At 41.9% G+C, this 71,600-nt stretch overlaps 4 protein-coding genes across 10 annotated transcripts in view; 3 read left to right on the top strand and 1 right to left on the bottom strand.

Annotated features, from left to right (window-relative positions):
* The window catches only part of LOC115174999 (NACHT, LRR and PYD domains-containing protein 12), a 13,782-nt gene extending 7,266 nt beyond the window's left edge, over positions 1–6,516 (top strand). For all 3 annotated transcript variants that reach the window (XM_029734103.1, XM_029734104.1, XM_029734101.1), the window contains exons 12-15: positions 4,097–4,270; positions 4,363–4,536; positions 5,308–5,481; positions 6,082–6,516. In XM_029734103.1, the coding sequence (XP_029589963.1) occupies positions 4,097–4,270; positions 4,363–4,536; positions 5,308–5,481; positions 6,082–6,115 (556 nt within the window). In that variant the 3' untranslated portion in view covers positions 6,116–6,516. The remainder of the gene's footprint in view (positions 1–4,096; positions 4,271–4,362; positions 4,537–5,307; positions 5,482–6,081) is intronic.
* Positions 6,517–16,053: 9,537 nt separating this feature from the next.
* rnf8 (ring finger protein 8, E3 ubiquitin protein ligase) lies at positions 16,054–36,742 on the top strand. Of its 4 annotated transcripts, none has more exons than XM_029734099.1 (9): positions 16,054–16,286; positions 25,875–26,003; positions 26,092–26,540; positions 27,008–27,221; positions 33,341–33,430; positions 33,525–33,614; positions 33,745–33,852; positions 35,878–36,082; positions 36,295–36,471. In XM_029734099.1, the coding sequence occupies exons 1-9, from the start codon at positions 16,161–16,163 to the stop codon at positions 36,330–36,332; spliced, it is 1,449 nt and encodes a 482-aa protein (XP_029589959.1). In that variant the 5' UTR covers positions 16,054–16,160; the 3' UTR covers positions 36,333–36,471. The 4 variants fall into 4 exon arrangements, with proteins under 4 accessions (XP_029589959.1, XP_029589958.1, XP_029589960.1 ...); XM_029734098.1 differs by having other exon boundaries at positions 35,878–36,089; positions 36,290–36,471; XM_029734100.1 differs by having other exon boundaries at positions 35,878–36,089; positions 36,295–36,451.
* Positions 36,743–45,161: 8,419 nt separating this feature from the next.
* drc5 (dynein regulatory complex subunit 5) lies at positions 45,162–50,896 on the top strand. 2 transcript variants are annotated; one of them, XM_029734095.1, is made up of 6 exons: positions 45,162–45,247; positions 45,641–45,846; positions 45,947–46,515; positions 48,891–49,042; positions 49,370–49,667; positions 50,707–50,896. In XM_029734095.1, exons 2-6 carry the CDS (start codon positions 45,666–45,668, stop codon positions 50,869–50,871), a joined length of 1,365 nt encoding a protein of 454 aa, XP_029589955.1. In that variant the 5' UTR covers positions 45,162–45,247; positions 45,641–45,665; the 3' UTR covers positions 50,872–50,896. The 2 variants fall into 2 exon arrangements, with proteins under 2 accessions (XP_029589955.1, XP_029589956.1); XM_029734096.1 differs by lacking the exon at positions 45,162–45,247 and adding an exon at positions 45,283–45,469.
* Positions 50,897–57,877: 6,981 nt separating this feature from the next.
* On the bottom strand, positions 57,878–67,703 carry LOC115174996 (transmembrane protein 151B). Its single transcript, XM_029734094.1, has 2 exons — positions 67,041–67,703; positions 57,878–60,941 (listed from the first exon to the last, which is right to left on the bottom strand). Exons 1-2 carry the CDS (start codon positions 67,125–67,127, stop codon positions 59,490–59,492), a joined length of 1,539 nt encoding a protein of 512 aa, XP_029589954.1. The 5' UTR covers positions 67,128–67,703; the 3' UTR covers positions 57,878–59,489.
* Positions 67,704–71,600: the final 3,897 nt, after the last annotated feature.

The following is a 71,600-nucleotide window of genomic DNA, read 5'->3' as shown; positions in this document are numbered from 1 at the left end:
CAGCTTGGTGAGAAGGTGACAACAGTTGGTGCGATTATTCGCAAATGGAAGAAACACAAAAGAACTGTCAATCTCCCTCGGCCTCGGTCTCCATGCAAGATCACACCTCGTGGAGTTGCAATGATCATGAGAACGGTGAGGAATCAGCCCAGAACTACACAGGAGGATCTTGTCAATGATCTCAAGGCAGCTGAGACCATAGTCACCAAGAAAACAATTGGTAACACACTACGCCGTGAAGGACTGAAATCCTGCAGCGCCCGCAAGGTCCCCCTGCTCAAGAAAGCACATATACATGCCTGTCTGAAGTTTGCCAATGAACATCTCAATGATTCAGAGGACAACTGGGTGAAAGTGTTGTGGTCAGATGAGACCAAAATGGAGCTCTTTGGCATCAACTCAACTCGCCGTGTTTGGAGGAGGAGGAATGCTGCCTATGACCCCAAGAACACCATCCCCACCGTCAAACATGGAGGTGGAAACATTATGCTTTGGGGGTGTTTTTCTGCTAAGGGGACAGGACAACTTCACCACATCAAAAGGACGATGGACAGCGCCATGTACCGTCAAATCTTCGGTGAGAACCTCCTTCCCTCAGCCAGGGCATTGAAAATGGGTCGTGGATGGGTATTCCAACATGACAATGACCCAAAACACACAGTCAAGGCAACAAAGGAGTGGCTCAAGAAGAATCACATTAAGGTCCTGGAGTGGCCTAGGCAGTCTCCAGACCTTAATCCCATAGAAAATCTGTGGAGGGAGCTGAAGGTTCGAGTTGCCAAACGTCAGCCTCGAAACCTTAATGACTTGGAGAAGATCTGCAAAGAGGAGTGGGACAAAATCCCTCCTGAGATGTGTGCAAACCTGGTGGTCAACTACAAGAAACGTCTGACCTCTGTGATTGCCAACAAGGGTTTTGCCACCAAGTACTAAGTCATGTTTTGCAGAGGGGTCAAATACTTATTTCCCTCATTAAAATGCAAATCATTTTATAACATTTTTGACATGTGTTTTTCTGGATTTTTTTGTTGTTATTCTGTCTCTCACTGTTCAAATAAACCTACCATTAAAATTATAGACTGATCATTTCTTTGTCAGTGGGCAAACGTACAAAATCAGCAGGGGATCAAATACACTATACAGTGAGGGAAAAAAAGTATGTGGACACCCATTTAAATAAGTGGATTTGGCTATTTCAGCCACACCTCGAGCATACAGCCATGCAATCTCCGTAGACAAACATTGGCAATAGAATGGCCTTACTGAAGCTCTCAATGACTTTCAACGTGGCACCGTCATAGGATGCCATCTTTCCGACAAGTCAATTTGTCAAATTTCTGCCCTGCTAAAGCTGCCCCAGTCAACTGTAAGTGCTGTTATTGTGAAGTGGAAATGTCTAGGAGCAACAACGGATCAGCCACGAAGTGGTAGGCCACACAAGCTCACAGAACAAGTCCGCTGAAGTACTTAGCATGTAAAAATAGTTTGTCCTCAGTTGCAACACTCACTACCAAGTCCCAAACGGCGTCTGGAAGCAACTGCAGCACAATAACTTTTAGTCGGGAGCATCATGAAATGTGTTTCCATGGCCAAGAAGCCGCACACAAGCGTAAGATCAACATGCGCAATGCCAAGCCTCTGCTGGAGTGGTGTAAAGCTCACCGCCATTGGACTCTGGACTAATGGAAATGTGTTCTCTGGAATGATGAATCACGCTCACCATCTGAAAGTCCGATGGACAAATCTGGGTTTGGCAGATGCCAGGAGAACGCTACCTGACCCAAAGCATAGTGTCAACTGTAAAGTTTGGTGGAGGAGGAATAATGGTCTGGGGCTGTTTTTCATGGTTGGGCTAGGGCCCTCATAATGCTACAGCTTACAATGACATTCTAGATGATTCTGTGCTTCCAGCTTTGTGGCAACAGTTTGGGGAAGGCCCTTTCCTGTTTCAGCATGCCAGTACCCCCGTGCACAAAGCGAGGTCCATACAGAAATGGTTTGTCGAGGTCGGTGTGAAAGTACTTGACTGGCTTGAACAGAGCCTTGACCTCAACCGTATCGAACACCTGTGAGATGAATTGGAACGCTGAATGCAAGCCAGGCCTAATCGAGCAACATCAATGCCCGACCTCACTAATGCTCTTGTGGCTGAATGGAAGCAAGTCCCTGCAGCAATGTTCCAACATCTAGTGGAAAGCCTTCCCAGACGAGTGGAGGCTGTTATAGCAGGAAATGACGGACCAACTCCATATTAAAACCTGTTGAGGATCTTATCCCGATCTTATCCCGGTATTGGGATTCATTGTCATGTGACCATGGCGGGGAATTCAAAACTGCAAGAGTAATCATTTCAAAAAATCAAATAATCAACTATTTTCCTCCATTTGAAAGATATATCTCCTAAATCTAACCACGCTGTCCGATTTTCAGAGGCATTACGGAGAATGCATAAAGTTAGGTTATGTGAGGAGAGTACATTGACAATAGCTGCGTGTAATGTTTAGCCAATTCAAAGAAGGGCATCAACAGACAGAAAACTAGCTAGAATTATGCACTTACCTTTGACAATCTGCATCAGATGACAATCATAGGACATTATGTTATACAATACATGCATTTTTAGTTCCATCAAGTTCATATTTATATCCAAAAACAGCATTTACAGTCGCGGTGAAATTCAGAATTTTTTTCGGCTCGAATGCACCCAGTGAATCCAGCATTACAAATCACGGAATTACTATTCGAAAACATTGGTAAATTATAATATTGTCATTCAAAGAATAATATATTATCATCTCGTAATTGCTACCGAAGGGCCAGATCTCAAAATAACTTTACTGGGAAATCACATTTTGTATAAACTGGGTACTATGCTAACAACAATAAGCTATATGCTAAGCTAAGCTATACCGTTAGCATTAGCATCATCTAATATCGATAATAACATTCTAAATATCCCCTTACCTTTGATTATCTCCATCAGAAGGCGCTGCCAGAGATCCCAGGTCCAGAACAAATGTGGTTTCTTTTGACAAAGTTCATAATTTATGTCCAAATAGTTAGCGTTCAGTAGGCTCCCACAAAATGAGGTGGGCAGTGTAAAGTCACGTCGAAAAACTAAAGAAAACCTAGTAAATAATCTATTTACGTTTGTTTAAACATGTCAAACGTTGTTTAGCACTAATCTTTTGTTCCATTTTTAACGTGAAACATCAGTAAACATCAGTAATATTTTCACACAACCTATCAAGTGTCTAGAATAAACGATAATGACAAAGGCACTCTTCTCAGATTCATGCGCAGGCGCAAAAAATGAAGTGATGACGTGTCAACTTGTAAGCTTTCTAATTCGGTGTGTATTTATCACAGATGCTTCAAACAACTTTCTAAAGATCGTTGACATCTAGTGGAAGCAGTAGGAGTTGCGAACTGAATCCTTTCTCACTGTGGTATCTTTAAAACAATGACACTAAATAGTACAGTCACAAAATTCTCTTTTTTTTTAATCTATTTTTCACAGGTTTTTGCCTGCAATATGAGTTTTGTTATACTTACAGACACCATTCAAACTGTTTTAGAAAATTCAGAGTGTTTTCTATCCGAATGTGTTAATAATATGCATATCCTAGCTTCTGAGTTGGTGTAGGAGGCAGTTAAAAATGGGCACATATTTCTTTCAAAATTCTCAATACTGCCCCCGTGGCCCGTAGAGGTTGCCCATGAATTTGAAATGAGATGTTCGACGAGCAGGTTTCCACATACTTTTGTTCGTGTAGTGTACGTGTCCTAAAATGAAGTATCACAAAGTTAATCACTTTGATTGATTAAACTTGAGTTAGATAATGGAGAAGTTACACAATCCATGAAGGTGACACATGATTCATATTATTTAACAATGTATATGAATCAACAAATTATATATTGCAATGTACAGTATATTGGATGATCGTATTGAATCTACAAATGATACACTACTACACTACTACTTATTGGATGATTATGATACATTGATAAATATGTCTTATCCCAATTTAACAAAGATAAGTTGTGTGAAGTACAAGACTGTCTGTGTGAATTTTTATCCTTCTCTCTGTAGGCTGTCAGATTGTGGCGTCACAGCGAACGGGATTTCCTTCTTGTCTACAGCACTCAAGACAAATCCCTCATTCCTGAGAGAGCTGGACATGAGTGGGAATAGTCTAGGAGATTTAGGAGTAAACCTGCTCTCTGCTGTACTGGAGAATCTACATTGTAATCTGGAGACATTGCAGTACGTATTGTGACCATCATATTACAAGGTATATGTTATTTTAACTAAAGAGATTTTAACACATTCCAATCAAAAAATTTTATTTCCTTCAGCTTGAAGGACTGCAATCTCACTGAGATATGTTGTGGTGGCCTGGCCTCAGCTCTCAGCTCAAAGTGCTGTAGTCTGAGAGAGCTGGACCTGAGTGGCAACGAGCTGAAGAATTCAGGGATGGAACTGCTCTGTGTTGGATTGGGGAGTCCTCACTGTAAAGTGAAGACACTCAGGTAAACTCCATAGAAATATAATTAACATATACCCTCAGACTATGGCTAATTGGCTAATTCCAATTCTATGGTATCATCCACTTGAATCACATAAATTAGCACCACAACAAAAACAGTACATCAGAATGACTACACTTTGGAAGGTAATGTTATGCTGATACATTCAATCAGGTTATTCAGTCACATTCAATCACACTGATTTCTGAGCTGGGTTCGGTGTAGGCCAGGGTTGGGGTCAATTCCAGTCAATTCGGGAAGTACACTGACATTCCTATCATTTTCTCGCAATGTTTTTCAATTAGGAAAATTTGGGATTTGGTTTACTTTCTGAGTTGCCTGGAATTTAACCCAACCCTGGTGAAGGCAGCAGGTGGATATCTGTAAGATACACAAGTGTATACACATAACACTAACACACTGTGTGTGTGTGTGTGTGTGTGTGTGTGTGTGTGTGTGTGTGTGTGTGTGTGTGTGTGTGTGTGTGTGTGTGTGTGTGTGTGTGTGTGTGAGGAAACCTGGGTGTTTTATCTAAGACTTTTCTCCCTCTGGTGGCGAGAACACACATACATTCTATTCTATTGCACATGTAATATTCATCTCTTTGCTGGCAAGTCAATTACCATGCCTTTAGGTAATAATACTTGATTACAGAATTGCTGTTTTGAGTCTGCTTATCTGAGCAATGGACCTAGGGCTTACAGACAGTGTTTTCATGTTTTCTCCCTCCTTGCTCTCTTGGTCTTTCTCCTCCCTCACTCACTTTCTCTGCAGACTGTCACGCTGTAGAGTCACAGATGGGGGATGTTCTTCTCTGGCTTCAGCTCTGTTGTCCAACCCGTCACACCTGAGAGAAATTAATCTAGACAACAATAACCCTGGGTACTCTGGATTGAGACTGCTCTCTGCCGTAATGGAGGACCCGAACTTTAAGCTGGAGACACTGAGGTTAGGGCTTCTGAATTGTTCAGGGCCCAGTTTTCAAAAACATTTAATCCAGATCAAAGTTATCCTGTGCTGTCTCAATCCTGGTTTCCCCATTCGATTTTGGAAACACACAGGAAGACAATATTTAGACTTAATGTCATATAACATATTTTTTGTAGCATATAATGGGATTTTTCATTTTGTCTTAATACGACATCGCAAAATTAAAAAAGGACCACATCTGGAGGGGGATCAGAATTTAATACAACACAGGATTATTTTGATCTGGATTAAATATTTTTGGTAAAACTGGGTCCAAAAAATCTATATCAGATCTGAGTTCAAATACTATTTTGAAGTCATTTTAAATACATTAGCTGGGCTTGATTTGTACTTTCATTTATCAATGGAACCAGTAGAATAGTAGAGCGCAAACCCTTCCCACCTGGCACTATTGGCAGGCAACATCAAACACTAAAAGTATTTGAAAGATTTCAAGTAGTTATTTTAACCCAGGTATTTTGATATTAATGTTGATCAATAGTTGCATCGTTTTGGGACATTAATCAAATATGGGTATCTGTGTCTTTGACCTGAATGATTGTTTATGTTTATCAACAGTGCATGGCCTTATCCTGTGGGGAGAGAGAAATGATCGAAGGACATAATGAATGAATTCTGCATCCAAAAACACAATGTACAGAGCAGATATATGTTTGTACATATCTGTAGATGTTTTATGACATAATGAATGACTGCCTGTATCCAAAGACACAGTGTACTGAGCGGCTGCATATTTACATGTCTGTAGATATTTTATTATGAGGGTGATTTTTCTACAGCTGTTAATTTTTCAATGTATGCTATGAGTCTAGAGGCTGGGACGGGGATTCAGGCACACCACTATGGTACGTTGTTATTATTTGTTTTCCAGTTATGCATGTTCAATCAATATTTCAATGAAGAAGCATTAACAGATTATAATTTGCCTTTGTCACTTGTGGAATCATTATTTTACATCTGTCATCAAACACAGGATATAAAATGTTTTACCCTATTAGCTGGTCATTTTTGGTGCTATAACAGGACAGACCCATAATATTTGAACCAGCCACCTTTCGTTTACTGGCCCAATGCTCTAGCTGCTAGGCTACCTGTCGCAAACCGGGATGCATCCCAAATCTCCTTTCTCCTGAAGTGTGGACTTGTTCACTACATCCCACAAATCTAATAGCATTGAATTGGTGGAGGTATGGGCTAGTTTATACCGGCCATTCCAGTAAAGGGAAGTGATCAAGTGGAAAATTTACAGATTTCAAAGCATATTTCCTTCATACTTTAATTTGCCAGTACCTCCTTTGACATATGTGGACACCTGCTCGTCGAACATCTCATTCCAAAATCATGAGCATTAATATGGACTTGGTCCCCCATTTGCTGCTATTACAGCCTCCTGGGAAGGCTTTCCACTTGATGTTGGAACATTGCTGCGGGGACTTGCTTCCATTCAGACACAAGCATTAGTGAGGTTGGGCGCTGATGTTGGGTGATTAGGCCTCGCTCTCAGTCGGCGTTCCAATTCATCCCAAAGGTGTTCGATGGGGTTGAGTTCAGGGCCCTGTGCAAGCCAGTCAAGTTCTTCCACACCGTTCTCAAAAAAACATTTCTGTACAGACCTCGCTTTGTTCACGGGGGCATTGTCATGCTGAAACAGGAAAGGGCCTTCCCCAAACTGTTGCCACAAAGTTGGAAGCACAGTATCGTCTAGAATGTCATCGTATGCTGTAGCGTTAAGATTTCCCTTTTACTGGAGATAAGGGGCCTAGCCTGAACCATGAAAAACAGCCCCAGACATTGTTCCTCCTCCACCAGTTGGCACCATGCGTTGTAGGCAACATATGTAAATGTCTATGTCTTGGGCCTTTTAATATGTTGTGGTGATGACCCTTCGACCTTGTGTGTGTCTTTCTGGACGTCAGTAAGAGTGAGGACTACAGGCAAAAGACTATGGATGAGGCTCTGCAGAATTTCAAGAGAAGGAGGGCTGACCTAGGGGGTACAAAAATCGTTCAGCCTTTAAAACATATCTACAGTTATTCCTGCCTTCCCTACCAGCCTATACAGGTAGCTAACACTGCTTACTCATACGACTTATACAAAAACAAACACACACACATACACACTGTAATTCACACAAGTTCCACCTGAAACACCTCAAACTCCCCAAACCATTCCATGACTTCAATCACATGTACTGCATGTTCACTGCAATGGCATGTTAAGTTACAGTTACACCCAACCAATGGCATGTTTAGTTACAGAGTTACACCCATCTAATGGCATGTTTAGTTACAGAGTTACACCCAACTAATGGCATGTTTAGTTACAGAGTTACGCCCAACTAATGGCATGTTTAGTTACAGAGTTACACCCAACTAATGGCATGTTTATTTTTTTGTAATCACTTTGGTACAATTTTCACAAGTATGTGGTGCATTTTCACATCTCTAAGTATAAAACTCCAAACTGGCCAGTTTTTAATTTAAAACCTGTCATTTTGTCTTCATTTGGATTGTAAACATCTCTCACCACACAACCATTGATTCAACATATACATTTATTGTGAGATGTAATGAGAACTTTGGTTTAATCACCAAAACACAACATAATCAGATCATTTCAATTTAGTCGTATTAACTACCAGATAATCCAATAGCAAACAAGGCAAGAAACTAGTTTCAAATCTCCCTTAGAAGTGCTCAAAGTAATATGCTACAGTACTGTAACTTACAGTAGATTACACAGTTTTCACATTAGGCAATAGACATACATTACCCCAAAAAATTGACAGGAAATTGATAATTTCCATAATATCTATCCAATGTGTAATCAAAGGTGTGATCAATGAAGATCCTTTACAATCATTCATGCAAAAAAAGTATTCATATTTTTCAGATATAATTGCAACATAGGTGTACTGTCAGTAATCAAATGTAAGAAATTAAATTAAACAAATTAAATTCATGAAAATAAAACATAACATTTAGCACGCATTCATTTGCAGCAAGTCTGTCTTGAGCATTTGGCCCTAAATTCTCCTCCACATCACAATGAATGTCCTCATGCTAAAACCCTTTTGGCATGGCAAATCCAAGCTTGACATTGGTCTGCATTGATGTCGTCGCATGCCTCATTCATGGCCAGAAAGAGGGTGGCACGCTCATGGGGATGGCGATCGTACACCTACCTCCATTCTGAAAATAATTTCTCATAGGGTTGAGGAAGGGAGAGTATGGGGGCAGGAATAGGATCCAAGTGATGGCTTCGCTCTACCACACCATCTTCAGAGTTAGCTGCGCACGTGGAGTTGTTGTATTCCAGATGTTTTGTCTTTTATGCTACTTTGTCTTTTATGCTACTTATGTTGAACACTATTTTGATTTGGATTGGGATATTGTAAATTCCTATGATTTTTGGGGGGTTTTGTGAATGATGTATGCAAGGTGGCTGACTGTATTAAAAAAGCTATTTCATGTCAGTTGTTCTTAATTAAATTACACTTGAATTGCTGTGGCAATGGTGGCTTCAAATATTGATTAAATAAAATAAAAGTGTATTGGTCACGTACACAGTTTAGCACATCAAAGTGCATTTGGAATGTTACACCAGTGACAAAGTGTGCACACTACTTACTTTCCCCAATGTGGTGAATTTTGGGGGGGATTGTCAGGTGTGTGCGTACTGGTATTGAAGTCAGGTGCAGGAGAGCAGAGAGTTGTGAACAGGCGCACACTTTATTGAGGCAGGAGGAACCAACAGACGGACGCAACTGCGCCAAAACCTCCAGCCCATAGGCAAAAGTGCAAAACGTGCAAAACAGTCACAATAATTTGTTTAACAATAAACATCTTCGTGAACAACACAGTATAAGCAAACCAGTCTGGCGCGTCAACAATTAACACGTAACACAATCAATTTCACACAAAGACATGAGGGGGAACAGAGGAATAAATACATGCAGTGTGATTGGGGAATGAAAACCAGGTGTGCAGGAAACAAGACAAAACAAATGGATCAATGAAAAATGGAGCGGCGATGGCTAGAAAGCCGGTGACATCGACCGTTGAACGCTGCCCGAACAAGGAGAGGAGCCGACTTCGGCGGAAGTCGTGACAGTACCCCCCCTTGATGCACGCTCCAGCGGCGCGCCGACACCGGCCTCGGGGACGACCCGGAGGGCGAGGCGCAGGGCGAGCCGGCCGGCGACGGTGGAACTCCCGCAGCCGTTCAGGGTCCAACACATCCGCCACCGGAACCCAGCACATCTCCTCCGGACCGTACCCCTCCCACTCCACGAGGTACTGAAGGCCCCTCCCCCGACGCCTCGAATCCAGAATGGAACGGACGGAGTATGCCGGGGCCCCCTCGATGTCCAGAGGGGGCGGAGGAACCTCCCGCACCTCAGACTCCTGGAGCGGACCAACCACCACCGGCCTGGGGAGAGACACATGGAACGAGGGGATAATATGGTGTTGAAGTGAGGCCCCGGTGCGAACAGCTGCTCTGACAGCTGATGCTTAAAGTTAGAGAGGTAGAAATTCGTTCCAGTCATTGGCAGCAGAAAACTGGAAGGAAAGACGGCCAAAAGAGGTGTTGGTTTTGGGGATGACCAGTGAAATATACCTGCTGGAGCGTGTGCGATGGATAGGTGTTGCTATGGTGACCAGTGAGCTGAGATAATTGGCTGACTGTACAAATCCTCACTATCAGTAGCTGCAATTTGGCAGTACGCCCAGACCGTGTTTTGAGAACGAATGACGTTGTTTTGAGAACAAAAGAAAGATATCTCAGTTTCAAGGTCTCAGCTTACAGAGGTGAAGCCTCGTGAGATGTTGGTCTGTCACATGTTATGAAACAGTATTGGTCGGTCACATGAATGAATAAAAATGGTAATGATTAATTAATTACGCTAAATCATGCAAATATAACTTGTCTGTGTATAGCCGTATATAAGACAACTGCTCGGTCTGCCCAGGGAGAGCTCCTGATTGACATGTGTACTATGGTGCATTGAGTTGGTTGGAACCTCTCCAACACGCTGACAATAAACAATGATTCATTTAAGATTGACTTCGAATGTCCCTGTGTAAGAATTTCCATACCACCATTTCCACAAAATGTCTTCATAATGAGTGCACCAAATATTACATAAAGCTGGGGGAAGTCTAAACAATGATGCCTAGCTATTACTGATTTAATCATAGGGTACACATTTTCTAATATGGCCGCCAAACAGCTCCAGCCCACTGAGCACACACCGGTTTAATCAATGTTGTTTCAATGTTATTGTCAGCCTAATGTGTGGAATCTACGTTGAAAACACATTTGGATGTGCAAAAGTCATCAACCAGTATGGTTTTCATCTAATTTCAACCAGCGTTGTGAACATTGAAATTATGGTAAAAGTAAAATTCAAATACAATGACTTAACCTGACTAACAGGTTATTACATCAATCTAATGTCAACATTATCATACGTTGAAATTGCAGTGAAAATAGGGTTATGGTTAAGGACTCTACACACTCTATGCAAAAGGAGCAACGGAGCGTTCTATATGTTCCTCTGTTGAGGTTGCCTGCTCTGTCACCCTTTTTCAGCCTATGTTGTGTGGAGGGCAGGCTGAGGCCTACAGCTGGGGCAGCTTGCTGGATGGAGTGGCACCCCATTGCGGCCTTGGCAGCAGGCGGAGATCAAGCACCCTCTCCGGGGGTCGGCCACCCTTCCCTGAGTTGGCCCCACCCCTTTCCGGCCCTCTCCCCCCCTTTTCCTGGTGCAGGTAGCTGGGTGGATCTAGTGGCTCCCCTTTGTGGCAGTGGGTGGGGATTGGGCCCCCTCTCAAGGAGTTAGCCGCCCTTACTGGGTTGACCCCAGCACCCTCCGGCCCTCTCCCCCATTCCCTGGGTAGGGAGCTGGCTGGATGTAGTTGCGTCCTCTGGTGGCCACGGGCGGGGGTCAGCCCCCATCCCTGAGTCGGCCCCAGCCTTCTCTGGCCGTCCCCCCAGCCTTTCCCTGGTGCAGGGAGCTGGGTGGATGTAGCGGCGCCCCCTGGTGACCGTGGGTGAGGGTCGCCCCACTCCCTGAGTGTTGGTCCCCCCTATCCCGGGTCGGCGCCATCCCTCTCTGGCCCTCTCCCCCGACCTCCCTAGTGCATGGAGTTAGGTGTATGTAATGACGCCCCCTGGCTGCCTTGGGTGGGGGTCGGCCCACCTCCCTGGGTTGGCCTCAGCCCTCTCTGGCCCTCTCCCCCATATCTCTGGGGCAGGCAGCTGACTGGATGTAGTGACGCACCCTGATGGCCACTGGTGGCGGTCAGGCAACCTCACTAGGGAAGGGAGCTGGGTGGATGTATTGGTGCCCCTGATTGCCTTGGGCAGGGGTCGGACCCGTCCCGTCTATGGGGGACGGCCCACCCCTCCCTTAGTCGGCCTCAGCCCTCTCCCCTCATCTCCCTAGTGCAGGGAGCTGGCTGGATGTACTGGTGCCCCTGGTGGCCTTGGGCAGGGGTCAACCCCCCCCCCCCCTCTGGGCGTCTGTCCCCAGGAACAGCCACCAATACGGCCCGCTCCCAAGGACTGTGGGCTCTTGTTCTCCATGGCCGAGTGAGTAAGACATTTAAGCGTGTTAACCCTAGCAAGGCTCTGAGGATGCAGAATCCCTAGCCGCATCCTCAGAGCATGCGCAGAACAGCTGGCTGGAGTGTTTACGGACATATTCAATCTCTCCCTATCCCAGTCTGCAGTCTCCACTTGCTTCAACATGTCCACCATTGTTTCTGTACCCAAGAAAGCAAAGTTAACTGAAGTAAATTACTGTCGCCCCGAAGCACTCACTTCTGTCATCATGAAGTGCTTTGAGAGGCAAGCTGTTACGAACCCCTTTAGCCCTGCAGTCGTGGGGGGATGGAAACGAGACCCGTAACATATCTCATGCAAATCATAACAGTGAAAAGGAACATTGAGACCTAAAAGAAATCCACAGACAACCTAAACCTACCGTCAAACACTTGGTTTATTGTTCAAACACACGGTAATGGGGGGGCTGAGCTGGACCCAAGGAAAGAACTAATAAATATCAACAAAAAAAACCTAAGCTAGTCTAGCCTGCTTCATGAACAGCCAGCTAACTAACCAATAAAATACAGTGGGTGGTCCGCCCAGTTCTAACTAGGGTACTTAGACAAAGTTTTCCTACGGGTAATGTATGCTCATGGGCGACTTGGCTTGGTATCCCCTTTTCCCACCAACAAACAAACAAAGTCATACACCACAACAATACATACTCACATAATAACAGACAAATGTGACATGTAGGCGCAAAAACAAAAGAGAGATAGCTCAATCCAAAGAGGGAGAGAGAGAGGGAGAGAGAGAGGGGGAGAGTTTGGGGAAACAACTGACTGGGTTTTTAAACCAAGGGAAAGGGGATGTGATTGGGTGTGGGAAAGGGAAAAGGAGCAGGTGTGTCTTCAGTGGCGAGTGATTGGCGACTGATTAATGACACCTGTGAAGGAAAGAAAACAAATACACACACAGGATACCTGTATCCGTAACACAAGCTAAGGATCATAACACCGCCACCTTACCTGACACCCTAGACCCACTTCAATTTGCATATCGCCCCAATAGATCCACAGACGATGGACAACACACTGCCCTATCCCATCTGGATAAAAGGAATACCTATGTAAGAATGCTGTTCATTGACTATAGCTCAGCCTTCAACACCATAGTACTCTCCAATCTTATCATTAAGCTTGGGGCCCTGGGTCTGAACCCCACCCTATGCAACTGGGTCCTGGACTTCCTGAGGGGCCGCCCCCAGGTGGTGAAGGTAGGAAACAAAACCTCCCCTACGTTGATCCTCAAAACAGGGGCCCCACAAGGATGTGTGCTCAGCCCTCTCCTGTACTCCCTGTTAACCCATGACAGCGTGGCCACGCACGCCTCCAACTCAATCATCAAGTTTGCAGATGACACAACAGTAGTAGGCCTGATTACCAACAATGATGAGACAGCCTACAGGGAAGGGGTGAAGGACCTGGCGGAGTGGTGCCAGGAAAATAACCTCTCCCTCAACGTCAACAAAACAAAGGAGCTGATCGTGGACGTCAGGAGACAGCAGAGGGAGCACGCCCCTATCCACATCAACGGGACTGCAGTGGAGAAGGTGAAATGCTTCAAGTTCTTCTGAGTACACACCACTGACAATCTGAAAAGGTCCACCCACACAGACAGTGTGGTGAAGAAGGCGCAACAGCACCTCTTCAACCTCAGAAGGATGAAGAAATTTGGCTTGGTCCCTAAGACCCTCACAAACGTTTACAGATGCACAATTGAGAGCATGCTGTTGGGCTGTATCACAGCCTGGTACAATAACGGCACTGCCTGCAACCGCAGGGCTCTCCGGAGGGTGGTGCGGTCTGCCCAACACAATACCGGGGGCACACTGCCTGCCCTCCAGGACACCTACAGCACCCGATGTCACAGGAAGGCCAAAAAGTTTATCAAGGACATCAACCACCCGAGCCACGGCTTGTTCACCTTGCTATCATCCAGAAGGCGAATTCAATACAGGGGCATCAAAGTTGGGACCAAAAGACTGAAAAACAGCTTCTATCTCAAGGCCATCAGACTATTAAATAGCCATCACTAGCCGGCTACCACCCGGTTACTCAACCATGCACCTTAGAGGCTGCTGACCTATGTACATTTTCATGGAATCATTGGTCACTTTAATAATGGAACACTAGTCACTTTAATAATGTTTCGATACTGCTTTAATGGGTTCTGGACTTCCTGACGGGCCGCCCCCAGGTGGTGAAGGTAATAATTACTCATTTCATATGTACAGTGCCTTCGGAAAGTATTCAGACCCAATTACTTTTTCCACATTTTGTTACGTTACAGCCTTATTCTAAAATAGATTACTTTTTTTAAAATCATCAGCAATCTACACACATTACCCCATAATGACAAAGTGAAAACAGGTTTTTAGACATTTTTTGAAATGTAATTAAAATAAAAAGCAAAAATAACTTATTTATATAAGTATTCAGACCCTTTGCTATGAGACTCGAAATTCAGCTCAGGTGCATCCTGTGTCCATTGATCATCCTTGAGATGTTTCTACAACTTGATTGGAGTCCACCTGTGAGAAATTAAATTGATTGGACATGATTTGGAAAGGCACACACCTGTCTATATACGGTCACACAGTTGACAGTGCTCGTAGAGCTCCGAGACATGATTGTGTCGAGGCACAGATCTGGGGAAGGGTACCAAAACATTTGCAGCATTGAAGATCCTCAAGAACACAGTGGCCTCCATAATTCTTAAATGGAAGAAGTTTAGAACCACCAAGACTCTACTTGGAGCTGGCCGCACTGTCAAACTGACCAATCAGGGGAGAAGGGCCTTGGCCAGGGAGGTGACCAAGAACCCGATGGTCACTCTGACAGAGCTCTAGAGTTCCTCTGTGAAGATGGGAGAAGCTTCGAGAAGGACAACCATCTCTGCCATTTACATTTTAGTCATTTAGCAGACGCTCTTATCCAGAGGGGCTTACAGTAGTGAATGCATACATTTCATTTCATTTTTTTTTTTTTTTTGTGTTGGCCCCCCATGGGAATCAAACCCAAAACCCTGGCATTGCAAACACCATGCTCTACCAACTGAGCTACAGGGAAGGTGCCACTCTCCATCAATCAAGCCATTATGGTAGAGTGAACAGACGGAAGCCACTCCTCAGTAAAAGGCACATGACAGTCCGCTTGGAGTTTGCCAAAAGTCACCAAAAGACTCTCAGACCATGAGAAACAAGATTCTCTGGTCTGATGAAACCAAGTTTGAATCTTTAGCCTAAATGCCAAGCGTCACGTCTGGAGGAAACCTGTCACATTTCCTACGGTGAAGCAGGGTGGTGGCAGCATCATGCTGTGGGGATGTTTTACAGTGGCAGGGACTGGGAGACCAGTCGGGATCGAGGAAAAGATGAACGGAGCAAAGTATAGAGAGATCCTTGATGAAAACTTGCTCCAGACCCCTCAGGACCTCAGACTGAGGCGAAGGTTCACCTTCCAACAGGACAACGACCCTAAGCACACAGCCAAGACAACGTAGGAGTGGCTTCGGGGACAAGTCTCTGAATGTCCTTGAGTGGCCCAGCCAAAACCCGGACTTGAACCCAATCGAACATCTCTGGAGAGACCTGAAAATAGCTGTGCAGCAACACTCCCCATCCAACCTGACAGAGCTTGAGAGGATCTGCAGAGAAGAATGGGAGAAACTCCCCAAATACAGGTGTGCCAAGTTTGTTGCGTTAAACCCCGCCCATTTCTTAAATGTATCTTGTATGTAATATGTAATATTAATATGTAATATTAAATATGTAATATTAAACCTAACACTTAAATTAAGACAGAAAAGCAAATGTTTGTTTTAATTAAGTTTTACGATGTAGTCAATGTTGACTTTGTGGCTTGGGTAAGTAGTGGAAACCCAACAGGTTTTGGAGTGAGGCATTGTGGGACTTCTTTTTATATATGTCACGTGATTTATTTTCATCTGAAGGCTCTGTCACCCCCTAAGAAGGGAAAGCGAAACATATTTTGCTCAGTTATCTGGCTGTAATATGTTGTAAAATGGACCAAATAGAAAGCTCAAATTTCTCTACAGCTGAGGAAGATGAATCTGCGAAGAAATTAGTATGGTGTTTGACACGAGTCGGGAAAGATTTGGACTGGCTCCGCTTGTTCGAGAATACAGAGGTACAGTAGCTAACGATAGTTAGCCGTTAATAAATGTAGCTGCGAATCAAGCATACATGTTAGCTAGTTAGCTGTTTGGTGCTAAAGTCGAACCTCAACCTACTGGCTAGCTAGCTACCTAGAGTGTTAGCTAAATCCCTATTGAATGCGAAATGGTAGTCAAGGGCTGAAACCGGTTCAGTATGCAAAGCCCTCTCTGTCACTCAAACTTATTCCAGTATCTGCCAGCTGGAAATACTATATTTGCCAATGGGTGTGTACAGTGTAGGCTGAAGCATAGGTTACTGTAGCCTAGTACTGACGACGTTACTAGTTTAATTCATAAATTACATGTGCACACATTCGACTTCCACACTCATCACATACGCTGCTACTGTTTATTGTCTATCCTGTTACAGATCTAACGTTACATAAATTTCCTCATACACCTGCACATTGACTTGGTACTGGTATCCCATGTATATAGCCAAGCTATCATTGCTCATTGTGTATTTGTTCCTCGTGTTACTATAAAAAAAATTCTGTATTGTATTCAGCGCTGTTGAAGGGCCCGTAAGTAAGCATTTCACTGTTAGTATACACCTGTTTACGAAGCATGTTACAATTATATTTGATGTTTAGAGAATTATTTACTTTTTCAATGCTAGTAAAGGGTACTACAGTTATCACGTTTCACATTGGATTTACTAACTACAAAACTGTAAGACACGTTTGTTATTCTAGTGCTGCTCTGCACACTCAAGTTTAACGTTTGGCAAGGTTCAACATTAAACCAACTCGGGAGTTCACAAAGACGTTCAAAGTTCCTCCATAAAAGCAGCTCCTCCGTAGGTATAATTATGTAGACATGTCATAAGACGCCAAGCACTTCATGACAAGCTTCCTCCAGCTCCATGTTTGTCTTTCATAATGATTAAACCATGCTGTTCCGGGAGGCAAAATATACAATTAGCTCTTAACAGTGGTAAAAATACTTTCAAGTACCAAAGTATTTTTGGGGGATTTCTGTACTTTACTATTTTATATTTTTGACTACCTTTACTTCTACGTTCTTGAAGAAAATGATGTACTTTTTACTCCATACATTTTCCCTGACACCCAAAGTACTCGTTACATTTTGAATGCTTAGCAGGATAGAAAATGGTCCAATTTGCATACTTATCGAGAGAACATCCCTTTACTGCCTCTGATCTGGCTGACTCACTAAACACAAATGCTTTGTTTTTAAATTACAACCCTTACATACAATACATGTCACCAGTGGCGATTTTAGCATGTAAATCTTGGTGGAGCAAAAACGACATTTTAGATTCATGCCAGCAGTGGCGACTCATCGTTCAAGGCAGGTGGGGCTCTGCTATGTTTTTTTTCCAAATGCAGTAAAAGAGGCTGAATAAACTCTTTCACTGCTAGACAAGGCTTCGCTGATAGTCGGGTGTGAATTTGTGAATTTTTAGGATCCTCATTAGCTAATTATCTAACGCCATAACATTAGCTAATCTTCCTGGGGTCCAACACCAATTAAGACATTACAAATCAAGACTTTACAAACATTTAACAAATAGACAATTAAAATACCTGACAGGAAACACACTTAACATTCAGTTGATGCTTTCTATTTCCTGTCCAGTCATATTGTTTATCGCATTAGAACTTAATTCTTTCTTTCTTGAAGGTGGATTTACTTTCTCCCTGAGAAATATGGATTGGTAAAGAGCTCCATTCAGCTATGGCTCTATATAAAACTGTAAAGGCGATTTGTCCTTGGGTTAGATCGTGTTTCCCAAACGTGTAATGGCTGTCGTGGGTATGCCAAATAAAAATGAGATTCAAATTTTTATTTTTTTACTTCACATTTTCAAACAGTCCATTTTATATTTTTCAACGGGGCTATACATTTGGGTGAGGATTTTTTTCTTGCCTGAGTAGCCTCGTTTCACCTCAAAATAAAATGAAACCATCTAGTGTTCAGCAAAATAACAACACAATGTCAAATACAGGTATCCTAGTCAAGTAATAAACATCCAATCACATTAACCGTTACTTTCTCGCGGGAATTCTACTTACTGTCCATACGTAGCCAAATGTAGCTGCTGCTCATGTTGGTATCTGTACTGATGGCGCAAAAGCCATAACAGGGAGACATAGTGGAGTGGTAACATGCGTGCAAGCAGTTGCTCCCGACGCCACTTGGGTACACTGCAGCATCCACCGAGAGGCTCTTTCTGCCAAGGGAATGCCTGACAGCTTGAAAGACGTTTTGGACACTACAGTGAAAATGGTTAACTTTGTTAAAGCAAGGCCCCTGAACTCTCGTGTATTTTCTGTACTATGCAATGATATGGACAGCGACCATGTAACGCTTTTTACAACACTGGTCATCAAGGGCAAAGTATTGACTGACCGCTTGCATGATAACGAGTTTCTCATACGACTGGCCTATCTGGGTGACGTTTTTTCTCGCCTGAACGATCTGAATCTAGGATTACAGGGACTCTCCGCAACTATTTTCAAGAAGTTGGAGCTATTCTCTGTCTGCATTAACAAGGACAACACACAGGTCTTTCCATCATTGTATGATTTTTTTGTGTGCAAATGAACTCAAGCTTACGACAATGTAAAATGTGATATAGCGAAGCACCTGAGTAAGTTGGGTGCGCAATTACGCAGGTACTTTCTTGAAACAGATGACACAAACAACCGGATTCGTTATCCCTTTCATGCCCTGCCTCCAGTCCACTTACCGATATCTGAACAAGAGAGCCTCTTTGAAATTGCAACAAGCGGTTCTGTGAAAATTGAATTTAACAGAAGCCACTGCCAGATTTCTGGATTGGGCTGCGCTCAGAGTATCCTGCCTTGGCAAATCGGCTGTTAAGACACTGATACCCCTTGCAACCACGTACCTATGCGAGACTGGATTCTCAGCCCTCACTAGCATGACAACTAAATACAGGCACAGGCTGTGGGGAAAATGATTTAAGACTGAGACTTTCTCCAATATAACCCAACATTGCATAGTTATGTGCATCCTTTCAAGCACACCCTTCTCATTAACCTGTGGTGAGTTATTCACAATTTTCATTGAACAAATAAAGTTTTATATGTAAGATGGCTAAATAAAGAGCAAAATTATTTATTATTATTTGTGCCCTGGTCCTATAAGAGCTCTTTGTCACTTTCCATGAGCCGGGTTGTGACATAAGAATGAGTTTCTTTAATAAATAAATCGTGTGTGTGTGACAGGCTTACAATGGCAAAAAAAACATTTGAGTGCGCTGACCCTGGTGCAGGAGGAGGTACACAGCTGGAGGTTGAATGTTTGAAGGGGTACGGGACTATAAAAAGTTTGGAACCACTGTCTTAAATGCCCTGAATTGACTTGTTTGGTGGTTATGCATGTCACTAGTATGTACTAACTGGCCTGAGAAAAAAAAACGGTTTAAAAAAAATATATATATATATATCTCTCATTAAAGAAAATCAGAAGACTGGATAGTAATTTGTTTTCAATGTGAAGCCATGTGAGATTCTGATGCATTTGGATCATATTCATACAGATGGAGCTAATCTGGCAGCCCTGTTTTGGAGATTTTTTTTGTTGTCTTTCATTACTGCAGATGACCATATAACTGTGTTCTGACCATGATAAAGCAGAGTCTGACATGACGCCTAGTAGTTTTTTTTTTTTTTTTTCGCTTGCTCTACATGCGTTCTATTCATCAACAAATTAAATTGGGTATCATCAGCAAGCATATCTTGAACCAAATACAATACATTTAGTGTTAGAAATGTTCAACACCAATTTGTTCATATCAGTTCTTAGTTCACTACTCAGTACATCTGTTAGCTCATTACGTTCTGATGCTGCGCTATACATTGACTCTACAATCATTAGTAAAACTAGAGAAGTGGGCCTAGGCAGCCTCCTTGAGAAATACCACAGTGTATATCTTTACTGTTTGAAAATCTACCAATTAAAGAACATGTTTTGCCTTCTCCTGGATAGATAGCTTTCCATCCAGGATAGAGCTGCAGACTTAAAACCATAACATTTGAGTTTACCTAGTAACAGTTCATGATCAATTACATCAAAAGCAGCACTGAAATCTAATAACACTACACCAACTAACTTCCTGTCATCCATATACTTTAACCAGTCATTTGTGCTAAGGCCATACTCATAGAATACCCTTTGTATGCATGCTGGAAACATGTTGTCAGACCATTACATGATAAATAATCCTTGATTTCTACAGATACAACGCAGGTAGCAAGCTTTAATGACGACTATTAGGACCAGTGAGTGAAGGCAGATTTTTTTTTATCCTTAGTTAGTGGAATAACCTTTGACTCTTTCCAGACTTCTGTGCACACCCCATACATCAAGCACTGAGAGATTGGGATATGTTTTTGGTTAGTTGTAACTCTAAGCAATTTGGTGTCAAGATTATCTGTACCAGGTGAGAGACAACAGCATCCTTCCTACCTCTTCCCTTTATACTTGGTGAAATTTGAACATGCATTGCCTCTCCTTCATGATACAATCTTTTATTAGGGTATATGACATGAATCATTGCAGTTGGAATCATAGCATTCCTCAACTTGTCCACTTTGCCTGTAAAATATGAATTAAAGTAGTTTGCGATGTCATGGTTTTGTAATAAATATATACCCTCTGATTCAACAGAGGCAGACATGTTAGAATTCCTACCCAGAATGGCGTTCAACTTTCTCCAGTTTTTTCCCTTATCACCCTTCATACATTTTGCTGATAGAATCCCTTCTTTCCTTTGTTTAGCTTGATTTATCTGCTGCTTTTTTGGCACCATAATGTTGAATCATTACATTTCTCAGTTCATCAATCCATGGGGCACCGTTTGACCTCGGTGCATTTTCTTAAAGGGGCATGCTTATCAGCTATACTCATAAATAATTTCATAAACAAACTTAGTGGCATTTCAGGATCATCCTTACTACACAATTCTAACCATTGCACATTCTTAATCTCATCCACAAATGAGTCCTGATTGAACCCTCTGTAGGACCGTCGGTAGCTTGTTTTCCTAGTGAGTGCAAGCAAGTTATGATCACTACAACCTAGTGCCACTGATACAGATTCAGAACAATGTTCAGCCATGTTAGTAAAAATGTAATTGATACAAGTTGATGTGATAACGGACCTATTTGTGAATGTTCTGGTTGGCAGTGGTGTAAAAGTACAAACTTTTGTTTTGTGTGTGTATCTGTACATGACTTTACTATAAATTTGTACAACTTTTTACCTCACTACATTCCTAATGAAAATAATTTACTTTTTGCTCCATAAATTTTCCCTGACACCCAAAAGTACTTTTTACATGATGAATGCTTAGCATGGCAGGAAAATTATAAATCACGCACTTATCATGAGAACAGGTGGTCATCCCTACTGCCTCCAATCTGGCAGACTCACTAAATATAAATGCATTGTTTGTAAATCATGTTGGAGTTGTACCCCTTACTATCAGTACATTTTAAAAACAAGAAAATGGTGTCATCTGCTTTGCTTAATAAAAGGAATTTGAAATGATTTTTACTTTTGATACTTAAGTATATTTAGAACCAAATACTTTTAGACTTCTACTCAAGTATTATTTTACTGGGTGACTTTTACTTGAGTAACTTTCTATTAAGGTATCAATACTTTTACTCAAGTATGACAATTGGGTACTTTTTCCACCCCTGCTGTTGGAATTGTCATAACTTGGGTCAGGTTACATACATTGGCAACAGAAATGCATTTCTTATTTGACAGTTGGTGTTAAAAAAATGTTTTATTCGTATCTCCCCAAAAATATATTTACCTATTTTCATCAGATATCTTATCCAACATTTCGCATATTACATCAAGATATTTCACATCAGTACTAGGTGCCCTATAGCAGCAACCAACTAGTATAGGTTTCAAATGTGGTGTTAGGTTCTTATTTTTCAGAACAAATAACTCACGGACACTAGAGAAGTTTTAACCAAGTTGAATTCTTCCCAAAGGTTCTGTACAGCTGTAATCAGACAGCAAAATATTTTTCACTTCAGTTATACATCCTACTTAAAACACTCCTCCAATCTTTACAGTTTGGCTCCACAGGAAGCTAATAAAGAGGGTAACAGGATAGCAAACCTTTATTACTGCCTTAAGAGAATCTGTCCTCACTTCAATCCCTCCTTCATTTAATCCACAGATGTCCTTCTGTCTCCCCTGTTTCACACGTTGCTCTCCTCACATTCTGACGCCATCTGTCTTTCTTCAGTCTCTTTCACTTCCTATTATTCATTTACTATCTCAATGATCAAAGTTTAGCCGATTCCAACAGTGGTAAATGCACCTGTACCCATAGCGCTTCTAATCAATTCAACATTCCTTATGTTGTTTTGCTGGAATGTGAACTGTAACTCCACCCCCATATCTATTTCTGTCCCTCCTGAACAAATTGTATCCATGTATAGAGAGGTCTCAGCAGCCTCAAAAGAAGAACTCCTTGGGAGTGAGGGTGAACAATCAGTTTGTCATACCTCAGGTATGCTTTGTCAACTCGTTCTCTTGCAGCCTTCATAGCTGGTATTAGTTAATTTCTTCTTTGACGGACTGCATCATTACATTTACATTTAAGTCATTTAGCAGACGCTCTTATCCAGAGCGACTTACAAATTGGTGCATTCACCTTATGATATCCAGTGGAACAACCACTTTACAATAGTGCATCTAAATCTTTTAAGGGGGGGGGGGGAGTTAGAAGGATTACTTTATCCTATCCCAGGTATTCCTTAAAGAGGTGGGGTTTCAGGTGTCTCCGGAAGGTGGTGATTGACTCCGCTGTCCTGGCGTCGCATCAGAGAAATCCTCATTGAAGGTGTCGAACCTTTAAGGCATTTGGCTTTTTCACGGACTGCAAGCTTGTCCTTGAACCTGAGGAATTTCACTACAATTGGCCTGGGTCTGGTTCCATTGACACTACCAGTGCCCTCTGGTTTCCCAGGCCGGTGGGCACATTCCAGCTCAACCTGTTGACTCAATTGTAGCTCCTCAGAAAACAGCTTTCAAACTTTCTCCTCTGATTCAGCTCATGTCTCACTTTGTTTCTCCTGGATACCATGTATTACAAGATTATTTCTCCTCGATTGTCCATCCAGGTAATCAGCCTTCCCAGACATGTTCTGGAGGCCCTCCCTAACTGTGGTGAATTCATTCCGCATAGAGGAACAGTTTCTGGGAAGTGTGTGGTCTTCAATACATCCACATCCTTCTATGTGAACTGAAGGCTTGTGTTAATGTCTTCTACATCTTTAGTCAGGTCGTCCAGCCGTTTGTTGGTAGACTCCAGGATCATTTGTCTAATGATGTTCTGTATTATATTTTGTGTGGACCCCAGGAAGTGTAGCTGCTGCTTTTGCAACAGCTAATGGGGATCCTAATAAAATACAAAATTTGTATGAAGCTTTTAGTTATTTTCCTGCTGAAGTATAGTTCCCTTATACTTTCTGCTTCTTCAAGAGTTCATGTAACTGCCCAACAGAGATGTGATCCTTGTCTTTTTTTCGTCGACATGGAAGTACTAATAGTAGGGCGAGCCCGCTATTCACTCCGTAAAATGAAATACGCCGGCAGGAGAACACTCTAGAAATCGGTAGTCCTAAGCCCAAGAAAAATCGAAGTGCCGCCCTAGCCACAAGGGCTAACCGCTTAGCAGTAGTAGACCAGGTTGCCTAGCTTGATAGCTAGCAGCTAGGCTACATCCTTTGTCAATGTAGTACCACCTTGTTTGAGCATGGATCCCGGGACATATATCAGCGGTCCAAGCGTTAATGCTAACTGCGTCGCAGAATCCAGATATCAATAGGAAAACTTTTATTAGCTAACTAGGTTGTTTGGTAAAGCGTAGCAGTGCTTGTGTTTGGACAGATTTATGTAGGCTCTAACAGTTCGTGGGCACCGTTTGTCACCGTTATAGTGCAATTAATGTATTGTGTAGTGGCTTTGTTGGCATGCATAAAAGTGGGCGTTTGCCCCACCAAGATTTACATGTTCAAATCGCCACTGCATGCCAGCAAAGCCACAACACAAAACAATACTTCAATTGCACTATAACGGTGACAAACGCTGCCCACAAACTGTTAGGGCCTACATAAAGCTTTCCCAACAGCAGAGATTTCTTAGCCAGGTGAAGCAGTAGTATCAGCAGAGCCTTTTCTTTCAGCGAAACAGCTCATTCAGCCTCATTTACTGCCTTTTGGAAAAACATAGCTGATATGGCTGACCTGCTTAAACAAATGGGGTTTCTACTGACAATTGTTATGTACAAACTATGGCAGAAGTGGTCGAGTGAATAAGAGGCCATCTGTAATTTCGGTTAAGACATTAATAAGCGAGCTAGGACAGACGTAGTCTAACTATTTGTTCAGCACTTTTAATGTAGAGAAACAAATTATTATGGTGAGACACATGGGCTACTGACCGCTTACTACACAACATAAACCAGGTTGAATCATGTTGTCAGTGATCTTCAGGCCAGCGCTCTAGAAAGAGGCCCGATTTGGAGCTCTCACACCCCCAGAGTTCCCAGTTGGCTTAAACTCACTGAAGTCTGAGATTTTCCAATTCCGAGTTTCCAATTGTTTTGAAAGTGGCAGAAGTCATGCTGGATTGACAGCATGGCCAATGTTGTTTATTATTTTAAGTTTAGAAAGAGACCCTTTAACCCAGACTTGGACCACACACCCACTCCACTGAATAGCAGGCTAGTGATTTGCTTTGCAACGCATGGTTAGCCACTGATTCCTTCCACTCATTGTTGAATTTGCGATTTCCAACTTGTTGTGTAATGTTTATGGCCGATGAGCACCGATACGTTTTATCTGTAATTTCTCTTCATATGACAAGGATTTGCCAGTAGATTGTCCACTTGATTCATGATGATGATTGCTTGTCTAGCTTGCTAGCTAAGAATTTAGAAGTATGAGGTTGGACAAAAGTCCAATCAAGGCTACGGTAGATATAAAATTACATCAATTCAGTTTATCTTTGGCCAATGACCTTGAGGCTTCTTGGTTGTGCATTTCTAATATAACTCTATGACAGCACTCAAGGGGCTTGAATTTTCTAGCTCTACCCGTAGATTTTGCAGTGAGGTAATGTCCCTAATGAGTGACAGAACACTGAGCCAATCACGGCGCAACTAGAGAACATCACCAACCCTTACGCTCCATATTTTCCGCTTGCTGCTCCACCACCACAGAAGCACTGAGCTAGGTTGAAACACCTGCATTTTGGTGAAAGAGTCAATTTTTGTATGTGGCTTTACATAGTTTACAAACAATTACGTCTATTAATGCTAAAATAACAACATACAAAACTGTCTCGACCTGCCCTGAATGACGGGTCGCCACAACATCTCAGATAGAGAAATGTTCTAGTGATGTTATTCTATCATACAGAGAACTATGGACTCTTATTCTGCTCTATGCAAAGAAATATTGTAAACATTATGCAAAAAAAGTATAACGAGCTACTGTGTGAATGAAATTCCCTAAGCTCCATTCTTGTCTCAGGTCACAATTGGACGTGGCTTAAATGTCACTCACCAGCTCGTGTCCCCAAGCTGCCCCCTAATGATATCCAGAATGCACTGTATGTTCAAGCAACGAGACGGCGGCCAATGGACAGTGACCGATAAGAAGGTACAGCTTCTCCATATATCCAATTTTAAAATGAAAGTGTTTTTATTATAAAAACAACAAAGGTGTAAGCAGTTTATTCTTTTTCCAGAGCCTTAATGGTGTGTGGGTGAACGGAGAACGAATTCCTGTGGACAAAGCTCACCTGCTGAGGCTTGGGGACTCGATAAAGTTGGGGGTGCCCATCGTCGGCACCAAAGTGGAGTATGAGTACATACTGGTTCGGCAGCGCCTCGAGGACATCAAACCCTACCTGGTGACGGGACCTAGTGAAGGGGCCTGCGCCGCATCCAGAATCAAGAAGACGAAGAGGAAATTTAACTCTGAACTGGAGCCTTCAACCTCATCTAAATCCAAGCTCTACCGCCACTCTGCCACAGACAAGTCCCAGGGCCAGCCCTGCCCCACAGACGAGCCCCGGGACAGGCCAGGGACCAGGGTACGGGAGGAGGCCGGGCCCAGCATGCGGCAGCATCGGAGGCTGGACTCGCCTCTCGAGAGACCCAGCAGTCCTAGCAGGAATCTGTCCAGCCTGGAAATGTACGTCTGGGTCTCCTGCTGCTACATTCATAACATATTGGGCAGGTTCTATATAAAAGAGAATATGGCTCTTTCTCAATTGTCTAGAAGTCAGTCCTCATTTCCTTTCCTTGTCTGCACTGATTGGAAAAGACTTGACAGTTGAAGTAATATGATGGAAGCTCATCATTTGGCTGGCTTTCACCAGGTCAATTATTTTGATCAGCAAAGAGTTGCAAAATTCTGGTAACTTTTCCAGAAATCCTGTTAGGAAGATTTCTGGAATCAGTAGGGAATAACCAGGAAATCTGGATCCTCTGACCAGGATTTCTGAAAAACCTGGGAAATTTTGTAAAAGTTAGCGAAATCTTGCAACCCTAGATCAGCACGATGAAAGAGGAAAGGAGGACAGATTTGTAGAAAGGGCCAGGTGTTCTCATTATTAACATCCAGACTGAAAAACAAAAATGTACTGATTTGGTTGCTAGGTACAGCCAGAACATGCTGGTGCTGCGGGAGCGGATGAACTTCACCCAGCGGCGGGTGGAGACCCTGGAGGGTGAGGGGGGGCGACAGCGTGACGACCCCCACCGGGAGGAGCAGGTGAGGGAGCTGCAGAGCCAGCTGGAGATGCTGAGGGGCCAGCTGCACAGGATGGAGGTGTTGGAGAAGTCCATCAGCGAGACAGAGAACCGCCTGGAGGTGAGCCTCAGTAGGGGGATATCAGGGATTCATCCAGAATTCCTGCTCTTTATAAGATTATCCTCCATTCACATAACTTACAGACCTATACCCCGTTGCTAGCCTATTATTTTTTGTTGTGATCAGTGCCTTCAGAAAGTATTCATACCTCATGACTTATTCCACGTTGTTACAGCCTGAATTCAAAATGGATTAGTTTTTCCTCCCCATCTACACACAATAACCCATAATGACAAAGTAAAAACATGTTTTTAGAAATGTATATTGAAAATGAAATGCATAAATATGTAATTTACATAAATATTCACAGCCCTCATGCAATACTTTTGTAGAAGCACCTTTTTGGAGGCGATTACAGCTTTCAGTCGTCTTGGGTATGTCTGTATCAGCTTTGCACATCTGGATTTGGGGATTTTCGCATTAAGTTAAATGGGGAGTGGCAATGAACAGCACTCAAGTCTTTCAATGGGTTTCAAGTCTGGACTTTGGCTGGGCCACTGTTCTGAAGCCATTCTGGCATTGCTTTGGCTGTATGCTTGGGGTTATTGTCCTGTTGGAACGTAAACCTTCGCGCCCCCCCCCAGTCTGAGGTCATTTGCACTCTGAAGCAGGTTCTCATCAAGGATTTGCCTTTATTTGGCTCCATTCATTGTTCCCTCTGTCCTTACCAGTCTCCCTGTCGCTGAAAAGCATCACCATAGAATGATGTTGCCACTACCATGCTTCACGGTAGGGATGGTGTTAGACAGATGATAAGCTGTGCTTGGTTTTCTCCAGACGTAGCACTTTGCATTCAGGCCAAAGAGATACATTTTTGTCTCATCAAACCACAGAATCTTTTGTTATTATGTCTTTCATGAGCCTTCTGTCTTTCCACTCTCCCATAAAGACCAGATTGGTGAAGTGTTGTAGAGACTGTTGTCCTTCTGGCAGGTTCTCCCATCTCAGCCAAGGAACTTTGTAGTTTTGTTAGTGGTCATTGTGTTCTTGGTCACCTTCCTGATCAAGGTCCTTGCCTGGTTGCTAGTGCTGAGCGATCAACTGAAATCTCAAATTTCTCGGGTTTTAAACAACTAATTGTTTTATTTCTGTGAGCTCAATGCGCACATTGCACAGTTTCTCTAGAGATAAATCAGATCCAGACTGAACAATGCGATGAGGTAGGGAGCTTGTTTCCAACAGGCCATTATTCTACATGGATTAGATTCAACTTTGTCATTGAACAAGTACAGTACAAGGAAATGCAATTAGCATCTGACCAGAAGTGTAAATAAAAGAATGCAAAAAATATACAAGTAAAACAATTAACTACAATGTATGTTAAGTGGGATGTCTAAATGTGCAATGACGGCAAATTGAAAGTGCAAGGAGGCATTCAACTGAAATGCAGGAATAGCAGCAATGAGGTTACCGAGGTATTCATTGTTTTATTCTGTGTTACAGCATTCAACCCACATAATGCATAGTGCATTTAATGTAAAAAAAATCAATTGACACTGAAAACCTTGATCTATATAAAAAAAAAATTATCTAACCGAAACAACCTCAAAAAGCACAAATCGCTCAGCACTACTAGTTGCACAGTTTGGTCGGACGGCCAGCTCTAGGCAGAGTCTGGGTAGTTCCATAATTTTTCCATTTACCAATGATGGAAACCACTGTGCTCTTAAATGTTTATTACTCTAGAAATTGTTTTATACCCTTTCCCAGTTATACAGTACCAGTCAAAAGTTTGGATACACCTACTCATTCCAGGGTTTTTCTTTTGTTTACTATTTTCTACATTGTAGAATTATAGTGATGACATCAAAACTATGAAATAACACATGGAATCATGTAGTAACGTTGTGTAGTAAGTGTTAAATCAAAATACATTTGAGATTCTTCAAAGTAGACACCGTTTGCCTTGACAGCTCATTGGGTAGTCACCTGTAATGCATTTCAATTAACCTCTTATGGCTAGGGGGCAGTATTTTCACGGCTGGATAAAAAACGTACCCGATTTAATCTGATTATTAGTCCTGCCCAGAAACTAGAATATGCATATAATTATTAGCTTTGGAGAGAAAACACTCCACAGTTTCTGAAACTGTTTGAATGGTGTCTGTGAGTATAACAGAACTCCTATGGCAGGCAAAAACCTGAGATGCTTCTGTTCAGGAAGTACCCTGTCAGACCTTTTATTTTCTTTGTTTGACATCTCTTCCAAAAACTAAGGATCTCTGCTGTTACGTGACACTTCCCACGTCTCCAATGGAGTCTCAGAGCCCGGGAAAAACAGGAATGACGTAATTCAAAGCCCTGGCTGAAACAAAGGAGAGCAAAAGCTAAGTGGTCACTCAGTGGACTAAGCCTTACGCTCGCGACCCGCCCCGCCCCCGGCTTTCGGTTTTTCCCTCAGTATACAGACAGGCAGATTCCCGGTCGGAATATTATCGCTTTTCTACGAGATAAATTGCATAAAAATTGGTTTTAAACAGCGGTTGACATGCTTCGAAGTACGGTAATGGAATATTTAGAAATTTTTTGTCACATTCTGCGTCATGCTCGTGGCCGAGATTTAGCGTTGGGATAGTGTCTAGAACGCACGAACAAAACGTCTTGATGGAACATAACGATGGATTATTTGGGACCAAACCTACATTTGTTATTGAAGTAGTAGTCCTGGGACTGCATTCTGACAAAGAACAAGCAAGGTAAGAACATTTTTCTTATAGGAAATGTGATTTTGGTGAAGGCTAAACTGGTTGGGTGTCTAAATAGCTAGCCCGTGATGGCTGGGCTATGTACTTAGATTATTGCAAAATGTGCTTCATCCGAAAAGCTATTTTAAAATCGGCCATATCGAGTGCATAGAGGAGTTCTGTATCTATAATTCTTAAAATTGTTATGCTTTTTGTGAACGTTTATCGTGAGTAATTTAGTAAAATCACCGGAAGTGTTCGGTGGGAATGCTAGTTCTGAACGTCACATGCTAATGTAAAAAGCTGGTTTTTGATATAAATATGAACTTGATTGAACAGACATGCATGTATTGTATAACATAATGTCCTAGGTGTGTCATCTGATGAAGATCATAAAAGGTTAGTGCTGCATTTAGCTATGGTTTGGGTTTATGTGACATGATATGCTAGCTTGAAAAATGGGTGTCTGATTATTTCTGGCTGGGTACTCTGCTGACATAATCTAATGTTTTGCTTTCGCTGTAAAGCCTTTTTGAAATCGGACAGTGTGGTTAGATAAAGGAGAGTCTTGTCTTTAAATAGCTGTAAAATAGTCATATGTTTGAAAAATGGAAGTTTTCGGATTTTAGAGGAGTTTGTATTTCGCGCCCCGCCCATCATTGGATATTGGAGCAGACGTTCCGCTAGCGGAACGTGTAGATGTAAGAGTTAACAGGTGTGCCTTAACTTCTATGGGCCAGCCAGCCAGTGAAATATCAGGGCGGCAAATTCAAAAACAACAGTGTCATAATTCAACTTCCTCAAAAATACGACTATTTTACACCATTTTAAAGATGCAAGTCTCCTTGATGTAACCACATTGTCCGATTTCAAAAAGGCTTTACAGCGAAAGAAAAACATTAGATTATGTTAGGAGAGTACATTTTCCAAGCAAGGACATGTCAATAAAACCCAAAACACAGCGAAATGAAGCACTAACCTTTGACGATCTTCATCAGATGACACTCCTAGGACATTATGTTACACAATACATGTATGTTTTGTTCGATAAAGTTCATATTTATATCCAAAAACAGCGTTTTACATTAGCGCGTGACGTTCAGAAAATATTTTGCCTCCAATACTGCCGGTGAGTCAGCACAACAATTTACAAAAATGCTCATCATAAACGTTGATAAAATATTAAACTGTTATTCAAAGAATTATAGATGAACATCTCCTTTATGTAACCGCTGTGACAGATTTCAAAAAAGCTTCATGGGGAAAGCACACTTTGCAATAATCTGAGTACTGCGCTCAGAAAAATACACCAGGCAATACAGATACCCGCCATTTTGGAGTCATCTAAATCATAAATAGCATTGGAAATATTCACTTACCTTTGATCTTCATCAGAAGGCACTTCCAGAAATCCCAGGTCCACAATATATGTTGTTTTGTTCGATAAAGTCCATAATTTATGTCCAAATAACTCCTTGTTTGCGTGTTCAGTAAGCTACTCCAAATGTAGGAAGCGCGCCGAATATTTCACGACAAAAAGTTATTTACGTTCGTTGAAACATGTCAAACGTTGTAAAACGTCAATCTTTAGGGCCTTTTTAAGTTAATTTGTGGAATTTCTTTCCTTAATGCGTTTGAGCCAATCAGTTGTTGTGACAAGGTATGGTTGGTATGCAGAAGATAGCCCTATTTGCTAAAGGACCAAGTCAATATGGCAAGAACAGCTCAAATAAGCAAAGAGAAACGACAGTACGTTACTTTAAGACATGAAGGTCAGTCAATCCAGAAAATTAAGAACTTTGAAAGTTTCAAGTGCAGTCGCAAAAACCATCAAGCGCTATGATGAAACTGGCTCTCATGAGGAACGCCACAGGAAAAGAATACCCAGCGTTACTTCTGCTGCAGAGGATAAGTTGATTAGTTACCAGCCTCAGAAATTGTTAATTAACTGCACTTCAGATTGCAGCCCAAATAAATGCTTCGGAGTTTAAGTCACAGACACATCTCAACATCAACTGTTCAGAGGAGACTGCGTGAATCAGGCCTTCATGGTTGAATTGCTACACAGAAACTACTAGTAAGGGACACCAATAAAAATAAGAGACTTGCTTGGGCCAAGAAACACAACCAATGGACATTAGACCGGTGGAAATCTGTCCTTTGGTCTGATGACTCCAAATGTGCAATTTTTGGTTCCAACCACCTTGTCTTTGTGAGACGCAGAGTAGGTGAACGGATGATCTCCGCATGTGTGTGCCTTGCTGGTGACACTCTGTGATTTCCTTAGAATTCAATGCACACTTAACCAGCATGGCTACCTCGGCATTCTGTAGGGATATGCCATCCCATCTGGTTTGCGCTTAGTAGGATTATCATTTGTTTTTCAACAGGACATTGACCCAAAACACACCAGGCTGTGTAAGGGCTATTTGATCAAGAAGGAAAGGGATGGAGTGCTGCATCAGATGACCTGGCCTCCACAATCACTTGACCTCAACCCAATTGAGATGGGTTGGGAAGAGTTGGACCGCAGAATTAAGGAAAAGCAGCCAACAAGTGCTCAGCATATGTGGTAACTCCTTCAAGACTGAAAAAGCATTTCTCATGAAGCTGGTTGAGAGAATGCTTGGTGTGCAAAGCTGTCATCAAGGCAAAGGGTGGCTATTTGAAGAATCTAAAATATTTTGATTTGTTTAATGTCTTTTTGGTTGCTACATGATTCCATATGTGTTATTTCATAGTTTTGATGTCTTTACTATTATTCTACATCGTAGAAAATAGTAAAAATAAAGAAAAACCCTTGAATGAGTAGGTGTGTCCAAACTTTGGTCCTGTATGCCTCATTACAATTCTATCTTGGAGAGCTACGGACAGTTCCTTGGACTTCATTGGTATAGTTTCTGCTCTGACATGCACTTTCAACTGTGGGACCTTTTCTAGACAGGTGTGTTTCTTTCTAAATGTTGTCCAAACAATTGAATTGGCCACAGGTGGACTCCAGTCAAGTTGTAGTGACATCTCTAGGATGATCAAAGAAAATTGGATGCACCTGAGCTCAATTTGGATTGTCATCGCAAAGGGGTATGAATACTTACTGTATGTAAATGAGATTTCTGCGTTTTCATTTTCAATAAATTTGCTAAAATGTCAACAAAATACTTTGTCATTATGAAGTATTGTGTGTAGATGGGTGAGAGAAAACAAACATTTTAATCAGTTTTGAAATCGGGCTGTAACGACAGTGGATTTAGTTAAGGGTTATGAATATTTTCTGAAGGCACTGTATATATTATACTACTCTGACAAGACCTTTCAGGAGGAATTTTACACAAATGTATTTGAGTGTGTAGTAGAGCAAATATGTATTTGATAATGATCAAGGTGTGCTCCAGAATTGATGACTCATTTAACACTGGCAAATGTTTGTTTTTAAAGGTGCAAAAAACACAGCATGAAGAGGAGGGTTTGAAAAAACAGTTGGAGGAGAAGGGTTTGAAAAAGCAGCTGGAGGAGGCATTGCAAGAGGTAAGCAACATAAAACATTAAGCTCTTGTATTAAAGGCCCGACACAACTGTATTATTTGTGTAACCAATCTTGAATCTGTTGCAATCTATATAGCAAAGAAAAGTCATAGAGGAACTTGCACTCTCTCGACAAGGCTTCGAGGACGTCCTCAAGGCCAAAGACAAAGAGCTGGAGGTGACAAAGGTAAGCTACCTCCAGCGTGACTTCCTCACTCAATTGAATTTCCTAACTCGTTTGAATGAAACGCTCTTAACTTGACATGCCTGGATTAAAATAAATTGATGAGGTTTCAAACCGATATGTTGTCTTGCAGGAAGAGAAGGAGAGGGCGAGAACTCAAAAGGAGGAGGTGGTAACACAAATGACGGAGGTGCTGGAGAACGAACTTCAATGCATCATTTGTTCTGAGCTCTTCATTAGGGTAAATATTTTGACCGTATGGAGTTCCCATTGGATCTCAATAACAGTCTCATGTACAGTTAAGTTTACATCTCTGTCTGGGAGTATAGCTACTGACTGGAAGACGCTGTACTGTAATCTCAATCTTTAATTCCAATGTTATCACAGCGAAAGGTTACTTTTTAAAGGCCCAATGCAGCGTTTTTATCTCAATATCAAATCTGTTTTTCTGTTATTGGCAGAGAGGCTTGGAGCTCTTTATTTTTCTATTAACTTATACTGCCTGTTGACGTCATCGGACAAGCCAAAACTCCACCCGTTTAAACCTGCTGATTTAAAAAAATAAAAAAATAAATATATATATATTTATTATTATTTGACCTTTATTTAACTAGGCAGGTCAGTTAAGAACAAATTCTTATTTACAATGACAGCCTTCCCCGGTCAAACCCGGACGACGCTGGGCCAATTGTGCGCCACCCTATGGGACTCCCAATTACGGCCGGTTGTGATACAGCTAGGAATCTAACCAGGGTCTGTAGTGACGCACTGAGATGCAGTGCCTTAGACCGCTGTGCCACTTCATTATGGGCGATACGCATTTAAGTGTTCTTCAAAGTAAGCTTTGTTGCACAATTAAAGGTCAATAAACTGCATGTAAATATAAGCCTTCCACAACAATATGACCCACTAAATTTAATTGATCTGGCTTTCAAGTCTTTATGACAATGCTATTTTTGTTAAAAATGTAACCAGACCCATGCACATCCACTAATAATGACCAACTTCTTGTAGCAGGCATTCTAGAAAATGTACATAGGTCTCATAATAAATCTATTAAGTAAAAGCCCACATGCTAGTGAGAAGCCAGCAAATCTTTTATATTTAAAGTCTTACCAACTTGTATCTATTTGCTTGCTAATAAGGTAGAACAGTTGAACTGTTATGAATACACCCTCCTGTCTGTCTTCAACTGTTTGAACAACACAGCCTGTTCACTTTAAGATATTGAAATCAAGTGGCTTACCTAGTTAAGATGCTTATTTCTCAGAATAAGAACAAGTTGCCAATTTAAATGCGTATTTTTCTGCTCATTGCACATTTTTATGAAAGACTAGACAGATAGCACATAAGTCTGTCTAAAATGATGCTAGCAGTACTGCAATGCGTGACAAACTGAGCAATCATGTTCATTGATACTCTTGGTTTAGTAGGGTCTGCTTTGTTCTACATTTTGGGAGTTGACACACAACCTTTCTAACGATAACTTAAAAAGGATAACTCTTACAGTAAAATAATGCCAAAGCATTTCGGTGTCCATATGACCAATTTTTGTTGGACCAAACCTCAAATGCAAATGGTGAGTTTTTAAAGGGAATTTGACAATGAGGCCCTTTATCTACTTCCCCAGAATCAGATGAACTCGTCGATACCATTTTTGTTTCTCTGCGTGAGGTTTGAAGGTCGTTGCGAACTTGCGCTAGCGCAATTGCTAACTAGTGTTTGCTCAATGACTGGAAGTCTATGGTTATCTGCTAGCAGATGGCACAATAACTGGATGTCTATGGTAACGCTAGTTAGCATTGGCTCGCAAAAACTACCTCTAACTTACTTCATACTGGACACAGAGACATAGAAATGGTATCCACGAGTTCATCTGACTCTGGGGAAGTGCAAAAATCCCAATGTATCCCTTACACTGCTTGTTGTCAGAGGAAGAAGGTAAACTTTCGTCATTGTTGTGAGTGGCAGGGCAAGGGGCTTGGTGTCTGTGCAAGTGGGAAGATGCACACAGCACAGAAGGAGCTAAGAATATGAGACTAAAAAGACACAGAACACTCATAAAAATAAGTACTTGTGATACAGGCATTTGGAACATCACTCTAAAACATTAATTTGATATATCGCCTAGCCCCATTTTTAACCAGGAAATAACACTTTTACAGTATAATATGATACAAAACACAGGTAAAACAGAATTTTGAATGCTCTGAGCCTTTAATCCGAGCTGTTTGGTTTCGATCCTTCGTTCATATATCCCCTACAGGCGGTGACCCTTAACTGCGCCCACAGCTTCTGCCTGCACTGCATCAGTGAGTGGCGCAAGCGGAAGGACGAGTGCCCCATCTGCCGGCAGGCCATCCGGTCGCAGACCCGCTCGCTGGTGCTGGACAACTGCATCGATCGCATGGTGGAGCAGCTCAGCCCAGACATGAAGCAGAGACGCCTGGTGCTCATCACTGAGAGGAAAGGTGAGAGGTGCGTTCACCCCACTCCTAAGTTTGCAGAAGTTGTTGAGGGGAAGCCTTGGAATTCATGGGTGAAGATGTGGCGGATGGATGGATGTTTGTGTGATAAGTGAAATCAGTCAACAGGTGTGCCTTACTGAACACGACCCAGGACAGTGTGGGTCTATGAAGGGCTCTCATAGTGCCTTCTATTACTGTCTCTCCACACAGCCCAGCCAGAGGAGGTGATGGTGATCCACGACGACGACAGTAGTAGCAGCAGCAGCAGCAGCAGTAGTAGTAGCAGCAGCAGTAACAGTGATCTCTTCATGGATAGCTTCAGCTCCGTCATCTCCCTGGAAGGGAGCGTCATTTGGAGTTCCAGCCCCGCGTCTTATATCAGTGATGATTCAGACGTGGACAATGTCACTCTTTAGCCCATTTGACGTTGGGTGTTTCATGTGACTTTTTTTCATTTTTTTCTGTTACACGCATTGTCCTGTAAAGTTCAGTCAGAGACGGCCGTGGAGAGTGCAGAGGAAAAAGCCAGTCCTTGACAGGAAACTAAGGCACTCAAAATTGTACGATAAATTACGTTAGTGTTCATATATTTAGTAACAATGTCTGTCTTTTTTGTGTTCATTTATTTTCCAAATGAAGCAGAATAAAGTTTCTTCATTCGTTTTAAGTGTCACAAAATGTCTCTGCACAGAAATGGACACAAGGTGGCGCCAGTAAAAACATACTATTTTTGTGGGTGTGAAACTGGTTTATCCATCTTTTTGTAAATTCCACTTCTCAAATCACACCTTGCACCTACTCTTTGGCAATTTACACACAGCCACATTGCCTAGCAACTAATGCAATGGCTCCTGCCATGGAGGCAAATAGAGAAGTGTGATTGTGCCACCATCCATTCCCAACAATAATGCAGGAAATACTGCTGGCACTCTTCATGGATAAACGGATGGGTGTTCTTTCTCTCTGTGCTGGGTTTTGAATTCCCTAACACAAGGGGATCTTTGAAGACAATTTACAGTGCTTTCAGAAAGTATTCACACCCCTTAACTTTTTCCAAATGTTGTGGGATTAAAATGGATTTAATTGTCTTTTTTTTGTCAATGATCTTCTAAAAATACTCTGTCAAAGTGGAATTATTATTATTTTTTTATTAAATGGGAAATAAATATTAGGTAAGTATTCAACCCCTGAGTCAATGTTAGAATCACCTTTGACAGCAATTACATCTTTGACTCTAAGCACATTGCACACTAGGTTTGTACAATATATATCCGTTCTTTAAAAACAAATCGTCAAGTTGGTTGTTGAGCATTGCTAGACAGCCATTTAAGTCTTTCGATAAATTGGCTTGAAAATCTAAGTCAAAACTGTAGCTAGGCCGCTCAGGAACATTCAATGTCATCTTGGTAAGCAACCCCGGTGTATATTTGACCTTGTTTTAGGTTATTGACCTGCTGAAAGGTGAATTTGTCTCCCAGTGTCTGTTGGAAAGCAGGCTGAACCAGGTTTCCCTCTAGGATTTTGCCTGTGCTTAGCTCTTTTGCCTTTTTATCCTAAAAAATGCAGCCACCACCATTCTTGAATATTTGAAGTGGTACTCTGTCATGTGTTGGCTTTTCCCCAAACATAATGCTTTGTATTCAGGACAAAAAGTTCATTTCTTTGCCACATTTTTTGGTAGTATTACTATAGTGTCTTATTGCAAACAGGATTTGTGTTCTGGAATATTTTTATTCTGTACAGGCTTCCTTTTCACTCTAATTTTATGTTAGTATTGTGGAATAACTACAATATTGTTGATCCATCCTCCGTTATTGCCTATCACAGCCATTAAACTAACTGTTTTAAAGTCACCATTGGCCTCAGGGTAAGGTCCCTGAGCAGTTTCCTTCCTCTCCGGCAGCTGCGTTAGGAAGGACGCCTGTATCTTTGTAGTGACTGTGTGTATTGATACACCAAAGTGTATAATTTCGCTGCCCCATGCTCAAATGGATATTAAATGTTTTTTACCCATCTAACAATGGGTAGCTTTTTTTGCAAACCATAGGAAAACCTCCCTTGTCTTTGTGGTTGAATCTGTGCTTGAAATTCAGTGCTTGACTTAGGGACCTTACAATTATTTGTATGTGTGGGGTACAGAGAGGGGTTAGTCATTTCAAGCGTGTTAAACACTTGCGCAGGGTGAGTCCATGCAATTTATGGGCGTAGATAAACACATTTTTACTTGTGAATTTATTTAGGCTTGCCATAAGGTTGAATATTTAATGGCTTGAGACATTTCAGCTTTTCCTTTTGAATTTAATTAGTAAACATTTCTCAAAACATAATTTCACTTTGACATTGAAGTATTTGTGTCACTGATCTACACACATCTCAATTTAATCCAGTTTAAATCCAGACTGTAATAACAAAACTGGAAAAGTCGAGGGGTGTGAACACTTTCTCAAGGCACTGTAAATTCTGTCGGAAATAAAGATGCCGTCTACTACATTTTCCAATACCAAAGCTCTTCTCTGTATGAAACGGGCAGTACTAGGTGAGCTATATGGGCCAATATCCTACTGTGTTGTATGATGCAGCAGAGGGGAACCCTGCACTGTTAAAGGTGCCACATGGTCAATTGGACATCTGCAGTGGCCGTGAAGCGTTTATGGTGATACGGCCTCTGCAGAAATCAAGGCATTCATACTTCTTGCGCTTTGCCGAGCAACGCAGAGCTGTTGTGAAGGAAGTGAGTTTGGTTGACGGTAGGTCCTGTATAAACACAATCATGTCAATGCGGAGCTATACGGAGCCCCCTCCCCATTGTTGCAACATTTGTGGTATGGAGCTCAATTTGCCCTCTTTGTGCCTCCAGAGGCTATGTGATTGTGTCAGACCATCCATATGGTGCCTCCACCACATTTTTGGATTAAGCATAAATTGGCTTTTAACTGGGAACGCAATGACATCAGCACTTCTGGAAATGTGTGGGCATTGCATTTTTTTAACCTGTCAATAGAGAATGCAGTCAGTGTTATCTCTGCTCTTTTCAACCATAGATGTGTCCCCTGTCAAATCTACTGTAACGACCAACATAAATTGAGGTTATATGGTTTGTTAATTCATCTACTTTGATTAGTCTTATCGACATGCAGATTTTCCCCACTGTGTTACAGATCTTTTTGGGTTCTTCAGACACAAAGCAATGGGGAGAAGAGGTTGCACTAAAAGAGCAAAGCCTAACTAACATCACTAAGCCGTGCAAGACTTATGACACTGGATTTCCCCACACATTATTCTACTTCAGTTCCAGGCTAGAGCAGATGCAGTCTGGGATCCCCAACACTGATTCATTCCCCCCGACTAGGTTGATATCCCGAGTGCGTTTCATTGCCTGCTTCCGGAGACCCTCTCCTCCACTGCTCCGTGGAGAAGGCCCATGTCATGCCAGTCCATTAGATGCCGAGAGCAAGGGAAGCGTGTGTCTGTCAGACTGCGTTACACCAGGGCGACAGTGATGGTCAGCCCCGGGGCCCTAGTCAGTGTCTTCTCTCCCCTCACTCCATCCCTCCACCTCCTCCAGGAGCCTCTACCCTGATGTGTCATGAAAAGAGCAGTTACCCTCTCTCTCTTGCTCCCCCCTCGTCACGCTGAAGCGTTTGGGTTGCACCATGTGACCGGTCATGTCCATTAAGTTACTAAGTAGGATTACCCATCTTATTACATAATTAAGCAAATATCCTCCTAATACACCATATTATGTCATTAGGCCTTCAGTGTCATGATGAAGTAAAGCATTTCCCCTTGTCTAACCCCTTCCCCCACTCCATATAATTTTGTCCTATATTTTACAACCTAAATACTAATAGGAATGTGTATATGACGTGTCATTGATGCATACTGTCAAATGGTAAGCTTTAAGTTAAGTAAACATCCTATTCCTACTTTTCTATATTAGCTTGGGGCTGTTGGGAGAATCAGCATAGTGCTACTGTGCCAAACTGACATGCCTCTGAACTCGCTGCAAACCCTTTGAAGAAACAAGCTCCACTCGATGAAGCGTGGCTGGAGTAGAACAGAGTGCAGGGGGAATCAGGGAGAGGTAGCTACACAGACTCCAGATGAGGGTTACAGACAACATTAGGACCCATCGGCTTTTTGTCTTTTGTTGTTGTCTCAGCCCCGCCTCTCCGGAGCCTCCCTAGTGCTGCAGCTGATGATAAGACCTACTAGCACTGGCTCCTGTCATAGACGGTCAACTCCAGGCCTTGGTGACCATTGTTATAGGCTGAGGATGGCATAATTGGGGGATTTTGTAAGGCTAAGGCTGATCTAGCTGGGGTTTTTTGTGTGTCTAGACTGCAATTTATTATCTATTCTGCGGTGTCTGGGAGAATGTATAGTATGTAAAGAGTAACCTAAAAGTGATGTAACAAAAGTTCCCCTATTTAGGTTTTATTGTCCAACTCTTCGGATAGGCTTCATGGCTCTAAATCAATCGGCATTATTGGGTTGTGTGTTTTTGTTCTAACGTGTAATACTTTGTTTTTTATTTTACTCTTATATATATATCCTGATAACTAGTCACTTTACCCTTCCTTCATGTACATATCTACCTCAAATACCTCATACCTTTGCACATTGATCTTAAATTTTAGTCATTTAGCAGATGCTCTCATCCAGAGCAACTTACAGTAGTGAATGCATACATTTTCATACATTTCAATTTATTTATTTTTTTGTACTGGCCCCCCGTGGGAATCGAACCCACAACCCTGGCGTTGCACACACCATGCTGGCATTGCAAACACCATGCTCTACCAACTGAGCCACAGGGAGCCTTGCTAAGGCATCTTGTCCTGGTAGTCCCTCTATATCATTCCATTCTTGTGTATGATATTTTATTCCTCTTGTGTTACTATTTAATGTGTATTATTATTTGTAAAATCTACTCTGCAGCATCATTGGGAAGGACTCGTAAGCAAGAATTACACGGTTAAGTCTACACCAGTTGTATTCAGTGCATGTGACAGCGCATGTGACAAATAAAATTTGATTTGATTTAAGATATGTTATGTTTTGGTGTGTGATTCTTTCATTCAACACATGATAAAGCCTCTCTCTTGCAGCAAGACATTAATGTGTTGAAGTACCAGCACGGTTTTAGACTAGAGAATCTGCTTGTTTAGATGCTTTGGGATGGATGATGGATCCTCTCCAAATGCATCTTATCCAAAATCCTCGTTCCATCTGCCAGCTTGCTCACAAATGGTCCACACAGCAGGATCATGGCACACAACTACACTGCATCCACAGTTCTGTGTGTTGAGTGTGTACAGTATGTGTTGCGTAGCATGCAGGGTAAGCAATTGTGTCCACTCCACTCTGCACCAAGCACAGCTCACTGCCCAAGCCCTGTCCTTTTCTTCTTCACCTTTTTGCCTTGCTAAGGCAGCCTCTGAGGAAGATTGATAATACTTATAACATTCATACATTGTAGCTTGGTGTGATGTAATCAAATGATTGTTTAATAAGAGCAGTAGGTCTACATGATTGGATAGTAGTAATTTACTCAAACGAGTGCTTTGAGGGTAATTTATTTAATGTTGTATTACAGACAGAAACAAAGATGGCAGACAGTAATTGTAATTACACGTGTATAGTCTTTTGTTGTGAGACGTGGCGTGACATGACTGTGCAGGTTTCCTGCAGGGATGTCTTTGAGCTGCCAGCCAAGCTTCAGCTGAACATAAATCAGGGAAAAGGTTTTTCGCTGATGAGAATCAGCTCTACTGGCTGAAATTGTCTTGTTCATAGTGCTTTTAGGCTTTAATCCTCACCTCACCTTTAATCCTCACCTCACCTTTAATCCTCACCCAGTTAAACTAATGAGGGCAATGGAATATCCTTGTTGCATAATTGAACATTTGGGTATTCATCAACAACCAATTTTGAGAGATTGGGACTATAAGGTTCTATCTGCAAAAAGATAATTCTGAGATAATTGGCTATAATGTTCCAAACCCTCATTGGTTTGAATGGTGTCAGCAACTTAAAAACACACTGGATAAAGAAATTAGCCCTAATTGAGGTCAGTATCATTGACATCAGGTTAGGTCAGTTAGGTCCTTATTAAAAGTGGTTAGATTAAATCTACTATGCAGCATAAAAAGATGTGTTGTTTTTGAGAGGTTGCCCTTTACGTTGTTTAATTACGTTGTTTGAGGAGTCGTCCTTTACGTTGTTTAATTCCGTTGTTTGAGGAGTCGTCCTTTACATTGTTTAATTGCTTTGTTTGAGGAGTCGCCCTTTACGTTGTTTCATAGGCTTACCTTACCTGGTAAGTGAAACTGCAATTTGAAATAATTCAGTATGTTACAATATAATTAATTTCAATCTTGGCATATTAAACAATGCTTCTATAACACTTCTTTATTCTCTGTCCTTAGATGTGGAATATTGCTGCATTGGTGTTAGTGGTGGCAGGGTCTGCTCTGATCAGTCAACCTGCTGTATGACCAATGGAAGATATGCCTGCTGTCCCTTCTCTGAATGAGTACTAAACAAATTTGACACCACTGGTGTAAATGTAGTTCTTCAATGGCGAAACCAACTTTTCAGTCAAAACGAAGACCCTCATCAGAGCTCACTGAGAGGTATCAGAGATTCATTACATATGAACTACAAGGTATTCACAGACCACCTCATAACTTTATTTTCACTATGTTTGTTTTCGTAGGCAGTGTGTTTGTAAGTAGTGTTACTCTAACATAACCCACTGTTGCCTGTCTGGATACATCTGCAACACCACAGAACAGATGTGTGCGAAATATGACCAACCATAGAGCAGTGTGCCCATGCCGAACAAGGTGGCTGCAGAGGAACCACGCTCTCCTGTCTCTCCCCCACTTGAGTCTGATATCATCCCAGAGCAATGCTGCAGCAATTCTGAAGCAGTGGAGAGCTCTGTCTCTATGGTGCACTGTGATGGCTCAAATATCTGCCCTGCTGCCGTCACCCCGAGGGCGGGTGGAGCTGCTGTCCATTTTCCCCTGTGAGTAGTCTTTCTGCTTGTATGTTGGCTTCATGGTCTAGTTCAGGGGTCTCAAGCTAATTTTGCCTTCGGGCCACATTTGATCTTCTTCCCCAAAGTCCAGAGGACAGCATTTGGCCCACTGGGCCCAGATTCACAAAACCTTAAGAGAAATGTATTCTTAATTGACATTTTTTGGGGGGAGGACATGGCTACTTAGCATTCAGTCGCATGTTGTTTGTTCGTTGGCATTTACATTACATTTACATTTTTGTCATTTAGCAGACGCTCTTATCCAGAGCGACTTACAGTAGTATTTATGTTATTAAAGGTGGTAGCACATTGAAAAGAACCTACGGATAAAAGTATTTTATATCTTAGATATAACCAAGGTCATTACATGGTTTTTGCGTAAGACGGTTTTGCGTGTTTTGTGAATCTGGGCCCGCAGGCCGGTAATTTGAGACCCCTGGTCTACTGTAACTTTACATCTTGGATAACAGGATAAATATATATTGTAAAAATATATTGTCGTTATTCAGTTTTGTTATTAGGCTACTATGTAATTAATGCTTGTTACGTTCTACTTACATTAGTAACTACACAGTAAAGTTTGTCATATTTCTATAAACAGCATTGTTAAACATTTCTACTCAAAATGTGTAGCGTCAAAACATGAACTTGTATATTGCTGTTTCCTAGATCGTGTGCTGTCTGGATGATGTCCACTGCTGTCCTTATGGTTATAAGGGTGACCGCATACACACTAAGTGTCTGAAGACCGACGGCCTGAGGTACCCCTTTATTCCGAGGCAGGCCCACTTCCTTCCTATGATCAAAGTCACCAAGATATCCAAGCCGGATAACAAGGTCAACGACCAGGTGCCACAATATGTGCCAGACGTAACCAATATAGTGTGTTAGCAGCTAGCACTGTTCACTTTCTATCAATACATGACATTTTGTCCACTGTTTATCATCAGTCATGACATTACATTCTCAGACAAAGGCACGCTGTATGTCAGCTTTCTACCATTAATTGAATTGAGACATTGTTCCTGCTCACTGGTATTGTGTTGCTTTGGTGTGACTACCCTGAGAGTAAGATGTTGAAGTTTGGGTTTTCTCTTCTTTTAGCAGGTCCCATGGACACCACCTGCCGTTGACAGCACCCAACATGGCTGGGTCATTCACTGCCACAGGAAATCAACTGACCTCCGGCTACAATAACATGTTGTGGCAAGGGAAACACTGGCAAATACTGTTGTCTACAGCCATCTAAGCCAAACTAACAAGATTTTCTTTTGAATTCCATTTTGCCTAACTACTGAGATTGGGATTGTACACTTTTTGTGAATGCATTATATGTACATGAATGGGGAATCATGACAGCCACTCATTGTTGATTTCATAAAACAGACAGGTCAATAAAATAAATGATAATTATTGTATCTATCTACTGGCTACATTCATTAAGGATGTGGGTTGGGGTTGTAGGGTAACATGGTATCAACATCTTGTACTGGTTTTGTACTAGCCAGTACTTCTACCGCCAATTTAAAATGTTTTATGCAAATATAAATTATGCACATGGAAGCAAACTCTTTTTGGCTGCTGACATCAAAACTGAAGCAGACTCCTGGGGGACCATAGAGACAGGAGGGAGGGAATGGCCTGGACATCTGCTGTTGGCTACTGCATAAATGTTGGTCACCCCTAAGAATTGTGATTTGTTTGACTTTATGTTGAAGTAAAACAATTATGCATAATTCTGGTTCTAGAAGTAATAAAATAATAGTTAAACATTCATGCACTCAGTATATGGATGTATTACGCGCATTGCAACTAAATGCCCAGATTGTGCCTGCTTGGCTGTCCTGATGCAACAAAGTAATAATTATGGCTAAACTCTGCCTACTTATACAATTTATATTCTTAAAATTCAATATGAAACCTAACCCTAACGACAATGCTAAACGTATGCCTACCACTAGACATAAATGTTTGTTTCATACAGTTTTACGATATAGCCAATTTTGCCTTTGTGGCTGTGGATTCTAGTGGAAACCGCTTCCCACCGTGGGCGTTTCTCTCGCGAGCAAATGTGCTTGTTTGTAACCACGGCAACGTCGGTCGACCCAAGGCAAAACAAGGTAAGCTACCTAGCTAACATGTGCACTCGTTATCAGATAAATCGAGAATTTGCAGCATTTAGGTAGCTATGCATTGCAGTGGTTAGCTAAAGTTAGCTATCCTGCTATGTCATGTAACTTAGCTAGCTAAAGTTAGCTAGCTGGCTGATAAATTACTAATTTAGTTAGGCTAACGTTAGCTCTCATGTTTGGAAGGGCTGATAATGCCAGCATTAGTTCAAGGTAACTAGATAGATAGGGCCTAACAAGTTACAGAATCCCTGCTCAAAAGTGTTTGTGATATATTTAAATTAATGTGGCAGTAATACTATATTTGACTATGGTTTATTTGCAAACTCTAACATTGCATTTTGAGAATTCTTTCTGGTTAAACTCTGTTCTTATATTGAACAGGTAATTCCCACCAAAATTCCCAAGCATGACTGCAACAATGTCCAAGTCTCCTGGGGCTCGCATGTATCCCCCAGTAGCAAAACTCAACTTGGCTGCAGACCCCAGGAAGATGCGCAGGATCATTGCAGAAGATCCAGAGTGGTCCCTCACTGTAGTGCCCCTTTTATCCAACCTCTGCCTGCAACACATAGTGAGAAACTTTGAGGGTACGTTTTATTATATATGTTCTACGTTATTTATTCAGTCAATTAATCAAGTCAGTTGTTTATTTGATCACATAATTCAACCTCTATTTCTTGGTCACAGAGAAGCCCATCCTCGAAGAACTTCTTCCCAGGCACAAAGACTTTGTCCTGGAGAGGCTCTCTCCGTCCCTGCCCCTGCAGGTGACTGCCAACCTGATCAGCGACGACGGCTACTGGAAGCGCTGCTGCAAACAGCGCTGGAGCCTGTGTGACGTCTCCTCATACTGCCACAGCTGGAAGCGCATGTTCTTTGAGAGGCACCTGGAGAACATCATCGAACTCTACATTCCTAATGCCACTGACCCCAAGACGGTGCTGGGCATGGTGCCTCTGTGCCGGAACTATGTGAAGAGGCTGGACATCTCACAGCTGATGCCGCCAATCAAGGAGCCCCAGAAGTCGGAGGACGACGACAACTCGGACTCGGCCAGCGACATGGGCATGGATGGGCCATCCATGGACCACTTTGACTTTGGCATCCTGCTGGACAAGCTGAGCCATCTGGAGGAGTTTCACGTGGTCTACCGGGTCAAGGGATGCGGCATGAACTTTGAGTGGAACCTCTTTGAGTTCACTTTCCACGACTGCGAATCGCTGGCCAAGGCCTTGAAGTCCTGTAAGACCTTGAGGGTGAGTATCGATCGACTCCCTCTCAGTGTTCACTGGCATGGTGCCCTTTGGCTTCGTTGCTCTGCTTTCCTATACAGGATGGAGTCAGGTTGTCTGGGGCATTTCTGTTCTGCTCTGTGTCATACACTTCCTCAGTAAGCATCAGTAACAAAGATTCTGTTTGAAATGGGGTGAAACAAACTGCAGTATCACAGATGTATTATAATTCTCTACTTATATCAAAGGAAGTACAACAATGCCTGAGGCTGAAACCCTAAACACCTGTCCTTGTATGGCACAACTGTTATTATGCTACAGCACAGGGATTCATTGCTTCTTAGCTACATGGCATAACATAAAAAGCATGAGCTGGCGCACACCCAGAGAAAATGATTTAGTGTAGAGGTGCTGACTAATGGAAAATAAACTAAGCTATAAAAACAAAGAGTCGCACAATCCATATATATATCCTCCCAGTAATTTATTGGGTAAAAAAACACCAACGTTTCGGCATCACTGTGCCTTCTTCACGGTAATGTCATGAATGCTTGAACCAGGTTATGTAGACAAACAGTTAAATTAGTGCAACCAGTGACAATAGTGAGGGATGTGTTGTAATTGCTAGGTTGATCAGAATGAATTGAGCGAAACTGTTAAAAGATAATAGCCCACAGCATCACTTTTTGTTCTATCAGAGGAAAGAATGACGTTTGATTCAAGCTTGCTGTTTTATACAATGCGTGCACAATTATTAGGCAAGTGAGTATTCTGATCTTATCATTATTTCTATTCACATTTTCGAACTCCAAACCATATAAACTTGAATGCTTATTGGATTTAATCATTTTCAGGTGATATGTATTTGTGTAATGAGGGAGGGTGTGGCGAAAGTGAATAACACCTTATATCAAGGTGTGCATAATTATTAGGCAGCCTCATTACCTCAGGTAAAATGGGCCAAAAAAGAGATTTAACTGTCACTGAAAAGCCAAAAATGTAAAATGCCTTTCAGACGGATGCGACACTCTTTAAATAGCTAAACTATTGAGGTGTGACCACCGGACAATCAAACGTTTTGTTGCGAATAGTCAACTGGGGCGCAAAAAACGCATGGGGAAGAAAAGGCGCAAATTAACTGCAAAAGACTTAAGAAGAATTAAACGTCAAACTAACAGGAACCCATTATCCTTCAGTGCCACCGTATTCCAGAACTGCAACCTACCTGGAGTGTTCGAAAGTACAAGGTGTCAAGTGCTCAGAGACATGGCCAAGGTCAAGAAGACTGAAACAAGACCACCACTGAATAAGATTCACAAGTTGAAGCATCAAGATTGGGTAAAGAAATACCTGAAGACAGATTTTTCAAAGGTTTTATGGACAGATGAAATGAAAGTGACTCTTGATGGACCAAATGGATGGGCCCGTGGCTGGATCAGTAATGGACACAGGGCACCACTTTGAGTCAGGTGCCAGCAAGGTGAAGGAGGGTATGGGCTGCTATCATTGAGGATGAGGTAGTTGGACCTTTTCGGGTTGAAGATGGACTGAAACTCAACTCCCAAACCTACTGCCAGTTTCTGGAAGATTCTTTCGTCAAACAGTGGTACAGGAAGAAGTCCTCAGCATTCTAGAAGGCCATGATCTTTATGCAGGACAATGCTCCATCACATGCATCCAAGTACTCCACTTCTTGGCTAGCCAGCAAGGGCCTCAAAGACGCCTGAATAATGACCTGGCCCCCTTCCTCACCTGACTTAAATCCTATTGAGAACTTGTGGGCCCTTCTCAAACGTGAGATTTACAGTGAGGGAAGACAATACACCTCTTTGAACAGCATTTGGGAGGCTGTGGTTGCTGCTTCAGCGAAAATTGATCGTGAACAGATCAAGAAACTGACAGACTCCATGGATGGAAGGCTCATGGCAGTTCTTGAAAATAAGGGTGGCTATTTTGGTCACTGAATATTTTTGAAAGGCCAAAAATGTTATATACTTGTAATTTTGTGTTACTTATCTGTTACACTTACTCTAAAAATTGAGAATCAACAAGTGAGTTGAGAGAAATTATTTTTGTAATTTAATTGCCTAATAATTCTGCACACTAATAGTTGCCTAATAATTGTGCACACTTATATATTTCCCTGAGAAAGACAAAACTCACTTTTCCTTGGTTAAACATTCAGGTTTGAGGTTCAATAACATTTTGGATTGACTGAGAGCATTATGTTTGTTCAACAGTAAAATTAATCCCGAGGAATATAATTTCCCTAACAATTGTGCACGCAGTGTATATTATAACATTTATGTATAAAGAATGATGTTTGATTCCAGCTTGCTGTTTTATATATATTTTTTAACACGTAGATCTACCCGCCCCATACTATGCTATCGTCGCAGGTGCTGAGGATCCACCAAAGCAAAGTGGATGACGAGAAGTGTCGTCAGCTTGTGAACAACCTCCTGGACCACCCGTCCCTCAGGGAGCTCAACCTCTCCCACAACCTCATCGGGGACCGGGGCGCCCGGGCCATCGGCAAGCTGCTCAACAGGTGTGATTTTTTCAGGTTGCCTACCTCACCTGCTTGTGTTCCCTTTAAGTGATAATGCCAGAGAAGCTGGTGTTAGGAGGATATATTGGCACTGGTGTTGTTAGGCCCAAGATGAAGTCGAGGTCCGCCAAACAATGTCAATATATTCTCCAAACACCGGCTTCGAGGGCATTATCACTTTTATACAACAGGTTTCCAACATATTCAAATAATGATTTACATATTTTCATTAAAAACTTTATTTTGATACATTTGTTATACTATTTCATCCTTCCCTTTTATCACATTTTCTTCTATAATTATTGAAAATTAAATTAAACTAACCAGGAGTAAGCTGGAGAGCCTCACTGTCTACGACAACAACATTCGGGGTCCGGGGGCCCAGGCTATAGCCTACGCCCTGGCCAAGAACTCCAGCCTGCTGTCCCTCAACCTGCGTCTGAACCGGCTGGGAGACGAGGGGGGCCAGGCCATCGCCCAGGCCCTGCTGAAGAACCGCACCCTGAAATGGCTGCACCTGGGAGGCAACGAAATGACAGAGCCCACAGCCACGGTCCTGTCCCAAGTCCTGGTCCAGAATAATACGCTGAGGAGCATCAACCTGTCCTGTAACAGGCTGGGTATGGTGAGTGCTGGCACTTACCTCAGACACAAACTACATCGTTTTAAAGGTTGTTTTATTTTAGATCATTCAACTTTAGATTCAGTGAAACATATTACTGATTCAATATTTAACTAATGTCACTAATTTAACAGTAAGTCAAGTTGTAATATGGTAGGCATAACAAAGCATCCACTTTATATTTGCTGCAAACACCTTTCAGGTGGTACTACAGTTCAACAACTACAAATAACGGATCAAACATGCAACAAAGAGAGGGCGTTTTATACAGACTTGGTTCCAATGGGAAAGTAAACAGGCAAATGTTAGCTCTACAATCCAAGCTGTTTGCATCTTCAATTATTCATATGCATGCCAGAAATACACAATAATGGAAAGCTAAGTAGGAGTTGTTTTCCAATGGGATGTATTGTTCCCTCTCTCTCGTGCAGTTTCCCCTTTCAGATGTCAGTTTTATCCCAGGAAGTGGAACTGGAATGCACAGGGTGAAAAATCACCCACATAGCAAAACTGTCACGTGCATCAAAATGTCTGTCTGACCTTGGTATAGTGTACGCTGAAATAGAAAAACGCTTGTCTCAGACATGACAATAAAACACTGTTGACAGTACAATAGGGCATTGGTGAGACCTTGTATGACACCGTAGCCCACAGTAAATTCAGCCAGTGGTTTCAAGGACTGAAACCATCCTTCATGTCCTATTACATACCATGTAGCCTTGACCCCAGCTGTTTCAAGTTTCTCCAGAGTCAGATTACGGTGTGATGTCAGGCAGTGTGAGAATCCTAACTCCCACTTAATGCACTGATGTCAGTGGGAGACTAAGTGAAAATCTGACTTAAATAAACTAGATTTTAGTGTTAGTCCACTGTTAATACAATCCTAAAAAAGTGTCCATGTCAGCTTTTCAAGATGGCGCACTTTCAGTACTGAGCAAAAACTGTGGTGGTGATGATGCGTTTGACATCATACAATGTCTGTGATGTATTAACCTACTGCCGTGTGCATTGTGTTTTGTTTGTGTTGTCTGTGTTCATTCAGGATGGTGGTAAAGTGTTGGAGGAGGGCATGTGTCACAACAGCAGCATGGTGGAGTGTGATATCCGCCTGACAGAGGTGGGCCAGGAGAGCGACTACTGCATCAGCCAGGTGGTACGCAACAATCAGAACCAAGCACACAGGAAACACAACACAGAAGAGACCTAAACCTCAGAGCATTATTAAATACAAAGAAGAAGAATCATCACTGAATTATCACAGTGAATTATTGTAATGTTTGTTTATGTGTCAATTAATCCCATAAGGGATGGGTTGCCAGCTGGCGATTTGACATGAAAATACATTTTGATTCATTCATATAAACATACAGGCCATTTATGCTCACCAAAGTGCCACTTTGTCATATATTGTAGACAGGATGCCTACTATTTGTTTCATGTCTGCGAAGTTGTTAAATGTAGCGATGTCTGTAATGTGTTACCACTGAAATCAGAAGTTAGCTAAATAGGCTACACCACTGTACCTTTGGCCCATGGAAAATAACCCCAGTTTATTAGGATGTAATAAATGGGCTTGGCCCGAAGGTCAGGGATGAATACTGACATAGGTGTTATTCTGGGATGACTTCAGGTTGTTTAGGTCCACCACTGAGCTATGGGGCACATTCACTGTATGTAGGCTACTCATTGTTTGTATTCACCGTTTAGTAAATGTACAAAGTAGAGTTATATATTTAAGCAATAAGGCCCGAGGGGGTGTGGTATATGGCCAATATACCACGGCTAAAGGCTGTTCTTGAGTACGACGCAACGTGCAGTGCCGGGATACAGCCCTTAGCTGTAGTATATTGGTCATATACCACAAACCCCCAAGGTGCCTTATTGCTATTATAAACGAGTTACCAACATAATTAGAGCAGTAAAAATAAATGTTTTGTCATACCCATGGTCTACGGTCTGATATACTACGGCTGTCAGCCAATTAGCATTCAGGCAATTAGCATTCAGGGCTCGAACAACCCAGTTTATAATAGCATATAAATCAGTTTGGAAAGTTGGATATACTGGTAAATATAGGCTTTATATTATTCTACCACATGGGTTTCAGTGTGTACATGTTATATGTCGTATGTAAAAAGACACATTATGTTTCAACAATTTCACAAGCTGTTTTTGATACGCAGATTTGGTTTGCGGTCATTGTAACTGTATTATGCAACATCAAGGCAACATTGTGATAGTGTCAATATACAGTTGAAGTCAGAAGTTTACATACACTTATGTTGGAGTCATTAAAACTCGTTTTTCAACCACTCCACAAATTTCTTGTTAACAAACTATAGTTTTGGCAAGTCGGTTTGGACATCTACTTTGTGCGTGACACAAGTAATTTTTTTCAACAATTGTTTACAGACAGATTATTTCACTTATAATTCACTGTATCACAATTCCAGTGGGTCAGAAGTTTACATACACTAAGTTAACTGTGCATTTAAACAGCTTGGAAAATTCCAGAAAAGGATGTCATGGCTTTAGAAGCTTCTGATAGGCTGATTGACATCATTTGAGTCAATTGGAGGTGTACCTGTGTACCTGTGGATGTATTTCAAGGCCTTCCTTCAAACTCAGTGCCTCTTTGCTTGACATCATGGGAAAATCAAAAGAAATCAGCCTAGACCTCAGAAAAGAATTGTAGACCTCCACAAGTCTGGTTCATCCTTGGGAGCAACTTCCAAATGCCTGAAGGTACCGCATTCATCTGTACAAACAATAGTATGAAAGTATAAACACCATGGGACCACGCAGCCGTCGTACCGCTCAGGAAGGAGACGCGTTCTGTCTCCTAGAGATGAACGTACTTTGGTGCGAAAAGTGCTAATCAATCCCAGAACAACAGCAAAGGACCTTGTGACGATGCTGGAGGAAACAGGTACAAAAGTATCTATATCCACAGTAAAACAAGCCACTGCTCCAAAACCACCATAAAAAAGCCAGACTACAGTTTGCAACTGCACACAGGGACAAAGATCGTACTTTTTGGAGAAATGTCCTCTGGTCTGATGAAACAAAAATAGAACTGTTTGGCCATAATGACCGTCATTAAGGGGGAGGCTTGCAAGCCGAAGAACACCATCCCAACCGTGAAGCACGGGGGTGGCAGCATCATGCTGTGGGGGTGCTTTGCTGCAGGAGGGACTGGGGCACTTTACAAAATAGATGGCATCATGAGGAAGGAAAATTATGTGGATATATTGAAGCAACATCTCAAGACATCAGTCAGGAAGTTAAAGCTTGGTCGCAAATGGGTCTTCCAAATGGACAATGGCCCCAAGCATACTTCCAAAGTTGTGGCAAAATGGCTTAAGGACAACAAAGTCAAGGTATTGGTGTGGCCATCACAAATCCCTGACCTCAATCCTATGGAAAATTTGTGTGCAGAACTGAAAAAGCATGTGTGAGCAAGGATGCCTACAAACCTGACACAGTTACACCAGCTCTGTCAGGAGGAATGGGCCAAAATTCACCCAATTTATTGTGGGAAGCTTGTGGAAGGCTACCCGAAAACGTTTGACCCAAGTTAAACAATTTAAAGGCAATGCTGCCAAGTACTAATTGAGTGTATGTAAACTTCTGACCCACTGGGAAAGTGGTGATCCTAACTGACCTAAGACAGGGAATTGTTACTAGGATTAAATGTCAGGAATTGTGAAAAACTAAGTTTAAATGTAGTTGGCTAAGGTGTATGTAAACTTCCGACTTCAAATGTACATACAGACTTGCAGTTTTCCTCTATATTTATTATTTAGTAGTCACACACTCAACCTGTGATCCACCTTACCTAGGCAGTACAAAACATGTTTCCTGGCTTTAGATCTTGCTGCAAGGACCAGCAATCTATGACATTGAGAGAGTAAGAGAAATGCAGGCAGAGCAATGTTCTTAGTATGATCAGAATAAACTTAACAATCGGTGTGTCTCAAATGGCACCCTATTCCCTAGAGAGTGTACTACTTTTGACCAAGGCCCAGAACACATAGATCTGCAAACCCAGAGGGATATGTTTGAAAGTAGAGCACTACATAGGAAATAGGGTGCCATTTGCGACGCAAACCAATGAAACTAGTCTGAATGACAGTCTAAGATAGTGGAATATTGATCGAATAAGTCAGCGGTTGGCTTCCTTATGTAAAAGGTTGTCTGCACTCAAATCTGTGGCTTTGACCTCCATACAAAAATGTGTAATCTCTTCCAGCCTTTGACCCTATCAAGAAAGAGTGTTAAAACGTACTAATAACGTCGAAAGGAAATAATCAACAGTGCTCTGCCATTGCAAAGTAAGTGTATAGCTCATACAGCATCAGATTGGACGCAGGGTCTGCAATTGAAATTGTACTGTATTTACAAGATTCATTTTCCTTGTACAACACCATTTTATATAGAAATGTGTCGATTGTTGATCTGAAAACCCGAAACACTTCCCTGTTGTCGAGTACATTTGAGGATTAGCAGTGTTTGTGAATAAAACACCACATTTTATGCATTTATTGGTGACACAATCGACTAAGCACAAGAAACACGATGACAGTCCTAACCTACAATCTCTGTATTACTTACAGTACAAAATCGTTCTCCTGCAATCCTGTTTTAAGCCACAAAATTATACACAACATTATAAAAAGAGGAGCCCCAAAAGCATTCTGGGTGTGAGAGTACATACAGTATTATAAGGTATTACTCCACTTTGTACACACGATAAAGGGTTCCATCTAGGGTTGCAAAATTCCACTTTCTCAGAATTCCCAGGTATTTCAGAAATCCTGGTTGGAAGATTCAGGATTTCCTGGTTATGCCCTCCTGTTTCTGGGAATCTACCAACCGGGATTTTGTGGAAAGTTACCGGAATTTTGCAAGCCTAGTTCTATGTTACATTATGATAAAGGGTTCGAAGTTAACAGTCTGTGGTAGGAAAAGATTTTCAGTTTTCTGAATTGTCACTAAAAAACTAAGTTTGATAACCTTGGTTTGCTGTGCTTGAATACTATTCATTGTTTTATGGTTAGTAAACATAACACTGTTAAACACTTTTATTTGTACACAATTACATATCACAGTGAAGCCATCTGATATAATTGTTTTATCTACATTAAATTAACTTTTTTTTATTAGTGAGAGGCTGGTCAGTGAGCAATGGACTATTGAGTCTGTAATGTAATGTCGGTAATATAATGCCAGTATCACTATCTTTTTTTTTTTACCATTGTTGAAATCTAAAACTCTGGGGCTTCACTATCTGCTGTTTCCTAACTTCAACCCATCTCAGCCATAATAGGAGTGATCTAAAGAGAGCTCATCAAAACTCTGAAAATCTTCAAATGAAAAAGAGGGCATTCTGTGACTGAGTGAACTGTGCTTCCCATGACATGTGTGACCTCCAGCTAGGCTAGAATAACCTTCCTTCCATCATCTGCTATAGGAGCATCAGTATGGTTACAGAGCTGTGTCACATGCTGTGATTCGTTTCAGCTGATACACACGGTCAAAGCCTCTGACACTTTAAGGAACTGCAGAGCAGACCTAGGAGTGTTGATCTAGGATCAGGTCTCCCCTTTTTCATTATGATCTAAAAGGCAAAAATGATAATATATCAGCACTCCTACTCTGAGACTGTGAATATGGGCACTTAAGTGCATCCTCATAGCCTCCTATCTGGGAAACAAATCAAACAACACTGTCAAGTCAGCTGACAGGGATAATAAGAAAAGGTCAAGGGGTAGAATTTATGACAAATGTAAGGTGGATATCCTGACTACACTGCTGAGTTGGTTATGGGGGTTGCATAGATGCGCTTTTGATGAGGTGAGCCACAACTAACCAGACAGGACTCAGTGTCTTGTGGTTATGACTGGTGTGTATTTTTTGTTTGCTGCTTTATTGTATAGATAAAGTGTTTTTTGGTTTGTTGTCGAGAGAATGGGATTGAGGTTGAACAACTTCCTTTAATTGCTTCGCATCTAGTTCCCTAAAATGGCCAGTGGCAAGTGACATTATAAAGGTAGTAAGGTGTAAGGAAGAAACGCATCAAGAGAAAGAAATGGTATTACACTCTCTGCAAGAGATCTACCAGTATATTGTTAATGCAATTTTTGTTCATGGGATGATCACTGGATTTCACAAAATAGGTGTGTTTTTTCAGAATGAGCAGAATGAGTTTATCTTTGACAGCGTTAGATTATTAAGTGGTCAATCCAATGTTTACAGTCAATTCAATCACATATCCACATCAGTCAATAATGCTAGTCATTTCTGAGTATGAATGGGAATGGCTGTGAGAATCTGAGGTCAGTAGGATACATAAAATGGAGAAAGGCCTATCTATCCTTTGTGTATATAGATCTAATAACAATGTGTGAATTGTAAGTGTGAGTCCTGGGCATAGATTACTGAGCTCTGCCATCACCCTGAATTCATCAGAGTTGTTTTCTATTAAATAGCAGAGGCCTCTGGGCCAGAAGTGACTGGCTAGCTGTCAGCTTAGCTCTTATCCCTGGCCATATTGCTCCTAGGGTTAGCTTTAGTTTGATCACAGCAACAAAGCCCTTTGACCGCTACCTTCAAAACCATTTAAAGAGTTATTTACAAAATGTGTGTGTATATTTCAGTGGACTGGGGGAAGTGGGTTGGATTTTTCACTTCATGAGCTGGGCACCCATTCTGTGTACTTTATAAGTGATTTTTTTTTATTTACATTTTTTATTTAACTAGGCAAGTCAGTTAAGAACAAATTCTTATTTTCAATGACGGCCTAGGAACAGTGGGTTAACCGCCTGTTCAGGGGCAAAATGACAGATTTGTACCTTGCCAGCTCAGGGATTTGAACTTGCAACCTTTCAGTTACTAGTCCAACGCTCTAACCACTAGGCTACCCTGCCTAGTGGTTAGATTAATCCTAGGTGTGAATTCTACACATTTATTGAACTTATTTTTAAATATTATTTACCTGGTCTTGCTTTGAAACTTTGCTAGTGGAAATAAGCCATTAGTACATAGAACATTTGATCAGTTGTGATCGTGTTTATTCTCAGATCTTCAAAAATCCTCCTGGTTTATTATTAAAGCTGACATTATCAGTGTTTGAACACAGCCCTCAGTCTATTTTGGGTCTCTGTGATGCTGTCTGGCTGTTTCTGATAGGGATCATCAGAATCAGCACGTGGTCCTGCTTTTAAAGCTTCTTTTTCTGACAATAGACAAAGCACATCTTGAAGTTTTCAGGGCCTGATCATTGGTGCCAGCCTCAATTAAATGTCCTGTCTCATCAGTATATTGCTACCTAGAAGAGATGCAGTGGAAGTTGAGTTGCTCTGTTTCTGCCTTTGTATTTCTGGTTGGTTGGTTGGTTGGTTGGTTGGATGAATGGGTAGGTGAGCTACAGTATGTTGTTTAGGTGTAGTTTTGGATGAATGGGTAGGTGAGCTACAGTATGTTGTTTAGGTGTGGTTTTGGATGGATGGGTAGGTGAGCTACAGTATGTTGTTTAGGTGTGGTTTTGGATGGATGGGTAGGTGAGCTACAGTATGTTGTTTAGGTGTGGTTTTGGATGGATGGGTAGGTGAGCTATGTGGTTTAGGTGTGGTTTTGGATGAATGGGTAGGTGAGCTACAGTATGTTGTTTAGGTGTAGTTTTGGATGAATGGGTAGGTGAGCTACAGTATGTTGTTTAGGTGTAGTTTTGGATGAATGGGTAGGTGAGCTATGTGGTTTAGGTGTAGTTTTGGATGAATGGGTAGGTGAGCTATGTGGTTTAGGTGTAGTTTTGGATGAATGGGTAGGTGAGCTACAGTATGTGGTTTAGGTGTAGTTTTGGATGAATGGGTAGGTGAGCTATGTGGTTTAGGTGTAGTTTTGGATGAATGGGTAGGTGAGCTATGTGGTTTAGGTGTAGTTTTGGATGAATGGGTAGGTGAGCTACAGTATGTTGTTTAGGTGTAGTTTTGGATGAATGGGTAGGTGAGCTACAGTATGTTGTTTAGGTGTAGTTTTGGATGAATGGGTAGGTGAGCTATGTGGTTTAGGTGTAGTTTTGGATGAATGTGTAGGTGAGCTATGTGGTTTAGGTGTAGTTTTGGATGAATGGGTAGGTGAGCTATGTGGTTTAGGTGTGGTTTTGGATGAATGGGTAGGTGAGCTATGTGGTTTAGGTGTGGTTTTAAGCCAAACTTTAAAGCACCCACAGTCAAGCACTTAAATCACGAAAACAAAGAAGAGGTAGTTTGAAGGAAATTATTGTTCATATAGTAATTAATAATCATTTTGAGTTCAAATATTAATTACAAATAGGAGATATGCAATGCTGAGGTTATTATTGACAGCTGAGTTGACATGATATAATCACATTGATGTTGTATGTATTAGTTAATCAGAAATGCATTAACATGTAGTGAAGAGTGACACAGTAATATTGACAGTAAGGAAAATGATGCGATGAAAGACTTCTCTCATGGATTCAGTTTGAAGTATTTGTACCATTTAGTCCTCCTGATCTAAATTATTCATGGGTCTGACTATGTTACTATATTTAGAGGGTCAGGAAGTGGGAATGTTATTGCATCCTGTGATATTTGATTCCCGTTGCTAATTAACTGGATGTTGTAACTGCTGTATCTCACATCATCATCATTATCATGAAAGAACATTAATTCCGTAAAAAGATCTCTTGTTGGCCTCAAAACAAACAACTACACCATCACATAGCCCAAATGTGTTTCAAATTGTAATGTTTTAATTAAAATTTTAGATCTGCATCTAAGGCTTTTCATTAAGAACCATGAGCTAGAGGGGAAACAAATTATAGTCTGTATGAATTTACTTTGATATCTGCAACATAATTTCAAATATCCAGTAATGCATTTACTAGAAAAATAAGTCAGATGTTTTAAACTTTTCTTGCTCTCAATTATTTAATGTGGCTTCATGGTTTTCCTTCCCATCTCCAAATTGCTCTCTAAGGCTTGAATAAATCATGTTTATGTTCCTTAAACTCATGCCCCACTTATGAGTCATCTCCAATGAAGGCCTCTACCGTTGAGCTGTCTTGAGCTGTGTTGAGCTGTGTTGGGGATTTTCAGTCACAAGACATCCCTTCTAAGACTCTTACAAAATAACAAATTTTATCCAACTTCGAAAACAGATGTTCCAATTGAAGTTGTTTGCTACCTGGTTATGACAACAGCAAAATGCACTACGATTTAAGGTGGAGTTTATTCTCGGGCCAAATGTCTATTAGTTTACCTTGCTTTTCATGTTCTCTATTTATAGATAGTGTGGAAGCTAACATGACACTTTGGTTAAGGAAACTCAAACTGATATGAACAGAGCATTGTGATTGGTCCAGAATGGTGGTGGTGTGCATTCCGCGCAACATATGTCCTTCCAAATATCATTCTCAGATCATTATGTCCATTTGTCGCAGACTGTCTGATTTTTCATACATGCTTTGAGATAGTTACATAGTCTATTACTTACTATGATGAACATATCACTGGAGGGCATCTCATGTGAGATGAGCTGGGCTGCAAAGGAAATTATGGAAAAGGTGGAGTGAGCATTCAAAATGTGCATTTAACTCAGTACTGTCTTTGATAAACAGTGTTGGAAGAGGTCTGGAAGGGTTCCGGAATGCCACTGGTGTGTCATGTGTTCTGTGGTCTAATGGGGGGAAAAAAAGATCCAAAAGGAAGGTTCATTATCCAGTCAGTGTCCTCCCAGAGAAAGGACAGTAACATTACATTCCTTGTTCAGGTCTGGACTGGGAGGCCCAGCACTGGGTCATATAGAGGTCTCCACGCAGGATCCGTTCCTGTGCAGCGAGTGGTTCAGGCAGCCCTCGTTGCGGTGCACGATGAGCACAGGGAAGTAGAGCGCGTCCTGGTAGTCCGGCGGATTCTCCTCGCTAGTCAGCTGGCCCGACGGCGTCAGGCAGCGCGTGCTCTCTGTGGGGCGCGATGTCTCATTGAGGCTGCCGCTGCTCCGCCACAGGCAGCTGCGCCGCGATCCGTACAGCCGCGACAGCGAGAAGCGGCTGCCGCTGAAGGGGATGCGCGGGCTAGTCCCAGTACAGATGCTCAGTGCGCTGCGCGAGAAGATGGACGAGCTGCTGATGGTGCGGTGGCAGCGCTCGCAGTTCTGCCGGTAGCTGCCGTAGCCGCCGCACATTGAGTAGGTGTTGGCATTGCCGCCGCCACCTGACGAGAGCTGAGCCAGGTCCATGAGTACAGCCTCTGAATAGCTGGGCACCAGCTGCTGGTTGGAGCGGATGTGCCACTCCAACTCGGTGCTGTCGATGGTGTTGACCCGAGGGATGTGGTGGCAATATGGTCGCTCCTCAGATGGCGTGACAGGGACATAGTCGAAGCCGAACAGCTTCTCCACGTGGTAGTGGACGTAGGCCGTGCGGTACTCGGTTAGCACGCGCAGCGGCCAGGAGAAGGTGAAGGCGGCTGCCGTCCAGAACACGTAGTTGGACACGTACCAGGGCAGGTGGTCCGGATCCGAGAAGGCAATCATGTACTCCTTAAAGTCTACATTCTTCAAGTGCATTCCCTCGCGGGCCTCCATGTAGTCATCCAGGCCCTCATTCTCAGTGAAGAAGCGGGCCCGCTGAGTCAGGTAGGCGTTCTCCGACTCCACGTTGGCGAAGCTAAAGCACTTGGTGAACCTCAGCTTGGTGACAGGGAAGCAGTCTAGGCCCTGCAGCTGCTTGGATATGTCCTTCACACCGCAGTTGCTGTAGTCAAACTCCGCCTCGGCCACATGCGTGTTGACGCGCTCGTGGTACACCTGTGTGGTGGTGTATGCATCTCCGTTACGGTAGCGTGTTACCTGTCGCGTCCGCCGCACATAGTGGTAGCTGATGGCCTTCCACCAGATGCAGGGCGTGGCCTGCTGCATGCGCCCGACACGCTCTCCCACACTCTCCACGTTCACCTTGTGCTGTAGCTGGTTGTGGGTGTGGCAGTGCCAGCACTCCACCAGGTAGACCACGTAGAGCATGACCATGAAGGCCACAGGGATGTAGATGTAACCGTTGGAGCAGGGGCTTTCGTGGTACATCATGGACTTGACCTTGTAGGCACTGTCGAAGGAGAGGCGCGTCACCTTGGTCACGTGGCACCAGGTCATGGCCCCCATGCAGCCGTAGATGAGCAGGGACAGGATCAGGCATTTCCAGTGGCTCTCCCTGCACAGGGATTTACTGAGTGACTGCTTCAGGGGCCGCTGCTGCACAGAGGGAAACAGAGAGAGAAAATACCAATCTGAGTCTGTGAAAACATACCTGCAAGCATTGTGGACAAAATGCATTTCAAATACCTGATGAGAATGAATCAATGGATTTTTTAAATAATAGCTACAGTGAGGGGAAAAAGTATTTGATCCCCTGCTGATTTTGTACGTTTGCCCACTGACAAATAAATGATCAGTCTATAATTTTAATGGTAGGTTTATTTGAACAGTGAGAGACAGAATAACAACAACAAAAAATCCAGAAAAACGCATGTCAAAAATGTTAGAAATTGATTTGCATTTTAATGAGGGAAATAAGTATTTGACCCCCTCTCAATCAGAAAGATTTCTGGCTCCCAGGTGTCTTTTATACAGGTAACGAGCTGAGATTAGGAGCACACTCTTAAAGGGAGTGCTCCTAATCTCAGTTTGTTACCTATTTAAAAGACACCTGTCCACTGAAGCAATCAATCAATCAGATTCCAAACTCTCCACCATGGCCAAGACCAAAGAGCTCTCTAAGGATGTCAGGGACAAGATTGTAGACCTACACAAGGCTGGAATGGGCTACAAGAGCATCGCCAAGCAGTTTGGTGAGATGGTGACAACAGTTGGTGCGATTATTCGCAAATGGAAGACACACAAAATAACTGTCAATCTCCCTCGGCCTGGGGCTCCATGCAAGATCTCACCACGTGGAGTTGCAATGATCATGAGAACGGTGAGGAATTAGCCCAGAACTACACAGGATGATCTTGTCAATGATCTCAAGGTAGCTGGGACCATAGTCACCAAGAAAACAATTGGTAACACACTACGCTGTGAAGGACTGAAATCCTGCAGCGCCCGCAAGGTCTCCCTGCTCAAGAAAGCACATATACATGCCCGCCTGAATTTTGCCAATGAACATCTGAATGATTCAGAGGACAACTAGGTGAAAGTGTTGTGGTCAGATGAGACCAAAATGGAGCTCTTTGGCATCAACTCAACTCGCTGTGTTTGGAGGAGGAGGAATGCTGCCTATGACCCCAAGAACACCATCCCCACCGTCAAACATGGAGGTGGAAACATTATGCTTTGGGGGTGTTTTTCTGCTAAGGGGACAGGACAACTTCACCGCATCAAAGGGACGATGGACGGGGCCATGTACCGTCAAATCTTGGGTGAGAACCTCCTTCCCTCAGCCAGGGCATTGAAAATGGGTCATGGATGGGTATTCCAGCATGACAATGATCCAAAACACACAGCCAAGGCAACAAAGGAGTGGCTCAAGAAGAAGCACATTAAGGTCCTGGAGTGGCCTAGCCAGTCTCCAGACCTTAATCCCATAGAAAATCTGTGGAGGGAGCTGAAGGTTCAAGTTGCCAAACGTCAGCCTCGAAACCTTAATGACTTGGAGAAGATCTGCAAAGAGGAGTGGGACAAAATCCCTCCTGAGATGTGTGCAAACCTGGTGGCCAACTACAAGAAATGTCTGACCTCTGTGATTGCAAACAAGGGTTTTGCCACCAAGTACTAAGTAATGTTTTGCAGAGGGGTCAAATACTTATTTCCCTCATTAAAATGCAAATCATTTTATAAAATCTTTGACATGCATTTTTCTGGATTTTTTTGTTGTTTTTCTGTCTCACTGTTCAAATAAACCTACCATTAAAATGATAGACTGATCATTTCTTTGTGAGTGGGCAAACGTACAAAATCAGCAGGGGATCAAATATTTTTTCCCCTCACTGTATCTTTTAAATAACTCTATAGAAACACCAAAAGCACCTGCTCTTTGCAACACATTAAATATTTAGAGAAATAGTCAGCATTCTAAGTGCATTAACATATCTTATGCCTGAGCAGGGAGCCGCTTGAGCATGTCTTTGCTTGTTAAGATCAAACGGCTCACACACTTCATCTGAACTCTCAACCTTTTCATGAGAATCTGCTTGTTTCCATTCCAGGCCATTGAGAAAACATTTAATGCGTTTGTCGCCATGAAGTACCTCACATATACTACCAGCAACTTCAAGTGAGTGTGAAGCACTCCCAGTTTATGGCCCTATGTATGTGGATATAGGAGTCTTCTGATCAAATATACAGTAGCATTATAAAAGTGAAATTAGCTATATTAGCTACAAAATAATGTTTTACTCATATAAATAGTATGTATTTAAACAGATATCTAAAACACTTTGGATTCCAAAATTGTGAACCGTTAAGAGAGCAAACCATCCAGAAGAAATCATGCAGCCATTTCATCCAGGCACAATGAAGCTGGTGGTATCTTTTCCACCCCAGGGCACCGCAAGCCCCAGTGCCTGCATCAGGAGCTGGTCACGCCTTATGGGAGTGCAGCCTACCCACACGGTTGGCAAGGGATCCAAAAGCCTCAGGATGGCTGGATTATAGCGCAGTTCATTCCTACATTTGCATATCAGTCATCACACAGGGGGCAGAGATTGATTGGCTTAATGGTGTATAGTACAGGAGGCTCGCTGCCTGGACATCATGGGGTGATACTTTTGGCAGTGGATTAATTTGTTGGAACTAAACAGTAGCCTACAGAGGGTAGGCAGGACATTGCAACCAGCTATGAAGAGGAGGCATCATGCTTCAATGGTTATCTTTCGTTGCATAGGTTATTTATGCAATAAGGCACGAGGGGGTGTGGTTCTTATGCACGAAGCAACGCAGAGTGCCTGAATACAGACCTTAACCATGGTATATCATATACCGCAAACCCTGAGGTGCCTTATTGCTATTATAAACTGGTTACCAATGTAATTAGAACAGTAAAAATATTTTTTTGATCATACCTATGGTATACGATATACCACAGCTTTCAGCCAATCAGCATTCAGGGCTCGAACCACCCAGTGTATAATACAGGATAGTACTGTATAGACAACCTTTTTGGGGATTTAAATACAGGTTTCGCCAAAATGTATTCCAGGTTTTTACAAAAGACCTTCTCTGATATGTTGTGAAAAGAAAAACACATGAGCAAGCCGTGCTCCTAACATGACAGCACTGAGTAAATAATAGATGTTCCTTCTCCATAATTATCCTCCCCCTACCTTGTCACATGACATGGTCCCCATGCCCCCTGTCAACACAACGCCCCACAGGGCAGAGGGCTTAGCACTGAATTTCCCCTTCTGTTGATATGCTACTGCAATGGAATATTATTCACTCACTGGCAGTGGATAAACTCTAGCCAGTACCGTAATCAATCTAACATAACACACTTTCCAGCTCCTGTTGCATGGAGTTGTTGTGCCCTCTTTTTGAATTGAGCATAAAGTAATATGAGTTTAAGCTGCATGACATGAGATCATGATTGATTGTAGAGGATGGGGGTGTCCTTTGGTACTCATCTAACATTCTACAGCTTTGAAGGGATACACGTTGTGTTTGCACAATGTATATTGCACTACATTTTCTTTTAGACTTTTAATTTGAAGGAAATACTTTTATTTCTTCTACTATTTTTGTGTATTTGCCTGGTGTCCAACAGATAATGTTTCACATTGTGTTATACAGCATGCCTGCCCTTACCTATGGCAGTAGGGTATGTTCAAGCTCTGAGCATCTCGAGGTGCCTGAGGAAAGATACCGTCTGGTCTGATGATCTATTCTGGTCCGATGTATATCATGCATAGCAAACATCAATACATCGTATATTCATCATGACCACTTGCCTCAACAATACAGAAACAGGCTATAGAGTGTTTGGGAAACCTTAGAGGAAAGCAGGATAGCAGGTACAGCCATTTCTCAGTCAATTCTAGATGTAACTTGATGAATATTTTTCATTAGGAGAGCATTGCAGTCACGGCGTCTGACATTTTAAGCTTCATTTGATAAAAGCTGATTGAAAAAGCAGTGGGAATCTTCATGGTAAAATGGTGAAGCTAGGGAAAATGCACCAGGCAATTAATTATCAACAATATGGGAGGCAGCTGAATTAATACTATACAATGAAATAATGATATGAAAAATGATTGTCTTGCTGTGTGGGTGGATAATGCCTACTTCATGGATAATGTCTTCTTTGTGGATAATGCCTACTTCATGGATAATGCCTACTTCCTAATGAATTCTGTAGGAGCCGAAAACAGCCATAATGATGACACTCTCAGGTGGCCTGATTTTCACCAGAGGTGTGTTCAACAAATGGTGTTGATGAAGCACAAAGTGAGGGTGTTAAAGAAGTGTCCCACTTTCTACCCGATTACTTTAGGCTTTCTCTGGGTTCACACTGTCAGTGTCACGTCCTGACCATAGAGAGCTCATATTTTTCTATGGTAGAGTAGGTCGGGGCGTGACTGGGGTGTTTTGTTTAGTTTATTTATTTCTATGTTTGGTTGTAGTTTCTTTTTTCTATGTTGGGTTTTTTGTCTAGTTTACATTTTCTATGTTGTGTTCTAGGTTATTTTTTCTAGGTTGGGGTTTTCGTATGATTAGAGGCAGCTGGTCATCGTTGTCTCTAATTGGGGATCATATTTAAGTTGTTGTTTTTCCCACTAGTGTTTGTGGGAGATTATTTTGAGTTTATGCATGTAGCACCTCTTCGTCACGGTTTGTTGTTTTTGTTTATAGTTTATTGTCTGTCTTGCATAGTTTCACATAGAAATAAAGATGTGGAACGATACGCACGCTGCACCTTGGTCCGTTCCTACACACAACCGTGACAGTCAGATTGACTGGCTTTCATTCCCACTACCTGTGACATGGTGTTTCCACTTGTAAATGACCTATTTTTATATGCTACAATACGTTATAAAACAATCATTTCGTGAAATTTCGAGAACTTTGCACATGCAAAGTTTGGTAACAGAATGATGGCATCAACAGCATTCTGTTACCAAACTTTGTATCTGCACTGTTCTTCAAGTAAATTGTGTTTTTGTAAAATGTTCAGTGGAAATTGTTAAAGGTAGTCCTTGTGCATAGAGTTGTATTTATTGTTTTATTGTTTAACTTCGCAATCATTGGTTATTGTTTTACATACATTTTAAAGTGAAAAATCGGAGTCTCAGCATCACTATGTTACCATGGAATTACCCCCAATTGAGTTTCTGTCAAGCTGACACTTCTCTCTTAAGACTGGCTCTGTGGTACAAAAAAATCCTTTAGTGTAATAGAAAGGCTAATGGAAGAGATGCCCAACTAAAACAAAAGTTTGACTCCACATTAGCACATCTCTATACTTAAACCTACTACTTGATTGGAATTGTCAGCTCTTCAGTCTTATGTTTAATCCAGAAGTGTAACAGGAATTGTAAATGTAAGCTAATGAATACATTCAAATGGTTAGTGACACATCCTATCAACTGATAATAAACCCTATTAAATCCTCAAAATATAACCCACCAGCAGCTAAAAAAAATGATACAATAGTGTTCCCTGATCAGAATGTTCCCTGATCAGAATGTTCTATGATCAGAATGTTCCCTGATCAGAATGTTCCCTGATCAGAAGGTTCCCTGATCAGAATGTTCCCTGATCAGAATGTTCCCTTATCAGAATGTTCCCTGATCAGAATGACACTATTAAAACAAGAAGGGTTCATTGTCGCTATTAGAAATAATAATAGTTTGTGAAATGCGTCCAGAATGTTAATATTGCTGTATAAATGAATATTTAAAGGGATTTAATAATCCCTTGCCTTGACAGGAGTATAGGCCTATAGCCTGTCATTACGATATCTCCTCAGACAGGGGGCTGTCAATCATTTTGATACCCACCAGAAAGGGACCATATAACCTGGATGTTTTACAGTGGCTGGAGACGAGACAAAAACAAGCGCACACTCACGCACAGCTACACAACATATTGAATGAATAATATGGTCAAAACTATAGGCTATTTATAATTTACATGATAAACGGTAAAAACCGTATTGGTGCAGCTGCAGCGCCTAATGCGTTTATTATAAGTGGGTAATTGAGCTGCTATCTCTGAATCAGATTAGGGCTCAGGTTATGGGTGATTTAGCTGCGATATGAATATTAACTATTTTGCCAATTGCACGATTCGCCTAGCAGCTCTTGTGCAGCCGGAGGCGCAAAATTGAAGGTATACAAAGCGGTTCTCTTCTCTCACCTCCTCGCGGGGGCTCTCCTCTGTGTCCTCCTCTGGAACGGTAGTGGTGCTGCTCTCACTGGCCGTGGCAGCCGATGCTGGGGACATGTTGACAAAGGCAAAAACACAGGGGCATGGATCACTTTAGGAAAACTGAGGTTCAAATCACAGGGCAACGTAAACTCGCCAGCAAGCCTATCGCAGGCTACATAATCCAACCCGATTTAGCCGGAAGGAACCTCTACATCATGGTTAACAATGCTCCAGTTTCAAAGCAGCATCTTCTTCCCCACAGAATCTTTGATGTGAGGTGTCGTTGCATGGCTACGGGCAGCCTATATCCAAAGCGTAATGTCTTGGGTTCATATGTCCGCGGTAGAAAACATTGGGCTCCTTCCTTTGCGCGTTGATGCAGGTGCTTCCGAAAGGCTCTTGCGATAGAGTAGTGGGAAATGGTAAAGACATCAGTCAGTCCCCGTCAGGATAAAATGGTCATGGCAGCTGCATAAATTAGCCTCAGTAAATGAAAAAACAAGTGCACTACTAGGCTATATAGGACAAAGACAAATACTCTGTAGACTATTCTACACGATATGGCACGGGCAAAATGTAAATATAAGAGCGCGCCTGTGTGTGCTCGTGGTGATTGCAATCCTCTCCAGGTATCTGTGATGAGACGGCAGTAGACGGCTCACAGCAAGGTTCCCCTTCAGTGTCCATTGGTCTCTGCAGGGAAGGGATACGTGAAATTGTCTGTATGGGTGAGTTATTCCCCATTCCATGTTATTAGTACAATTATATTTCTTAATAGCCTCGTATTCAACATGGAACGTCATTGAGAGATGAAAGTTTTTTACTGTTCCTGTTGAAAAGTGATATCCCAAGTAGGCCTACAGATACAGTAAATTACACACACTAAACGGTACAACAACAACAAAAAGTTTAGAGCAAAATATTGTTTTTTTACACAACTGCAAACAAACTTCAAGGAGTAGGGCATTCAAGGAGTTGGTTTGATGGGAAGTCGTGATGTCATTGGCCTCCCCCTTGCTTGAGGAACAATATAGGAGCAAGCACCCCATTCCCCTACTTGTGCTATGTCATGACATACCTGGACCACCTATTGAGATGTGCCTTTTGTTAAGTAAATCAGATGTTAATTGAGGTGAAAAGGAAACTGAAGTGCCACTTTAAGCAGACTGTTGTGCCAGAAAACCTAGTCATATTTCCCAAACTGATTGATTGAGATTGATGGATTTTATTGTATTCTATTAACACCCACACACACACACATCCGTATCACGAACACAAGAAAAACATAAATTCACACATTTTAGAGGATAACAACACTAAGTGAACAAATCATTTCTGATGTGGGCCTCTGTTTGAAGAGATTTTAGTCAAAGTCCAACTGATATAGTCTGACTGTCTACTGATGAAGACCAATTGATTGATAGAACTGGTATAAACCTCCATAGCCTACTCAATGAAAACTATCCTTGGCTCAGTGAAGATCTAAGCCTTTAACACAAGTTCCCAGTAAGCCAGTTTGACCTGAGCCAGTTTTATGGCTCACCCCAAAGTGATGTTATTAGATGGCACAGTGATTACGTGAGCATGATATAATCAATGTACAGTTGAAGTCGGAAGTTTACATACACCTTAGCCAAATACATTTAAACTCAGTTTTTCACAATTCCTGACATTTAATCCTAGTCAAAATTCCCTGTCTTTGGTCAGTTAGGATCACCACTTTATTTTAAGAATGTGAAATGTCAGAATAATAGTAGAGAGAATGATTTATTTCAGCTTTTATTTATTTCATCACATTCCCAGTGGGTCAGAAGTTTACATACACTCACTTAGTATTTGGTAGCATTGCCTTTAAATTGTTTAACTTCAGGTAGCTTTCCACAAGCTTACCACAATAAATTGGGTGAATTTTGGTCCATTCCTCCTGACAGAGCTGGTGTAACTGAGTCAGGTTTGTAGGCCTCCTTGCTCACACACGCTTTTTCTGTTCTGCCCACAAATTGTCTATGGGATTGAGGTCAGGGATTTGTGATGGCCACTCCAATACCTTGACTTTGTTGTCCTTAAGCCATTTTGCCACAACTTTGGAAGTATGCTTGGGGCCATTGTCCATTTGGAAGACCCATTTGCGACCAAGCTTTAACTTCCTGACTGATGTCTTGAGATGTTGCTTCAATATATCCACATAATTTTCCCTCCTCATGATGCCATCTATTTTGTGAAGTGTACCAGTCCCTCCTGCAGCAAAGCACCCCCACAACATGATGCTGCCACCCCCGTGCTTCACGGTTGGGATGGTGTTCTTTGGCTTGCAAGCCTCCCCCTTTATCCTCCAAATTTAACGACGGTCATTATGGCCAAACAGTTCTATTTTTGTTTCATCAGACCAGAGGAAATTTCTCCAAAAAGTACGATCTTTGTCCCCATGTGCAGTTGCAAACCGTAGTCTGTCTTTTTTATAGTAGTTTTGGAGCAGTGGCTTCTTCCTTGCTGAGCGGCCTTTCAGGTTATGTCGATATAGGACTCGTTTTACTGTGGATATTGATACTTTTTTACCTGTTTCCTCCAGCATCTTCATAAGGTCCTTTGCTGTTGTTCTGGGATTGATTAGCACTTTTCGCACCAAAGTACGTTCATCTTTAGGAGACAGAACGCGTCTCCTTCCTGAGCGGTACGATGGCTGCGTGGTCCCATGGTGTTTATACTTGCGTATTATTGTTTGTACAGATGAACGTGGTTCCTTCAGGCATTTGGAAATTGCTCCCAAGGATGAACCATACTTGTGGAGGTCTACAGTTTTTTTCCTGAGGTCTTGGCTGATTTCTTTTGATTTTCCCATGATGTCATGCAAAGAGGCACTGAATTTGAAGGTAGGCCTTGAAATACATCCATAGGTACACCTTCAATTGACTCAAATTATGTCAATTAGCCTATCAGAAGCTTCTAAAGCCATGATATCATTTTCTGGAATTTTCCAAGCTGTTTAAAGTCACAGTCAACTTAGTGTATGTAAACTTCTGACCCACTGGAATTGTGATACAGTGAATTATAAGTGAAATAATCTATCTGTAAACAATTGTTGGAAAAATTACTTGTATCATGCACGAAGTAGATGTCCTAACCGACTTACCAAAACTATAGTTTGTTATCAAGAAATTTGTGGAGTGGTTGAAAAACGAGTTTTAATGACTCCAACCTAAGTGTATGTAAACTTCTGACTTCAACTGTATCTAATCATTCAAAAAGCATGGCCAGATATGATTGCACTTGGAACATTAATGACATTAACTGCAGGCCAAAATATGCAACAGCGGCTCTTGACAGCAAGTTGAAATGCACAGAAAATCTGATGAGTAGCTTTTCATGCTATGGGCAAGACTAGGCCTTCTATAGTTAATATTATTCAAGTAATCCTCTGTAGCACTGTGTTTCTGTAATGCTGTAGTAATGCTGTAGTAATTTTGCAGTAATGCTGTAGTAATGCTGCAGTAATGGTGTAATAATTCTGAAGTAATGTTGTAGTAATTCTGCAGTAATGTTGTACTAATGCTGTAGTAATTATGCAGTAATGCTGTGGTAATGCTGTAGTAATTCTGCAGTAATGTTGTACTAATGCTGTAGTAATTATGCAGTAATGCTGTGGTAATGCTGTAGTAATTCTGCAGTAATGCTGTAGTAATGCTGTAGTCAAACATCTAACATCGAATGTATTATCACCTGTACTGTAGGCTGTAAAGCGTGGTATCAACTCTCAAAGGTAAAAAGTCTGCTATAACATGGCTGATTCTGCCCCCTATTGGCCATACTGATATTAAGCTTAATTTGAAAAGGGGAAAGGGATTTACGTTCAGGTTTGACTCCTATGGAATGGTGTGGCATTTTGACAGATTTCAGCCTACTAGCCTCTGTCCACCCATTAACACATTGGTCTCTTTTGTTACCAAGAAAAGGCTACAGCGGAGATGATACCTCTTTATTTAATTGTGAAACCATGAGCTGAATCAGAGAGCACCCAGAGAGGACAAATAGCCTACAGGAGATATATTGAACACCAACTGTGAAAAATACCTTTTGGGGTTGGATTCAAAAAAGCTGACCAGTGCTCTCTGCTGGAAAATTAGGCTCCAAGTATTGCACTTCAACTCCTGCAGTTGGGTTTACAGCGATTAAGCATTAGTAGGCTTTTCTACAGGCCACTCAAATTATGTTTACAGTGAATAGGCATTAGCCTAGTAGGTTATATTGGCCACTAAAGTTGTGTTTACAGTGAGTAAGCATTAGTAGGCTATACTATAGGCCACCAGTTGTATTTCCATGTTTGTATTAGGCCTATTGTGAATGCTTAATCATACAGTGCCTTCAGAAAGTATCCATACCCCTTGACTTATCCCACATTTTGTTGTGTTACAGCCTGAATTCAAAATGGATTAAATCCATGTTTTTCCTCACCCATCTACACATACTATCCCATTATGACAAAGTGAAAGCATGTTTTTAGAAATGTTTGCAAATGTATTGAAAATGAAACACAGAAATATTTAATTTACA

The sequence above is a fragment of the Salmo trutta genome, chromosome 35 (genome assembly GCF_901001165.1).
Source record: "Salmo trutta chromosome 35, fSalTru1.1, whole genome shotgun sequence".
Lineage (NCBI taxonomy): Eukaryota > Metazoa > Chordata > Actinopteri > Salmoniformes > Salmonidae > Salmo > Salmo trutta.
The sequence above is the reverse complement of the archived record's forward strand: the minus strand, read 5'-3'. Positions and strand labels throughout refer to the sequence as shown.

Excerpts from the sequence above, each read along its gene's own strand:
- drc5 (XM_029734095.1), top strand. The coding sequence starts at position 45,666 with ATGACTGCAACAATGTCCAAGTCTCCTGGGGCTCGCATGTATCCCCCA. Across the intron at positions 45,847-45,946 it reads CATAGTGAGAAACTTTGAGG|AGAAGCCCATCCTCGAAGAA; the intron begins GTACGTTTTATT and ends TCTTGGTCACAG. Across the intron at positions 49,668-50,706 it reads CCTGTAACAGGCTGGGTATG|GATGGTGGTAAAGTGTTGGA; the intron begins GTGAGTGCTGGC and ends GTGTTCATTCAG.
- LOC115174996 (XM_029734094.1), bottom strand. The coding sequence starts at position 67,127 with ATGTCCCCAGCATCGGCTGCCACGGCCAGTGAGAGCAGCACCACTACC. Across the intron at positions 60,942-67,040 it reads AGGAGAGCCCCCGCGAGGAG|CAGCGGCCCCTGAAGCAGTC; the intron begins GTGAGAGAAGAG and ends CCCTCTGTGCAG.
- rnf8 (XM_029734097.1), top strand. The coding sequence starts at position 16,161 with ATGGACCAAATAGAAAGCTCAAATTTCTCTACAGCTGAGGAAGATGAA. Across the intron at positions 33,431-33,524 it reads TGGAGGAGGCATTGCAAGAG|CAAAGAAAAGTCATAGAGGA; the intron begins GTAAGCAACATA and ends CAATCTATATAG. Across the intron at positions 36,083-36,289 it reads GCTCATCACTGAGAGGAAAG|CCCAGCCAGAGGAGGTGATG; the intron begins GTGAGAGGTGCG and ends CTCTCCACACAG.